The 60,948-nt window shown below is 37.0% G+C and overlaps 7 protein-coding genes across 14 annotated transcripts; 5 read left to right on the forward strand and 2 right to left on the reverse strand.

The window, feature by feature from the left end:
* The first annotated feature begins 6,714 nt into the window (after positions 1 to 6,714).
* LOC130722787 (uncharacterized) lies at positions 6,715 to 7,407 on the forward strand. The gene has a single exon (XM_057573627.1). It carries the CDS (start codon positions 6,715 to 6,717, stop codon positions 7,405 to 7,407), a length of 693 nt encoding a protein of 230 aa, XP_057429610.1.
* Positions 7,408 to 7,678: 271 nt separating this feature from the next.
* LOC130726732 (snRNA-activating protein complex subunit-like) lies at positions 7,679 to 13,471 on the forward strand. Of its 4 annotated transcripts, none has more exons than XM_057578030.1 (12): positions 7,679 to 7,833; positions 8,068 to 8,827; positions 8,913 to 8,968; positions 9,074 to 9,140; positions 9,227 to 9,279; positions 9,744 to 9,804; positions 10,241 to 10,329; positions 10,407 to 10,494; positions 10,986 to 11,084; positions 11,232 to 11,357; positions 11,440 to 11,700; positions 13,136 to 13,471. In XM_057578030.1, the coding sequence occupies exons 2-12, from the start codon at positions 8,678 to 8,680 to the stop codon at positions 13,418 to 13,420; spliced, it is 1,335 nt and encodes a 444-aa protein (XP_057434013.1). In that variant the 5' UTR covers positions 7,679 to 7,833; positions 8,068 to 8,677; the 3' UTR covers positions 13,421 to 13,471. The 4 variants fall into 4 exon arrangements, with proteins under 4 accessions (XP_057434013.1, XP_057434016.1, XP_057434014.1 ...); XM_057578033.1 differs by having other exon boundaries at positions 10,989 to 11,084; XM_057578031.1 differs by having other exon boundaries at positions 8,675 to 8,827.
* Positions 13,472 to 15,342: 1,871 nt separating this feature from the next.
* Positions 15,343 to 18,959, forward strand: LOC130722219 (protein LIKE EARLY STARVATION, chloroplastic). Of its 2 annotated transcripts, none has more exons than XM_057572889.1 (4): positions 15,343 to 15,899; positions 16,238 to 16,902; positions 17,290 to 17,480; positions 18,355 to 18,959. In XM_057572889.1, exons 1-4 carry the CDS (start codon positions 15,494 to 15,496, stop codon positions 18,734 to 18,736), a joined length of 1,644 nt encoding a protein of 547 aa, XP_057428872.1. In that variant the 5' UTR covers positions 15,343 to 15,493; the 3' UTR covers positions 18,737 to 18,959. The 2 variants fall into 2 exon arrangements, with proteins under 2 accessions (XP_057428872.1, XP_057428871.1); XM_057572888.1 differs by having other exon boundaries at positions 15,345 to 15,899; positions 16,232 to 16,902.
* A 1,709-nt stretch (positions 18,960 to 20,668) lies between these two features.
* Positions 20,669 to 23,236, forward strand: LOC130722220 (calmodulin-like protein 11). The gene is made up of 4 exons (XM_057572890.1): positions 20,669 to 20,896; positions 21,179 to 21,336; positions 21,456 to 21,536; positions 22,909 to 23,236. Exons 1-4 carry the CDS (start codon positions 20,821 to 20,823, stop codon positions 23,044 to 23,046), a joined length of 453 nt encoding a protein of 150 aa, XP_057428873.1. The 5' UTR covers positions 20,669 to 20,820; the 3' UTR covers positions 23,047 to 23,236.
* A 6,255-nt stretch (positions 23,237 to 29,491) lies between these two features.
* LOC130724140 (uncharacterized) lies at positions 29,492 to 33,912 on the reverse strand. Of its 3 annotated transcripts, XM_057575315.1 has the most exons (6): positions 33,382 to 33,912; positions 33,199 to 33,258; positions 31,869 to 33,104; positions 31,567 to 31,764; positions 31,034 to 31,381; positions 29,492 to 30,961 (listed from the first exon to the last, which is right to left on the reverse strand). In XM_057575315.1, the coding sequence occupies exons 2-6, from the start codon at positions 33,239 to 33,241 to the stop codon at positions 29,769 to 29,771; spliced, it is 3,018 nt and encodes a 1,005-aa protein (XP_057431298.1). In that variant the 5' UTR covers positions 33,242 to 33,258; positions 33,382 to 33,912; the 3' UTR covers positions 29,492 to 29,768. The 3 variants fall into 3 exon arrangements, with proteins under 3 accessions (XP_057431298.1, XP_057431297.1, XP_057431296.1); XM_057575314.1 differs by having other exon boundaries at positions 29,492 to 31,378; positions 33,382 to 33,911; XM_057575313.1 differs by having other exon boundaries at positions 29,492 to 31,381; positions 33,382 to 33,911.
* Positions 33,913 to 34,964: 1,052 nt separating this feature from the next.
* Positions 34,965 to 38,493, reverse strand: LOC130726237 (pentatricopeptide repeat-containing protein At4g21300-like). Of its 2 annotated transcripts, none has more exons than XM_057577471.1 (2): positions 35,763 to 38,485; positions 34,965 to 35,471 (listed from the first exon to the last, which is right to left on the reverse strand). In XM_057577471.1, the coding sequence occupies exon 1, from the start codon at positions 38,270 to 38,272 to the stop codon at positions 36,173 to 36,175; it is 2,100 nt and encodes a 699-aa protein (XP_057433454.1). In that variant the 5' UTR covers positions 38,273 to 38,485; the 3' UTR covers positions 34,965 to 35,471; positions 35,763 to 36,172. The 2 variants fall into 2 exon arrangements, with proteins under 2 accessions (XP_057433454.1, XP_057433455.1); XM_057577472.1 differs by lacking the exon at positions 34,965 to 35,471 and having other exon boundaries at positions 36,414 to 36,593; positions 36,677 to 38,493.
* Positions 38,494 to 39,559: 1,066 nt separating this feature from the next.
* Positions 39,560 to 42,537, forward strand: LOC130725363 (50S ribosomal protein L28, chloroplastic). Its single transcript, XM_057576601.1, has 3 exons — positions 39,560 to 39,746; positions 39,842 to 39,952; positions 41,949 to 42,537. Exons 1-3 carry the CDS (start codon positions 39,647 to 39,649, stop codon positions 42,179 to 42,181), a joined length of 444 nt encoding a protein of 147 aa, XP_057432584.1. The 5' UTR covers positions 39,560 to 39,646; the 3' UTR covers positions 42,182 to 42,537.
* The last annotated feature ends 18,411 nt before the right edge of the window (positions 42,538 to 60,948 follow it).

The following is a 60,948-nucleotide window of genomic DNA, read 5'->3' on the forward strand; positions in this document are numbered from 1 at the left end:
CTTAAATAAGCAACGTTGCTTAGCTTTGAGCTATAAGCAACGCCACCCCAGCAAGCTCCAATGGAGCAGAAAAATAAGGAACGTTCCTTAATTTAAGCAACCAGGTTAAGCAACTCCCGTTGGAGTTGCTCTTATATACTATTTTCGAAACCAAAAAGTGGCAACTCCGACAAACGTCACTCCTTACTCTATGTCTTTCTTCATAAGTTTTCTCTCTCATACTATAATTAGTAGGTATATGATGTCATATTTATATTTTCTGATTTTTAAGTAATTTAAATATGAAATAATTCATATTTTTGAAAATAATTAATACTCCCTCCGGTCATTTTTATAAGAAAAACTTTGACAAAATCACACAAACCAAGGAAACTAATGTTTTTTATAAAATAACGTTCAAAAACAAATTATAAAATAAACTACTACACCCTCTGGCAAAAAGGACCAGAGAGAGTATATTAATATTGCATTTAATAGTTATGACATTAGAATAATTAACAAAAGTCAATTGTGACTTTTTTAGAAAATAACTACTGTATTAATTTGACATTTAATGGTTTTAAATGACATTAGAATAATTAATAAAATTTAACTGTGACTTTTCAACTATTAAGATATATGATGACAATTTTTTTTTAATGATTATGGTTATTGTTTATATAATAAAATAAAATTAAATTGAATATAATATTTTACGTTCAAAATGATATCAAATATACCATAAAAAATTAATATCAAATAGTTTTAAAGAATTGATTTGGAAATTAACTCAAAAAAAGTTGTATTTTATGTTTTCGTATATACATTTGGAAAATTAAAATGGTTTTGGAATATTGATTCAAAGTAACAAATTAGAAGAAAAAAATAATTAATATGTTACTATGATTAGAAAAAAAACTTAAATATGTAATATTATGTATTTTAAAAAAATGAGAAAGAAAATATGAAAATGTCTTATGTATGCTGATAAAGTACCATTATTTCACCCGTACATGGCGCGGGATTAATACCACTAAAAATGAGTTTTGTCGTAGTGTACATTAGACAAAAAATGCTAATCAAAATCTGGATTTGCCTGCAACTTGCAAATGTGAAATAGTCTTGAACCAAACACACAAGAAATTGCTATCAGCCTTCGGTTTGGCACTCGCTTGTGAACAAAGACAGCTTGCATCCCTACTTTAGGAAAGCATACTAGTGGAATTACCCGTGCAAGGCACGGGTGACTTTTGTTATATGCCATTTTATTTTTTACTTTTGTAATCAATGTATTTGTTTGAAATATACATTTTTTTTTTGAAATTTACATCCCAAATTGATACTTTTGTTTGGGTTTGTATATTTAATTGGAGTCATTATGTTTTTTTTTTTTTATCTTTTGAGTAAATATATCTTAACAATTGTTTTAAATATACCTGTTTTGAACATTGTGTTCTTTTTTAAGTAGTGCAATGTGTTTTAATCTACCGTGACATTTTTTCTTATTTCATTATGATATATTTTTTTTTTTGTAAGTTCTGAACTTGAAATATTTTTATACTTATGTTGACTCGTCAAGTCTTATTTTCCCACCACACACTCATTTCACGAAAAATTACTCACCCACCTTCCATTCTATTCTTACACTCAATCATTTTTCTCTCGTTCTCTAAGTACCTCTTTTTCTCTCTTCCCACCATGGACAGCGGCGTCCAAGCCGTGTTGGCCGCCATCGACAGCTTCACTTAGTCATTTTACTTATAAATTATTCAACACTCACATTTCAGTTATAATAATTATTCAGCACTCACATTTTTGGTTAATGTGTGACTTTTTTAAAAAGTTTTTCACTTAAATTCTAACACCGGGGGAATGAAGAATGAAGGGCGGAGAGTGGCAAAACAATGAAGTGTAGTTGAAGTTTAACCTCTATGGAAAAACCCACCACTATTCATTGATGCACATTAGGTGTTTGATGAAATAGTTGTTTCAGTTTAAGATTGGTGTAGGGGGTTAACTGGAGCAACTGTAATATAGGCTAGTAGTTGTTCTGGTTTCAGTTATTACTATAAGAATGCTTTGTAAATCAAAATCTTACAAAAACAAATCAAAATCTTTCATTTGATTTGTTTTAGGTGGGTAGATCTTTATTTGTTTTTTAATGCAGATTTAATCTTGAAAATCATGCGGATTTAATATTGAAAAATAAAATTTTTATATTTTTTATTAGGATGATATGGGGGTGACACTAGGGATGGCAATGGGTAGGATCGAGCACGAGTTTTACAATTACCAAACTCAAACCCAAATCTCAGAACCCAAACCCAAACCCAAACACAAGCTCTTATGGGCGATAAAATAAAATCCATGCCCAAACCCATTGAGTTTCGGATTTACACGAAACCCAAACTCAAATCCATTCCTTACGTGAAATAGCAACCCGATTCAGAACCTACTTTCATCCTCATCCATCACCAAAGTGAGACAACAATAATTTAGAGTTTACTTTCTCAAACATACAAAAGTACAATTAATCATCAAACACTAAGAACAAAGTTTATAAATATATACATGTATGAGAATTTTTTTGTAATTTTATGTTTTGGGTATCTTTGGGTTCGGGTTTGGGCGGGTATGGACATGGATTTAACTAATACCAAACCCAAACCCATAAACTGCTACAGTAACGGGCAAAACCCAAACCCAAACCCAAATCCAATCAACTCGGTTTTTGTCCGTCAAATCGGATCGGGTTCGAGCGGGTACCCATGGGTTTGGGCAAAATTGCCATCCCTAGGTGACACGTGGCAAAACCTTCTAAAAAAACCTTTCTTTAGTATATTATATAGAGATCACAAGAATCAGAAACAAAAAGGGTAAGAAAATAAATTATATCTTCTTACTTGGATCATGAGGTTGAGCATACAATGTTGTTGTACATGTTCTGCTGCTATCAAAAAAGTGTTTGATTCACCTTAGAAGACTCATGGTTGAGAATTTAAGTGTGAATTAAACTCTCACATTAGTTAAAAATGAATGAGTTGAAAATAATATAAGAGATGTGACTCATAAACACATTCACATTAGGGATGGCAATTTTGCCCAAACCCATGGGTACCCGCCTGAACCCGATCCGATTTGACGGGCAAAATCCGAGTTGACTGGATTTGAGTTTGGGTTTGGGTTTGAGTTTTGCCCGTTACTGTAGTCATTTATGGGTTTGAGTTTGGTATTAGTTAAATTCGTGCTCATACCCGCCCAAACCCGAACCCAAAGATACCCGAAACATAAAATTACAAAAAAACCCTCATACATATATATATTTATAAACTTTGTTCTTAGTGTTTGATGATTAATTGTACTTTTGTATGTTTGAAAAAGTAAACTCTAAACTATTGTTGTCTCACTTTAGTGATGGATGAGGATGATGAATAGTATTTGTTTTTTTTCTTTCTTTTTATGAATTTCACTTTTTTTTGATATGAAAGTAAATTCTGGATTGAGTTTCGGGTAAATCCGAAACCCAATGGATTTGGGCATGTATTTCATTTTATCGCCCATAAGGTTTGGGTTTGGGTTCTGGGATTTGGGTTTGAGTTTGGTAATTATAAAACCCGTGCCCGATCCTACCCGTTGTCATCCCTAATTCACATCGTTTTGAATAAGGATGTGTTGTTCAGTTCTATTTAATCATATTCGGTGTTGACTCGTTAGTACAGATAGTTGAGAGATACAAGTTGAAAAAAATAAATATGTTATGTTGCTCCACCACAAGGAATCATAAAAACCAGTGGTATGATCCTAATAATAATATATCAAATGAAATTATTTTGAGATAACATGTTGTAACAAAGTAAAACTTTTTCACTCCTTTTAAATGTTAGAGTCTCACATTGGCTAGAGATGTGGCTAATCAAGTGCTTATAAACGGCCTCAGCTCTTGAGCTGACTTTTAGGTTAGTTAGAGCATCTCCAATGCATGGTTGCTAGTTGGGTTGCTTAAATGCTATTTTGGTGGGTCCAGACTGCCACATAGGATTTAAGCAACTCATAAGCAACTCATGCAGAATTCACTCCAGTCACGATTGCTTAGTTTACTTTTAGTTGGACCCCACTGTACCTCATATATTTATATTTTTTATTTCCACATAAGCATGATTTAAATTTAAATATTAATTAATATTTATAACAATATAATATATTTAAAATTGTACATGGTACCCTAAAAAAAATCAAACCTGATCAAACTGTTTAATGGATTCGGCCAAACGGTCACATTTACCCATATTTAATGGATTTTTGCCACATATATTATTTTTTCTTGCCTCATATTGGACCAAAACAACAGAAGGTATTCACTCAATCTTCTCTCAAAACGACTTATCACTTCCACCAAAAAGAAAAAAAAACGACTTATCACCCACCGTATTCATCAAACTGTTTATTTTTCAATTCAATATTTACTCTCTTCTCACCATTCTCGAAGCTTCTCACACTCTCCATCCATTCAATCAAACCTGATCTTCTCACCTTCTCTCTCAAAGCTTCTTTCTCTCTCACACTCTCCAGATTCACCTTCTCTTCTCACCTGATCTCTCGAAGCCTCCCACCCTCTTCCTCTCCTCTGATAACCGACCGGAGGTTCTCTCTCACTCTCAAACCCAGAAGATCGAAGCCTCCATCCCCTTCCTCTGCTATGAGAAAACCGATCGAAGCCTCCCTCTTCCTCTCCTCTGAAAACCCAGAACGAAGTCAGTGCATGCATGATATGGGTTTCGCACAGATCGAAGTTAGAAGGCACATATCGAAGTCGATTGGAGGTTCCTCCATGGTTTCCTTCACCAAGCCGATTGGAGGCACATATCGAAGTGGATCAGAGGTTCCTTCACAGTATTTTACTTGTAAGCTGCCAGATCAGAGGTTCAGGTGGAGGCATCCGCCAGTTGGAGTTCTTTCAGTGTAGTTTACTGAGTATTTTGTGTATTTTTTTATTGGATTCATGTCAAGTTTCAGGCTTCATTTTTGTAATAAATTTCTTCTTTTTTTTGGATATTTTTTCTTCTGTTTGTGTTTAATCAATTTCCCCCTTCCTGCTCATCCCCTTCAACGATTTGTGTTTCCCTCTTCTTTTAACTGGATTCTGTTGCTGAATGGAGAGAGAGAAAACAATTTTTTAAACCAGACATAAGTTAAGGAGCGTTGCTTAGCTTTTAGATTTTAGGAACGCCACTTCAGCAAGCTCCAATGGAGGCCAAGAATAAGCAACGTTACTTATTTCCTCCAACCAGGTTAAGCAACCTGCGTTGGAGTTGCTCTTAGGTCTCCCTAATTCTAATATGCTATCAAAGTATATCCTAGATCCATTTGTTGACTCCCCATATTTGGGTTACCCGTTTCATTCCACGCTCCAGATGTCCAACATTGGGCGTGAGGGGATGTGTTAAAGTCCCACGTTGACTAGAGGTGTGATTAATCAAGTGTTTATAAATGGTAGTGCAAACTTCAACTTTTGAGCTAGCTTTTGGGTTGAGTTGGGCCTCCCTAATTCTAATAGGGCGCGGGCGTGGAGGCTTGCATGAGGGAGAGAGCATGAGGGAGAGAGAGAGAGGTGCGGATGGGGTGCACAATGTGGAGGCGCTGGAGGTGCGCGGTGGCTGCGAGGGCGTCCGACGACGCTTGAGAGGTGTGGCGGGACTGCAGCGAGAGCGGCTATAAAAGGAAGATGAAGAGAAAAGAAAATTAGGTCAGAAAAAGGAAATGGATCTTGGAGAGACTCTTAGAGAGGTCTAACTCAACTCAAAAGCTAGCTTAAGAGTTGAGGTTTGCACTACCATTAATAAGCACTTGATTAATCATATCTCTAGCCAATGTGAGACTCTAACATTAACTGATAATACTTTATAAAAATAAGTTTTGCAATGAGAAATTTTAAGAAACCTTTCACTTATGTTTGTTGATACATGTAGAAATTAGACTCATCACAATATTATACTTGTTTTTTTATCTTTAAATGTTATAAGCTTAATAAGAAAGTTTCACCTATAGTAATATCAAACAAATATATACCATGCATTGTTACTAAAAAATATAACTGTAATTTCAATAGCAACCATCAAGTTAAGTCTCAATAAACCTTCACCAAACAGATCGTAAATGTCACTTTTTTTTACACGAACTCACTTAGATTTAACATTGGTAGATGTTCTCTACAATCATCAACAAGAGTTTTACTTCATGAAAATAATCAGCCAACAATTATAAATGATGATAATGTCATGCAATCATGAAAAATTTATACAAAGCATAATCTACAAATAGAATTATAATATGGGTTGACTTTCCGACCCAACTCAATCCGCAAAAATTCGGGCTGAATTGAGCTGACCTACTTTTAAGATTTGGGTCCAAAGTCCCAACCCACAAAAAAGTGGACCAAACAAGTTGACCCGACGGGCTAAGCCCATTTTGTCATCTAGTTGTGCATGCATGGTTTTTCATAAATGCAAATCATACTAGAAGAAACCATTTTATGAACCAATTTTCTAAATCAAACTAGTTTTTTATGGACAAACCAAACATGGCGTTTAATAATTCAAATTTGACGCCAGGTTGTAGTTTTTGGGCAGCGGAGAAGGAAACCGAGGAGCTGTTCTTGCAATGCCCTGTAGCTCAGCAAGTATGGTATCAGTCCGCACGGCATCGTTCAGCTCCTTTCGTGATTTCTGGTTGGCGGTAATGGAGCTTCGGGATGACGAGGTGTTAGCAACCGTTCAATCCACCATTTATGCAGTCTGGGAGGCGAGGAACCATCTCTGTTTTCAGCAGCGGGTGCTCGCAATGGCTATTGTTCTTCATCGCGTCGGTAGCTTGATGGAGGAGACCCGTGTTCGTGATCAGATGAGTCAGCCAAGGGTATCGTTGCCTTCGAAATGGAAAAAGCCCCACCCAGGTCTCATTAAATGTAATTTCAATGCATCATTTCACGAGAGTGGACCTTGTGGCTTGGGCATGGTGGCTAGGAATTGTGACGGTGAGGTCATGGCCGCGGCGTGTTCCTTTCCGATCTTTACTATCTCCCCTCTCTTGGCGGAGGCCATGAGCTTGAGGTGGACGATGCAGCTGGCAATTGATCTTGGCTTTCGTCGCATTTGTTTGGAAACTGACTGTTTGCAGCTCTTCAAGGCTTGGAAAGCAAGGGAGGCCGGGCGATCATATTTGAGCACCATTATTCATGACTGTCGTTTATTACTTTATGGTTTTGATGATGTCAACTTTTCTTTTGTTAGACCCACAGGTAATGCTGTTGCGGATTTTTTGGCTAGGAACGCTGAAACCTATGCTAATTTAGTGTGGGTGGAGGAGGTTCCAGTAGCCGCTTTTCCTTTAGTTTTATCTGATGTAATAACTCAGTTGCCAAATGGCTCTTAATGGATTTACAGTTTACTTTAAAAAAAATACAAATTTGACATCATCATTTCAATAAAATTCATAATTCAAGCTAGCAATGATTTAATATTTATATATTAAGTTAAAAATAAATTATTATTTCACTATTTTTATTTATTCATTTTTAAATCTAAATCAAGGCACATTTCAATGAAAGTTATTTTGTATACTACGTATATAAATTTGATTGTTGATTTTAATTATGTTAAAAAGCCATTTTCAGTGTACTAAAACACTAGAGTGTCACTGTTAAAAAAAAAAATACAGTGTCCATATTTCAGCTTCTAAAACCCCAAATTCCCCTAATTTCACCCAATCTCCTTCCCATTCCCGGCCGCTGCTGCTGCGCGACCACCGACGACCACTCCGGTCTCCGGCCACCGCGTCTCTGCTCCCCCAAGCTCTCAGGTAATTTTTCTCTGCAATTATTCGTTTTTCCACTCTGTTTCTGCGTCCTCTCACCTCTGTTTCTTAGTTTCCCTCTCTCTCTCTCATCTCCCAAAGGCTTGTTTCTTCTTCTCCTCTGTTGTTACTGACTTACTGTTGATTTTTCTCCTCTGTTACAACTTACAATCTTCTGTTCCTTCTCCTTTCTTCTCTGTTACTGTTTGCCTAAATCTCTGTTTTCTTTCCCCTTTTTAGTGCTGGTGGGTGTTCCTATGTTTTGCAATGGCAACTGGCATTGGCACTCAACTTGACTACACTACATTGGGATTGGATGATTAGCTATTTAGATTAAATTCTACTCTTTACACTTTATTTTTCATGTCAATTAAAATATGAAGTCTTGAATTTGTCAATGAGAGTATGAGACTTAATATCTATCTAGTTTCTAATATCTATTGAACCTTTGTTATGATATTTGCTATTATATCTATGATATTGAGCCTATATTTGATGATATAAGTTGTTATTAGTTAGCAGAATTTTTATTTGTTGTATTGGATAATTGCATTATGCAGGTTTTTTAATGTGTGTATGTATAATTGTATATATATTATAGATATATATATTTATAATTTTTTTTTAAGACCGCCATGGCATCCGCCATAATTATATGGCGGTATTTTGGCTTTCCGCCATGGACCGCTATAGCATTTATGAGGTTGTCCCCTGTGCACCGCTTGTCAAGATTGGCAATACTGCCTGCTACTGCATGTTCAAGTTTAAGAGTTGAAAACACTGCTACTGCTATCCCATGTTGCAAAAATAACAATATATTTGCTGATTTCTTCAGTTATGTTGACAGGGAATGGAGCCAATAGATTCTTCTTTTCCAGACACGGCAGAATGCGATCTTTCAGTACTAATTCCAAGGGGAGGTCCCATTTATGTTTCCAATATGGTTGGCCCCTCGACTACGGTTCCTCGTTTTGAGGGTTCTTTTCTCTCTGAACTTCAGGTATGCATCTCTCTCTCTCTCCCTCTCTCTCTTTCTCCCCCCCCTCCCCCTGTTTATCCACCTTTCATCTATAATTTATGTGCAGAATCTGGAGGCCGAATTATGTGAAGATTCATCTCAACTCTCTCATCATGATATCTCGTATGCGTTCTTTCTTCCTCTCTACTACTCTTCATTCTTCATAGCTTCTTCATATATATTATTATATCTTTCTCTTTCACAAGTCACTAATTGATGCCTCTACAGTGTTGACGACCTTAAAGTATTTTCAGAGAATGAGTTAATGGATATGGCTTTGAAAGAAGTATTTGAGGTATGATCTTCTTCTTTTATTTTTTTTTGGGTAGTTCTTTGATTTTTACTCTTTTTTTCTTAACTTAAATCAACTTGTTATTACAGGGTAGGGAGAACAACGAAAATCATCCACCACTTTTGAATCAGCCCAATACAGGGTCAGTTACCTTTTTTTTTGTTGGTTTTATTTTCCTTAGATTATTTACTCGGAAATTGAATTGCCCTTACCCCCCTGTTATCTGAGTTTTTTCAATGCAAGGTTCTATAGCTGTCTCAACTATGAGTCAGTCAAGCCATATTGCTCATAACAATATGAAAAGTATGTCGCAAAAAATGAACATATCGTGTCAATTTTATTTAGCTGCCTGCTTCACTTATTTTGTTTCTATTCTCTCCTAGAAACTTTTCAGATGTGGTTGTGATTATATGTACAGATGAACTTTTATTAAAAGTTAGAGAATTTTATAGTTGCACTAGGCTTGTTTTTAATTCATCATTGTTAATGCATTTACTGGGGGCGAACAATGATGAAGTTAGTGCATCCCTATCACTCTCTTATTCTATCTCAACTTCCCTTTGCTTTGAACAAATTAACGAAAGGAATTCTGTTTTGATTTGGTAGCAGGTGTCATGTGAAGAACTCCAGGAAAAAGAAAAGGGGAACAAATAACTCCATTCTTGACGTAATGCAACTGTCTATAAACATTTATGTTTCCCTATAAATATTTAATGCATACATTCAATATCTTCCTCTTGTCAATTAATACCTCAGACATGAAGGTTTATTACATGTCTTCCAACTTGAAAATTGACCTTTCTAAAATATGAGTTTAACAGTTTATCTAGGTTTATGAAGAAAACTATATTGTTCAAGTACAAAATAAATCATTCTGATTTCTGTCACATGATCGAGTTGGCTATTACGCTAGATTAGTTTGATGGTGTGAACAGTTAGAAGCTGTGTCACAAAAGACTTTGAGATGAATGTGTGCCTTAACCTGTTTAGACCATTCAGTTATGAAATCATGTTTAGCATTAAATGTGTAGCCAAATTTTCTGGATACCATCCTTGTAGTTTTTTTGGTGGTAACATTTCTCTTATATTTGATAAATTTCCAGAGTGATTGTATGGACAAGGTGGAGCAAATTGTGACAATCAAACAAAAGCAGGAAGAAGACATGGCGGCAGCTAGACTTCATTCATTTAAGTTGGTATTATAAATATTTTTGTGATTATTCTATTTTATATATATGATCTGATTTAGGTGTATTGTCTTTGGTTTAGTCCTGTTTGTAGGACCAATGAATCTGCGTGCAAATCATTAGGTACTGAAAGGATGATGGCTCTAAGGTCTATAAGTTCTTCCAGAAAGGTTTCCTGAACTTGTTATCTGATTATTGCTGCATAAAAAATCGTATGATTCTATTTGAAGCACTTCAATGATTTATCCTACTTTTCGATAAGTTCAAGCAATTATTACAGTTGTAGCCTTTTTATGTATGCCTTCTGAATTTGGCTTTCTGCATTGCTTGTCTACATCACTTTCTTAGTTTGATTGAACATTTATTTGAAAATTCTTTTGAAGTGAAGAAATTGACATTTAAAATTATTCAGGAGTTACTTAAGGGCTCCTTCTATTGGGAATGCACAATTGTTTCTTCTTTTTGTATCCATATGAACTTTCATGTGGTTGACTACTAGTCTACTACCATTAGTTGGTTTTGTGCAAAGTTGGTAATGGGACTTTCAGGATTCTCTCACCACTCTCTGTTATAGATATTTTCCTACCAGAATTGAAATTGTATGCATTTCCTCTCTCTTTCATGTCTATATTCGAAATCATTATTCTTATGTAATGTTTAGCAGGTCAACTCTGGGGGCCTTCAGGAACACACACCTGTGCAATACCCAGAAGTTGTTCTATCTGTGGAGATTTACCATAATGTTCGAAAGGGTCTCAAGGTATTCAATGCTGCGCTGATGCTAATGAGAATATATTTCAATATCTAGTTTCTATAATGTATCTTGTATAACTACCATCAAATATGCGATTTACAAGTGGGACCTCTCATTTCTTTTTTTCTTTTCCCCCCCTTTTTTTTTGGGTAGACCCAAGAGTTGTTAGTTCTTGGAAGGCAGACCTTAACTGCTTCGAGGGACAAGATCTTTTGCTCAATGGACCAGGTGATGCAAAAAGCAGGGCAGCATGATCCTTCTGGTTTTTTTCTCATCGAGGTATGCATTATTGCTTGCTCCTGTATTGAGGTGATTATTCCTTCATCAAATCTGACAAAATGCTTCTTCTTTCTTCTTGTAGGATGTATTTTACACTGATTTGAGGGATCCATCTGCTATTGATTTAACTAGACCTATACTAGATTGGGTCCAAAACTCCAAGGAGGAGGCGCAAAAGAAATGGGAATATATTATAACTGGGGAACTAAAGCAGAAACAAAAAGCAATCATGGGCACAGTATCTGCACCACGCATGCCTCATTTCAGTTCCATTGAGATGCACAAGATACGTTTTTGTGACTTAAGCTTTCGACTTGGTGCTGGATACCTGTATTGTCATCAGGTACTTATTTTTTCATATCTATTATTTATGGTTTGGTTGTTACCTTCTTTATATTTTCTATTTTTTGTTTAATTTTTCTTTCAAGGCAGGGGCGGATCCAGACATTATATATTGTTGTGGCTAAATATAAAAGAAATTTTAGGCTAAAATATAAAGTAGAAATTATATTAGGTAGCAAGCAAGAAGTAGCTATAATCTCACATGAAAAGCACAAAAGTTTATTCAACCATGAAAAGTTAAGACTAATTTGTGCAGTAAAAAGGACAAATTTTGCTTTTTTGGGAGAAAACATTACAATGCTGCTGATTTAACATTCCAAAATTTGTGGGCACGAATCAACAATCAAAACAGAAAAACCCATCAGCAAAAACAAACGGAGGTAGCTCCAAACCCAACATGGTTCCATCAAAGAACTCAGATCCGCTGAGTTCACAAGCAAAAATTCTCACCGAAAAAGTAGATCCAACTCAACGCGTGCAACAAGTTCATAAACCAAAAAAATTCTTTGAAAATTGAAAATTAAAAAAAATAGAAATAGGAAAAGATCATCCAATATGAATTCTGTGTAGCGTAGTAAGGTGAATTACGAAGTTTATTTACCTAAGAGACAATGAATCAATTGAATTTCCTCTTGAATTGTGGTTGATTGGTGCGGTGATCAGGGTTATCCATGCGATTAGAAATTTAGGAAGGTGAAGATTGGTAGGTTTTCAATTTTTGCGGAAAAATGTTTTAAAAGTTGATGAATGCCGAAAGCAGCAATGGAAGAAAGAAAGAAAGAAAAACCGCGTTCTATTTGATGTTAAACGTGAATTTTGGTTTTTTACTTATTAAGATATGGCAGCGCTTCAACCGTTGCCATACATTAACACAAAACTTTTAGCAGCGGATGCCAAACCGCCGCTATATACGATATTTAAAAAAAAAAAAAAACTCAAAATCCGGTTTGGCTAAAGCCACACATAGCCTACACATGGGTCCGCCCATGTTTCAAGGGGAAGTTGGGCGAGATTGTCTAATTTTTACAACAGTAGAATGCCTTTCAAATTTAAAGAGAAAACTTATAATAGTTTGATTTGGCCTCCATGGCCAATGCTAGATGTAGGTTTCCTTAAGTGAGTATCTTTAGTGACTATGCAAAGATGAATTAAGGTGATACAAGGAAATAATTGAATATAAGCCCTGGTATTGGGTTAACAGCGGAAGAATTTCTAAACCCAGAACCTATTTCTCTGCACTATTTACATTGGTAGAGGAGCTAATGATTCAATTACAAAAGCATGAAACCATCAATGATTGATGTATAAGATTAAAAGGATCGAGATAGATTATTGTTTTTTCTTCTTCGTATGTATAAAATTTGAGTGTGTGATGCACTCCTAGTTGTCAGAACTTGGAATGTTTAATGTGGTATGTTCTCTGTCTATACCTGCAGGGTGAATGCAGCCATACCTTAGTGGTACGAGATATGAGGTTAATGCATCCTGATGATGTGAACAATCGGGCTGTTTATCCAAGAGTCACTTTTCAACTAAAAATGCGTTTTCAGAAATGTAGGGTTTGCAAGATATTCAGAGCTACAAAGGTCACAGTTGATGACAGATGGACATCAGAAAACCCTTGTTACTTTTGTGATGACTGTTTTGCCCTACTTCACCTAGCAGAGGATGGCTCTCCATTGTATACTGAGTACTTAGAGTATAATTATCACCATGATTAATTGTTGCTAGTTTTGGAACTATTAATCTAAATGTCTATAATCTCTTCCCAAGACTCCCATTGAAAATTACTTCTCAATTTTTACTCGAATTCTGTACATTTTGGCGGGTGAAATATGTCAGATGCTGACTGGAAGGGAGGTGCTTGTTTGTTTATCTACAACTTGTTTGTTAGGGCACAAATTTTGGATCTATTGCGATAAAAGTAAATCGAAAGAGAATTATTTTATACTGTGCCAAAAAACTTCAAGCCTATGATTCTTTTAAGAAAAGATAAGAATATGAGAATATAAGAATATGAAAATGTAGAGACTTGGTCTAATGTTTTGACTTCTTTGCATGGGCGGACCCATGTGTAGGCTATGTGTGGCTTTAGCCACACCGGATTTTGAGTTTTTTTTTTTTAAATATCGTATATAGCGGCGGTTTGGCATCCGCTGCTAAAAGTTTTGTGTTAATGTATGGCAACGGTTGAAGCGCCGCCATATCTTAATAAGTAAAAAACCAAAATTCACGTTTAACATCAAATTAGAACGCGGTTTTTCTTTCTTTCTTTCTTCCATTGCTGCTTTCGGCATTCATCAACTTTTAAAACATTTTTCCGCAAAAATTGAAAACCTACCAATCTTCACCTTCCTAAATTTCTAATCGCATGGATAACCCTGATCACCGCACCAATCAACCACAATTCAAGAGGAAATTCAATTGATTCATTGTCTCTTAGGTAAATAAACTTCGTAATTCACCTTACTACACTACACAGAATTCATATTGGATGATCTTTTCCTATTTCTATTTTTTTTAATTTTCAATTTTCAAAGAATTTTTTTGGTTTATGAACTTGTTGCACGCGTTGAGTTGGATCTACTTTTTCGGTGAGAATTTTTGCTTGTGAACTTAGCAGATCTGAGTTCTTTGATGAAATCATGTCATGTTGGGTTTGGAGCTACCTCCGTTTGTTTTTGCTGATGAGTTTTTCTGTTTTGATTGTTGATTCGTGCCCACAAATTTTGGAATGTTAAATCAGCAGCATTGTAGTGTTTTCTCCCAAAAAAGCAAAATTTGTCCTTTTTACTGCACAAATTAGTCTTAACTTTTCATGGTTGAATAAACTTTTGTGCTTTTCATGTGAGATTATAGCTACTTCTTGCTTGCTACCTAATATAATTTCTACTTTGTATTTTAGCCTAAAATTTCTTTTATATTTAGCCACACCAATATATAATGTCTGGATCCGCCTCTGCTTCTTTGATGTTACTTTTGGAAGGTAGCTGATCACCTGGCTAGGCGGTCAGGGGAGTTTCGCAATTCGGTTTGGATTGAGGAAATTCCCCCTGCGTTTGAGTCTTCTGTTATGGATGATGTAATGAAATCTGTGCCTTCTTGTTTATTCGTTGAATGACACTGTTTTAAAAAAATTAAATATGCACATTGATCATTTTTATAAGAACGAAACTTTATGGTGTATTAATTATATTTTTGACAACAATATTCTTATTTAATTGGTTTTTTTTCCCCTTTTTCCACTATGCAGCTCATTAATAAGAAGAATTGAGAAAAATGGATTGAAGTAATTTTGGAAAGTTTACATAAATTTGTTTCAGCCCCAGAAAAATGGATTGAAGTAATGCTCAGATCCAAGGTTCAAATGCACTAAAATGACATACATTTAAGAAACAGGATGATCGGCACAAAGTAATTTTCATTTGGGAATTTTGGATACTTGTATTTCTCTCAAATTTTCAGCTATTGTACTTTGTATTAGACAATTTGATTCTCTTTTGTAGATGTGATGAGGAAGAAATGAAGAATCTGGTCGGTTAGTCAAGGACTAACAACTAACCATTAATAAACAAAGCAAAGCAAACTCTAGAAAAGTTCCGGTCTCTTTTCAAGAAGAAACATTACTAAACAACCCTCCCTCGTGACCCTTATTCACAATCTTGCCATTGATCTGTTTCACTCCACAGTGAGTCCACACACCATTTCGCACCACAAAAAGCGCCATTTTCACCATTCCCACTGCTCACACTCCGATCAACTTCACTTGGTTGTTCTGCAATCCTCTCCTCTCCATGAATCTCGGAATCTGCGCCGCCGTTGCACCATCCCGATCGCCGCACCTTCTCCGTCGACAACAACCGAGAAACAGAGGACAATGGGTCACTGTGACTGTGAGAGTGACGGCGAGCTCCTCCTCGTCGTACCTTGATATGTGGAAGAAGGCGGTGGACAGAGACAGAAAGACCTCTCAATTCAACAAAATCGCCGCTTCTGCACCTGTGGAGAATGTTGATCATAGCCACGATTTGGAGAAGAAAACCGACGAGTTCCACAAGCTTCTCCATGTTTCCACCCAAGAGCGCGACAGGATTCAGAGGATGCAGGTCATTGATCGTGCCGCTGCCGCCATCTCCGCCGCCAAGGCCATTCTCAACGAATCTAATACCAGTGCCACCGCTTCCACCCAGTATCAACATGGTACCTCATTGCTACAACTCATCATTCTAGGGTTTTCGGTTAGTAAATTCAACATTTTTATGGACAGTAATTAATTAGCTTAGTTTGCTCATAAATTTAATTTCATAATTTATAGCATGTTTGGATCAACTGATATTTTCTCAGAATCAATTCAAGTACTCAGAAGCTACTCGATCAAGCTTCTTCCAATAATTAATTTTGGCTTTGGAATGAATTGAACAAGTATTTCTAAAAATGTTATTAGATATAAGAAAAAAAATGGAAAGTGTGCGTGGAAGGAAGATGTTAATTGTTGTTGTATTCATGTTTTGCTTTCTGTTCATTTTGGGTAGAATCAGGTTCAGGAACGCAGAGTGGGAGTGTTTTAGTGCCAGAGTCGTCGGAACCTCCGAGAAATGCTATCCCAGGCCCGGATTTTTGGTCCTGGACACCGCCGCCACTTGATGGTGATGTTCCTTCAGATGGTTCCAGTGGATTGAAGTTAGATACCAAGTCTTCTGTTCATTCGACCTTACCCAATCCGGTTGCGGAGAGGGAAAGGTCGCCCCAATCTCTCTCCATTCCATTTGAGAGTTTACTTTCTCAGAGCAAAGATAGTCCTCATACTCTTCCACCCTTTCAGTCATCATTAGAGCTGGAAGCTGCAGCTTCAAACCTTGAGTCGCCTTCCTTAGAAGAGGAGCAGAGTCGCGGTGCATTGTCTTCTGGCCATGCGGCAGATGCAGTTCGTGCCCTTAGTGAGGCTGACAAATCTTCACCTATTGGAGTGAGTCCAGATGGATTGAGATGGTGGAAAGAATCAGGAATTGAGCAAAGACCTGATGGGGTGATTTGCAGATGGACAATGACCAGAGGTGTTAGTGCTGATAAAGCTGTTGAGTGGCAAGAGAAGTTCTGGGAGGCTTCTGATGAAGTTGGCTATAAAGAACTTGGTTCTGAGAAATCTGGACGTGATGCAAGTGGAAACGTTTGGCATGAATTTTGGAGAGAATCCATGCATGAGGTAAGCAGTATTTCATACATTCTAATTTGCATGTATTAACATACCTTTCTTACGAAATCATGTCTTTTAAACGTTTGCCATGAATTTTGGAGAGAATCCATGCATCAGGTAAGCAATCTTTCATACATTCTAATATGCATTTATTAAACGCCTTTCTTGCTAAATCATGTCTTATGTCATGCCCTCATTAGCACATTTATTCTGGTTTGAAATTGGGCGCCTGTTTTATAAGCTCTTTATAATTGGTTTTAATTCAAAGTGTTCCTTGCCAACTGCAAATGCATTAGCTGTACCTGTTGACTCATCACTTGTCAATCTGACCTATGATATCTTGGACAAAAACTAGTATTTTAATAAAATTGCTCTGAGTATGATTTTCGCTGGCAGGAAAATGGTCTAATGCATATGGAGAAAACTGCAGACAAGTGGGGAAGTAACGGTCAAGGTAATGAGTGGCAGGAAAAATGGTGGGAGCGCTACAATGCCTCTGGTCAAGCAGAGAAATGGGCGCACAAGTGGTGCAGTATTGACCCAAACACACCCCTTGAAGCTGGGCACGCTCATGTTTGGCATGAAAGGTAAGAACAGTTTAGAAATGGATTAGAACTTAGTTTTAACCCTCTTTTCACAGCCCTCATTCTTTTAAATGTTTAATGATCATTCAAAGCTTACTTTTGTTTAAGATTTCTTTGATTGTAAACAAACAGGACTTTGCAGAAATTTCAAAAGCATTTAGTAAACAGAGCTCAAGATTTTGTCACCTCTAATGCTGGATTGTATTGGAAAAAATTTACAAAACAAACAGGATATAAGCTGTAACTTTATGAAACAGACTAAATTATATGAAACTCAATTCATGTTACTTACTCATGCTATCAAACCAAATATATTCTAGTCTGCACTATATTTATATGAAAACAAGGAAATAAAGTAATAATAGCTACTCTTCAAGGTATGATGTCATCAGAGCATTTTATCAAATTATACATGCATTATCCAAATATGATGCTCTATTGCTTTATGTGTTTTGTTTATTTTTGAAGTATAATTCTCTCATGTGATATATCGGTGAAAGGCTGTGATATGAGAAACCTTTATTCTTTGCTTGTATTCAGTTCTGCTCAGTGTGACTTACCACCATGTATGTCATTTTGAGTTTAGCTTGTTGGATTCAACCATTATATCTTGTTGTACTCTATATTTATTTTATTCTTTGCTTGTATACATGCATGTCATTTTGAGAATTCCCATTTCTTACCTCCATTTTGCTTCAAAACCTTCCTTAAGATTGTGATGAATGCAAATGGCTTTCTCGGAAAGAAATTGTGAGGAGTGAATGAACCTAATTTATCTGAATATTCTAAATAATAAGAAGTGACAGCTTGGTATACTTTTTAATCTTTATGTTATATTTTTATCCCTCCTGGTTTAAGTGTTCTGTGCCTCTGCCAGGTGGGGTGAAACATATGACGGATATGGGGGCAGCACAAAATACACTGACAAATGGGCAGAGCGCTCACAGGATGGTGGATGGGAGAAATGGGGTGATAAATGGGATGAAAATTTTGATCTAAATGGCCATGGCATCAAGCAGGGGGAGACCTGGTGGGAAGGTAAGCATGGAGAGCGCTGGAACCGAACTTGGGGTGAGCAACACAATGGTTCTGGATGGGTTCACAAGTACGGGAAGAGCAGTAGTGGGGAGCACTGGGACACACATGAAGGGCAGGATACATGGTATGAGAGATTCCCTCATTTTGGTTTCTTCCACTGCTATGAAAACTCAGTCCAGCTCAGGGAGGTTCCAAAACCATCTGAAATACAGGACTCCTAATTTGCCGAAATCATATGAAATATGGAGGTCTTTAATCACCTTCAACCCCACCAATCCCATATTTAATATTCATATGTCATTGTAATGTAACCTGGATATAGTATTAGGCTAACTAGTAGGATGATCATATCAAGCTCTTGTGGAAGTGTAAGGAATGAATAGTGTGTTGTTCCTTCTTGTCAGCACAAGAGCAGCATATACATATATACTTCTTTCATTTTTATTTTTTTTGGGTAGAATTTTGTGTGTTCTTTTTTTCTCTGTGGCTCTAAGCCTTTATCTGAAGTGTTTAAGGTTGTTTGGGTGCTAAAGATCTGTAGAGTTGGAACTTTGGTTTCTAGTAGGATGGTTAATATGAATGTGCGATGAGTGAAAATAGAAATTAGAAGTGAAAGAAAAAATTAAAAAGCGAAAATATCAGAATTTGTTTATTTTCTATTTCTATTTTTTGTTTTTAGTTTTAAATGCAAATATGCTTCTATCTCTGCACTCCAGGGTCAATTTTGTTTGGCTTGTGGAGTTGCTCAATTAAATTTCCTATTTGACTTCCTGACATTTTCAAAAGCTTCAACTTAAAAGAGGATTTCTCATAGGATTGTTGTCATTGTCATTCTCTCATTCGATTAATTGTTTCGATTGACCTTACTGTATTACTTACTGTCTAGCATGCTCTTCCTTACTTTCTTTTTCCTCCCTAGCTTGAAGGAGGGAAAGGCTCACCCCTAAAACTAGATGGCAGAAGAGATTGAAAACAAAAATAAAAGAAAAACAAGTATATAATCACTAGACAGTGGAGATGGTTTGTCCTGGCTGGTGAATTGAATATTTGCTGCCCTGCTACATCCCAGGTTCTAGGCTCTTCTGTTAGAAACATCTTGAGATATGAATCCTTCTATGGAAATATCCCTTGAGGATGTTGTGGAGTGTTGTTCGGGTCGTGGACTTGGACCAGGTTAACCCTGATCCTTTGTTTGGGTTGAGTTGATCCGTCATCAATAGAGTACATGGGCTGTGTGCAATGATGCCCAAGTGTTTATGGATTGGACATTGGAGGCCCAAGTCTGAACAAGTATTGTCATAATATGCTGAGATATGATGGAACATACTCTGTTCTAATACCTAAAGAGAAGATTTCATTGATGCAGTCTCATATTGCCTTAGATTTGACTAAGGGAATTAAAGTGACTATCATGAGAAATGCTGATAATTGGCCATAATAATACCATTATAATTGTGTTATTCTCCATGATAAGATGAGAAATCCTAATCCTACATGAAGCAAAGAAAATCAAGGCATGCACTGTACTTCTAGAGTATTGACTTGACTCCTTCCATTGAGAATATATTCTCCACACGCACGCACGTGGCAATTAACACAAGACGTGTTATTTTTTTCCCTTCACAAAGCGCGTTGACAGTGAACTATGAATTCCAAACTTAAATACTACTAGTACTACAATACTTTATGAGAGTTTAAAGAAAGAAAGGTGCATTTTTTTGTTTTCTAAATTCTAATCCTCTCTTCTTCTGGGTCTTTTCTGGTGGAAGCAAATTAAACCAGCGTGGTCTTTGGGTGGTGTTGAAATTAGAAAGTAGATGGTGAAAACAGAGGACTCTCCACAAAGTCCACACCATACCAATTAATGCCTTTGGTCCCCTAAATATCAAACCCTTCCAGCTGTCTAATTATATTATTCAAACCAAATAAGTATGTGAAAATATTATACAAACAACAACACCATTTAAATCTTCATACCCCACTTTAATTCACTCTATTCTATTTGGATAGAGATCAAATTCAAGGGGTTGCATTGCATATTTTGCAATCAGATTCTTTTCCTTAATAAAGCCACAACCATCATATCAAAACACAGTCATAAGCGTGGTTTGACCCTTATATTAATATTACAATTCAAAAAGAAATAATATATCTTGCTACACTTTCCACATTGAACTTCTACATATAGCCCAGCTAAGATTGAGCTATACTCAACAACACATCTCTCTCTCTCTCTCTCTTTCTCGGTTCAAAGTTCAAACCGTGTATTGGTTGAGTTTGGTTTGAAAAACAAAACAAGCATACTATGGCAGATGTTCTGAGTCAAGAACAGATTGTTGAAATCAAAGAAGCCTTTGGTTTGTTTGACAAAGATGGAGATGGTGAGCAAAGCTTTCTCCTTTTTCCAGTGTCTATGTTTTTCTTTTATTTTCAATTACAGTCCTTCTGAGATTGTGAAATAAAATGCACGTCATGTTTCGAAATTTGGTCGAACTTATTTTTTCTTCAGTATCAATTCTGATACCAAAAGTTATTTATATAAGTTTTTTTCCCCATAATTGATGATAATTTTAGAATTTATTGTAGAAGAATTTCTAAATATACTACTTATAATGCGGTTTTATAACATATGTATATGCTAATGAATCTTTGATACTTGATAGGGTGCATTACTGTGGAAGAATTAGCCACAGTTATCCGTTCATTGGATCAGAACCCAACAGAAGAAGAGCTCCAAGATATGATAAACGAGGTCGATGCAGATGGCAATGGAACCATAGAGTTCGTTGAGTTTTTGAACTTAATGGCCAAGAAAATGAAGGTAATTAAATTGTGTTCTTTAATTATTCTACTTTTTATTTCTGAAATTAAGTTCCGAAGCATGAATATGCATGTTTACCAATGTCCCTCTAATTAATTTCTGTATTTTCTCTCAATCAGGAAACTGATGCAGAGGATGACCTGAAAGAGGCTTTCAAGGTTTTTGACAAAGATCAAAATGGCTATATTTCTGCTAGTGAGGTATGTAAATTTTGTTCCTCTGTTCAGGTTCTGATGTAAGTTTCATTTTTTCATGGCAATGTCAATTATAATAGGCTTAATTACAACTTTGGTCTCCGACGTTTACCAATGCCACGATTTTGGTTCCCCACCTAATTTAATTACATAGATGGTCCCCGACGTTGTAGGCTGCGTGCAACGTTAGTCCTACCGTTTATTTCTTAATGGAGGAGGCTTACGTGGACGTCTAGTTGGAGAGAAAAAGGAGATCTGAGGAGAGAGGGGAGCACGTGAGTATCACGTGAACCTTATATGAACCCATTATACCCAAATCTGAAACCCTAGGGATCTAAATCGCGTTACCTTCTTCGTTCCAGGGAGGTCAGAGGTTTGGGTATAATGGGTTCAGATAAGGGTCACGTGATACTCACGTGCTTCCCTCTCTCCTCATACCTCCTTTCTCTCTCCAACTGGACGTCCACGTAAGCCTCCTCCATTAAGAAATAAACGGTAGGACTAACGTTGCACACGGCCTACAACGTCGAGGACCATCCATGTAATTAAATTAGGTAGGGGACCAAAATCGTGGCATTGGTAAACGTCGGGAACCAAAGTTGCAATTAAGCCATTATAATATTCACCCTTTCTAACAATTTTGACAAAGGGGGAGCTCACACTTTCTAATGGTTCATTTAACTTGTAGACTAAGTAACAGAGTCCCGGTTATTTTATTTTTAACAAATTAATTTCCTTCTTCAATTGCGCCCCTTACTTATTCACTTTTTCCTTGATTTTTTGTTGGGTTGTTTAAATCACCCGAAAAATGTCGCTCAACTCTTTGGTGAGCAAATAATATTTTAACATGTGTTATGAGCTGAAATTTTCTAATTCACATATTAAACTATTATTAAATCATTTAAATTAAGGTAATTTTATTCCGTATTTACATAGAATTATTTGACAATTCATACACACGCATGCAGTTATTGGCTGCTTCTTCCATATTTCAATTCCTAATTTCAAAATTGTGAATCATTAAGTTTTTCTATATTTTAAAATTTAATTTTGATTATTTATTGTTTACTCCTTCCCTTCTATTATTCGTCATGACTTCTCGTAATACCTTATGATGCACGAGATCACAAATGGGTTGGTTTTAACTTAAGAAACATACACATATGTGTATCTGAAAAAATTAGTACATTAATTTCACATGTACACCATCTAGGACAGTACTTTGTACTTCTCCGCAACCAATGGATAACAGCTGTTTGATATAAAAAATGGCTTGGGGTTTGACATAAGATTTTCAGTTAATCAGTTCTACTCTATTAATTAATATATATGCACATGATTCGTACAAATATAATTAAATTCTTTCTGTGCTATGCAGTTGAGACACGTAATGATAAATCTTGGTGAAAAACTAACTGATGAGGAGGTGGATCAGATGATTCAAGAAGCAGATTTGGATGGTGATGGTCAAGTTAACTATGAAGAATTCGTTAAGATGATGATTACCATTGGATGAAACTCACTCACTCTCAATAAACATATCATTATTTTTGCTATTCAAATTCATTTGGCTCCCATTAATCGTCTCATTCAACTGCAAGAAATAAATGTTCCTATCATAGCATGTTATACTCTATTTGTATTTTGTAGTCAATGAAGTGAATGAACAACGCGTTAGGGTGACATCTAAGCTACACCATTTGTTTTGTTCAACTCCAACTCATAGCTATTCTTTTTCATGTTATGTATTTATATAGTCATAATAATTATTACTTTAAGAATTTTTGTTTGCTTCAATTTTATGGTTGAAGAACTTCTCCAATTTTATAACTTTCACCACCCTCTTACCTCAACATCTTAGGCAGTGACATTTTCTAATAATTGTTTTTACCTCCCTCTTCATTTATCATAATGGGTGATGTGGCAAAAAAAAACTTATTCTATTATATTACAATCAAACTCAACAATCTCCACCATAATTGTAATGGACACATCTTTCGCTTTCAATGTCTACACCAACAATAATATATAGTTCTCATCATTGCCTACATTGACGAAGAAAATTATCATGCTCCACCACAAAGAGTACACTTTAATTGTCCCCAAGGGTTAACTTAAGTGGTAAGAGTTAGGAGACATAAGGGTTGGGTGGGATGAAGGGCGAAGGGTTCAAGGTTCGAACTCTGAAGAGGGATTAATTTACTAACATTACTAACAACTAACATTTGTCTATAAAAAAAAAGAGTACACTTCAATTGGAACTAGCTTTGTTTGATTTATGAGAGAAAGAGAAAAGAAAGAAAGAGAGAAAATAGGTAAAGAGAAAAAGGTGAGAAATATAGTATATTTTGATTCTGTTTGGGACATGCATATTTCTAGGATCTATTCTTGGGTACATGGTTGGTGGAAAGAATGCCCTTATTCACCATATGATTTCTCCCAATACTTTGAGGAAATCAGAATTCATACTCCCAGGGATATTGCACGAAAAGTTGAGTGGCTTCCCCCAATTGCTGGTGTTTTAAAAGTTAATGTTGACGGCTCCTCGAGGGGTTCCCCTGGTCCTAGTGGTATTGGCGGGGTGGTCCGTAATCACAGTAAGGAATTTGTGGGAATTTTTTCTGAGGCTGTGGGCATGCTCTGGGCCTATGAGGCTGAGGTACTGGCAATTTTGAAAGGTCTCCAATTCTGCAAATCACACTGTCTCAATCATCTCCTCATTGAAAGCGATTCTATCCTAGCTGTAGGATGGGTTAACAATAAGTCTAATAGACCTTGGAAGCTGGGCAACAAACTGAACTTGATTGATAATTTGAGGATAGAACTCGATGTGTTGGAAGTTGCTCATATTTTTAGAGAAGCCAATCCAGTTGCGGATGCTCTTGCAAAATCTGGAGTGGAACGAGAGACCCCTCTTAGTGTTTTATTTCAACAGTGCTAAATCTGGTTTTGGCTTGCCATTGCTCCTCTTGACCCTGCTGCTGTTTTCGTGATTCTATATTTGTTTTAGTCTTCCTTTAATATGTTTTACTCATCTGTTTGGTTTATCTTGCCTACTTGAGAGGGTTGGTCTCAAGCCTGTTTTCTTATCTATATAATCAGTTTTCCTTTCGAAAAAAAAAATATAGTATATTTTGCAGGTTGTTTGGTATGATAGAAAGAGAAGAGAAAGAGAAGATAAATAATGAGGTGAAAACTCTCTCCTTTCATTTGATTTAATAGAGATTGAAAAGAGTGAAAATTGATGTGTAAAATGACATGTTCACCCCTAATATAAAGTATTTAATTTTTTAAAGAGGGTATAAGGGGAACAACAAAAAATAGCTCTCTTCTCTCGGACTTCTTCACAAAATGGAGAGAGCTTAAAAATTTAATGGACCCCACATGTATTATGCATCTCTCTTTCTGCTAGTGTCAAACCAGACGAGAGTGCTTCCATATCTCTTCTCAATCTATATCTATTCTCTTTCTCTCTTTAGTATTTCACTTATAACAAACACAACGTAAATATCTGAAGAATTTTCGCATGTCGAAACCCAACTAGAGAGTTATGGTGCAACCTCTGTATTGACTTTCTCGGGAAGCTCTTAAACCATCGACACAATCTCACCACATACCTTGCATCAATGTCAACCATTGTTGGTGTTCTATTCCATCTACTAACAATAACTTACCATTTTTCATTGCAGCGCAAAAATACTATAAGGATACACTTTCATCTTTTGGTGAATATCATCCTCTCTCATAGATGAGGGAGACATTGCTATATCTAAGAGTTTTGTACTAACATTGTTCCACGTGAACAATTTTTCTTTACATGCCCAGAATTCCCACTACTCTAACATGATATCCATCAATCTTCTTCCCAAAAGGCCCACTCCTAGTTACCAACATCGACGTTGATGAAGTGCTTTCTTCACTTTTCATTTTCCTTCTTTAGAATAATTTTACCGGAAACTTCTTCAGTACTCAAAGTTCCATTCCAATACATCAAAGCAGGTTTGATATGCACAAAGGAAGAAAAAGAGACAATATAAGTCTTTACGCTTCAATTTCTCTTTGGAACCCCAAAAGTGGTACAAGGGCCAATGGTTGGTGCGACCATGATGACGACTCCTTGTATTAAAAGTATTCCTGACAATGTGGTTGCCAGGCTTCCGTTGAAGGGGGAACATGACAATGTGGAAGGGACTCAAACGTGAGAGGGAGAATGTTAAAAATTCAAGTGCGAGTTGGAGTCTCACATTTGCTAAAAAAGGGTGAGGTGAAGACAAATTAAGAGATGCGACTCATACTTTTCACACTTCTAACATGTCATGCATATTCTTTCCACGGACCTTCTTCCCATAAGACTTACTTCTCGTTACCAACATCGACTTTGATGAAGTGCTTCCTCACTTTGTATTCTCCTTTCTTCATAAATAATTGTTCTAGAAACTTCTTCAATGCTAAATTTTCATTCCAATAAATCAAAACAGGTTTGATATGCACCTTGGAAGATATAAGAGACAGTATAAGTTTATACGTTTTAATTTCTCTTTGGATGCCCAAAAGTGGTATCAGAGTCAGTGGTTGATGCGGTCATGATGACAACTCATCTTCTTGAAAATATGGTAGTCAAACCTCTGCTGGAGGGGGGAGTATGGTAATGTGGTGGTGACTCAGACTTTGAGAGAGAGAATGTTGAGAATTCAATTGTGAATTTGAGTCTCACATAATATGAGATGTGACCCATAAACCAAATTCTTAAGGTTTTAGGTAAAGATATGATTTTCAAATCTCATAATGATCTTTTGTGCTAATTCTTTGATGCAGGTTCTCCTACTCTCCCTATGTCTCCCCAACAGGGGCGGAGGGAGGGTACTTGGTGGTGTCCTCCCCCCAAGCTTTTTAATTTTGTTTTTTATATGTCAAAATTAAGTCTATGAGTGAGTTGTAAATAATATTATAAACATGTCATATTCTTTGTTTTAACCCTCATTATTTCATCTTAACCCTCTAATCTCCAATTCCTACCTCTGTCCACTGTATCCAACAATATTCTCTCTTACTAATAAAGTAAAAATATAATTATGTTAATTCATCTTGAACATCTCAAATGCATTTATAAAGTAGTGTAAATTGTTTATACTTAAAATGAATGATGAGAATGTTTATGAAAACAATGATTCATAAACATGCCTATAGTAGGATATAAAAGACACAATTTTTCTGCGGATTTTTCTTAAAAATTTCCTGTGAATTTTGCTTCAGAAGTTATTGAAGGAAAAATTTATAACAAAAATATGTAGGAAAACTATTATCGAAAAAATATTCGCAAGAAATAACATTTCAGCGGTTTGAAACCGCCGCTATATCCGTAGCAAAATCCGCAAGAAATTGCGAAGCAAAATCCACAGGAAAATTGGTATTTTTTTATATTTTTACTGTAGTTATGTGTAGGAATCATTATTGTTATGAAAATCACTTGTGAGACTTTGACCCAAAAATAAGTGGTTGGACTTGGGTATATGGTGGGAGTTTTGTCATTTTCTTGACTTCTAGGCTTCTAGCCATAAGAGACCTACTCTTCCATCTTTAAGAAGTACTGTATGATATAAACGCAGATAAAAAAAAAGTATGATATTAACAATTCCTCTTCATATTAGTTGTTACGTATACTATCTTTATGTATACAATCTTTTTCGAAGGCAATAGTTACAAATCACAAGACCGTGTGGTTACATATGGTGAAGCTATTAAATAAACACAGTTGAACTATTCAGAGCTTGCAATTAGCTGTCTTCTTGGAATGCAGACTGTGACAGATGCACATTGTCAATGTTTCTCAAGTTTATAGTGTTCTCATGTGTCATTAACATCAGAGGCCAGTTAAATCTGACTCATTGTTGCCCTTAATGTTAGAAGTCTCACATTGGCTAGAGATAGAGCTAAGATAAGCTTTATAAGGGTTGTGCAAACCTCAACTCTGGAGCTAGCTTTTGTGGTTGAGTATAGGCCTCCCAATTTCTAATATGGTATCAGAGCCTATCCTAGATCCATTTGTTGTTTGTGGAGACCTCCCATTATTGGGCCACCCGTTGTTGTTGATCCCACGTTTCCAGGTTGTTCAGTCCTGGACGTGAGGGGGTGTGTTAGAAGTCCCACATTGGCTAGAGATAGAGCCAAGATAAGCTTTATAAGGGTTGTGCAAACCTCAACTCTGGAGCTAGCTTTTGTAGTTGAGTATAGGTCTCCCAATTTCTAATACTTAAAGCCTTTGATTTTTCAATAATCATCTTTTATACCACTTTCCAGTCATTCAATCGACATTCGCAATTTGTGATGATCTTTTATACCGCTTTCAAGTCATTCAATAATTATCTTTTATAACTACTGATTTACGGTAAAATCCACCATAAATTATAAGTTTTAGAAAAATGTGACACTAATATTTTAAAATCACCACAAAATACTTGCGGGAAGAATCATCACAGACTTTGAGGTGATTTACACGTGTCAGTGTCATGATTCTTTTTTCAACTTTACAGTTTGTGCAGTAAAAAGCCGCCACAAATTATATATATATATAGATTGTATGTCTAGAAAATGGTATTTTTATATATCAGTACCGTTGATTTTTAGAAGTATTCTTAACTCACGGATCAGGCATATGGGCCCATAATGTGACACAAGCCAAGGTTATTCCAATAAATTGATGACTATAGTCTTTTGCTATTAACCATTAAGTAAGTGACATCAACCGTTATTGAATAAACAACATTATGTTGGAATAGGTAGAGGCAACTTGATCTATGAAAACATTTTATTTTTGTGCATCATGAACTATAATTTTTATTTGCTGTCACAATTGAAGTCATGAATAATCTAGGAAAGGGCGGAACTTAGTTTAACTGCATAATTGAAGTTCAAATTAGAGGTAGAGGGTGAACTAGAAAATTTAGAGGTCAAATTATTAAGAAGAATCTAGATTTTAGTATTTGGTTATACTAACTCTACCCTAAAAGCTAGTAAGGTAATTTAGAGGTGAGAATTACACTCCCTTTATATGAACTATATTGTTTATATCTCTAGCCAATCTGAAACTTTAACACACTTCCTCATACCTAGGTCTGGACATTTGGAGCGTTGCAGGGACTAAACATCTGCGTGAAATTTTGCTGCAACCAGAATTCTACACATACCTCAAATCTGCACCTTCTGGAGGACTATTTATCCATTTGCTTCTCCTCTTCAGTTGCAAGCTACAGTGACTCAGACTGGGGCAGAATTTTCGCACTATAGGGGCCATGATCTAATAAATTAATAAGATATGACTTGAAAAAAATTTAATTTTTCACAATGTACAAAAAATTTAACTTGTAACTGAATTCTACATATCTAATTTCAACACAGGATAAATACTTGGAAGATATCTATTAATATTACTGTTTAATCTGTCTATCTTGGTTCCTGTTCCTCCCTTATCTCACGGAAGACTAAGAAGCAAACAAAGTCTCCTGCTCTTCTTCAAAAGAAGAATATAGAGCAATTGTTGTGGTTACTTGTGAGGTTCAATCCGCAATACATATTACACATAATCCCTCTTTTCACTAGAGGACAATGCACATTGAATTGGATTGTCATGTAGTAAGGAAGAAGTATTAGAATTAGGGAGGCCTAACTCAACCCAAAAGCTAGCTCAAGAGTTGAGGTTGCTCTACCCTTTATAAACACGTGATTGACCACATCTCTAGCCAATGTGAGACTTCTAACAAGAAGATCAAGTCAGGCCTTGTACATCTTTTTTCGGTTTCCTCGCAGTTCGAACTAGTAGATGTCTTCACTAAGCCCTTATCCCCTTCTGTTTTCCTTTCCTTCATTTCCTCAGGATATACATTCTCCAGCTTGCGGGGGTAATAGAAGTAAGAGGATTTAACATTATTCATTTAAATTGGCCCATTCTAGTTGGCGCAAATACAAAAACCAAACATAATGGTGAAGTTGTATTAGTATAAATAACCAATCATAGTAAAATCACCAAACAAACAAATGTTCCAACTTACAATCCAAGGCAGCAAAGTTGCCTCCATTAAATCCCCACTGCTTGCACTCTCAACATGGTGACATCTCTCAAGCAAAGTAAAATTTGAAAAAATCTCTCGAGATCAAAAGTCATTTTCCGGAAAAAAAAAATCACAAGAACACTGACACAAAGGAGAAGAGTAAAAGAGAAGTGTAAGTATAGTTCTGAAGGTTTTAATTTGCCACAGTTGAACAACACATGAAGCTGCTGAAGAATGAAGATCGAGGCTTGCGCTTTTCTTTCCCTTGAGGTGAAGTAGATGACACTTCCTTCTTTGTCCAACCATGGTTATCTTGTGGTTGTGGCATGAGTAGAAGATGTGCTTCTTCTTCTTTTTCTTCTTCTCTTAAAAGACCTTTGAATGGAGCTTTATATTTCTTTGAGTAACTTCTTTCCACAGTAACTATTTTCTCTTCCACTGGCATTTCCTCACTGTGTAACATGCTCTGGTCATACTCAGTATGGGGCATTGATTTGCTGAGATTTAGACTTGTCTGGCTTAACAAGCTTCCATTTGTTGCAGACTCTTCCTGATAAAGCAATGGAGTTTGATCTGAATCTTCTGAAAGGTTGAGATTGAAGCTTGGTGATTTTTGCATCTGGCAAGAGATGTTTGGATCATCAGGGCTTGATTCAGTGCTGAGCCTTGTTACACTGTCCTTTGTTTCATAATAACCACCATTTACAAGTACTGAATTGTTTGAACATGGTTCCATTTCCATGTCCATAGTTGCTGCTGAAGTTGTTAATTCTGCACCAGTCAAGGAAGAAGAAGAATGCTGCAAGGAAAAAGATTCTTCAAGGACTGTGGTTACCGGATCAGAATTGATTTTCTCTGAGATTTCTTTCTCCTCAAAGGTTTTTATGTTAGCAAGGGAAGCTTCTGGTTTTTCATTTGTATCTTCAGCTTTATTCTTATCATTTTCCTTCCTTTCATGTCTGGAATCAACAATATTTGGCCCTGTAATAACAACAACTGTTTCAGCTTCAAGAACCACAGAATATTTTTCTTCTGGAGCAGCACTGCTTTCATTTGAAGCCTTGTTGGAGTTGTTAACATAAGCATCACCACATTGAAGTCCATAATCAGTGACCTCAGGTTCTTCAACTTGGTCACTTGTGGCAATCAAAAAGACACTAGAATCAAGTTCTAAATGCCTTTCTCCATTGCAGTCTTCATTAGATCCTGTTGTCATCTCATTTGTATTAACCATGTCTGACTTATTCTCTTGAAGTGATTCTTTCATGCATTGATCTGGCTTACAATTATCTTGTAGATTATCCCTAGTTGACCCACTTCTGCTCAATTTTCTCTCTTCATAAAGTACCTTGCAATTTTCCTCTTGGTCAGAATTAATTGGGTGATCTACAACAAAAGGTTCAGGAAATGAATTCAGGGAACCCTCAGTAGTATAATTGGCCTTGGTCAATAAATTACCTTTACTTCCACGACCAATACTTGGGGAATCAAATATTTTTTCTGAAGTATCTATCAAACCACCATTCCCAAACTCATTTCCATCTCTATAGTCTGACTTGTTTGCACATGACATTTTCTCTTGGAATTCCATATCTTTTTCTGGAATATCATCCTTAATCTGCTGAAAATTATTAGCATCAGGAAAATTATCTTTCAGGAGTGATTCAGTGCCATGGTGTGATCCTTCAGAGAGAACTTTGACCGAATCATGAAGATCAGAATGTTCGCTTGGTGATTCTGCTTGAAGTTCTGAATTTTCCATATTCACAGCATTCAATGTTAAAACTGTTGTTACCTCTTCATCTGCTAGAATTTAGAAGTAAGAAAATGAAGACGTGTAAAGTTTTCATCATGTTCACATCTTTGACAATTTAAAATCTTGACTTTTAAAATTTAAATCTAATAATGTTTGAGCAATTCAATCTAAATTGGAATTAACCGAGTAAACATGGATAAGAAAATTAAAGCATTAATAGATAAAGTATCCCAACCTTGTTTAATTGAAGACTCCTCATCAAGGTGATCATCATATGTTACTGATAGATGTTTGCTTAAGGGTGAGTCTTCTTGCTTGCCACATTTTTCTGTGCCTTCCAATGAAGAACCTGACAATCTCTCAGAGTTTTCACCTTTAGTTTCAACTGATCCAGCAGATGGAGACTTTTCAGGTTGTCTGGCTTCAGTCATTTCTTCACCCATAGAAAAGAGTTACAAATAATATTTATATTGTGCTTCTAAGCAACTGTTGGTTATTCGATAGTTAATATGAATCATTCTGAAAGAAATTACTAACCTGCACCACCAAAAGGATTTCTCAAATTCAACCCGGTTTTATCATCAGAAGCCGAGATGGTAGTTTTTCCTTGAACATCTGTCCCATTGGCAATACAAATGATTACATTCCCTTCTTGTTTATCTTCCTGGGGAAGCTTATCTTCAGGTTCACTTATTTTCTCATCATAATCCAGCCTTGAAGCTATTCCCTGATCATCTTTGCCTTCAGCTTCTTGATGGTATTGATACTCATCAAAATCCTTTTCATGAGTATCTCCTTTGGATAAATCACTATGAAGTGAAATTTTTGTACAGTCAGAAGCTACTCCTGTAGTTTTCTCCTGATCATCTTCAGCTTCATCAGGTGGATGCATTTGATTTTGCATATTCACATCACTTTCATCAGCATCTCCTTCCAATGAAACATTTTCAAGCATGATTTCTGCTTTCTCTTGAACATCACTGGCTTCAGCTGTTGGAATCATTTGAATTTCCTCTTTCACATCATCTGCATCACTCTCGTCTTGCAATGTAACATTTTCAAGGTCACCTGTTGCACCTTCAGAAGCCAGTTTTTTGGCTTCCACCGGAACATCTTCAGCTTCAGCTGTTGAGAGTATTTGATTTTGCATATTGACATCAATTGCACGTGTTTCTCCTTCCAAAGGATCAGTTTCAATCATGCTTGTTGTGTTGTTGGAAGAAAACCATGTGGCCTTTTCCTCATCACCTTCGGCTTCAGCTGTTGGAATCGTTTGAACTTTCCCTTTTTCATCATCTGCAAGATCATCCTCTTGCATTGTATCTTTTCCAAGTTCAGTTCTTATTTCACTGGAAGCCTTTGAAGCATTTTCCATCACATCTTTAGCTTTAGAAGTTGCTATATTCTGTTTTTCATCATTGACACTTTCTCCTTCCAAAGGATCATTTTCAAGCATGTTTGTTGTGTTGGTGGAAGCAAACCATATAGCTTTCTCCTCAACGTCTTCAGCTTCAGCTGTTGGAATCCTTTGAACTTCCCCTTCTGCATCATCTGCATGATCATCCTCTTGCATTGTATCTTTTCCAAGTTCAGTTCTTATTTCACTAGAAGAATTTGAAGCATTTTCCATAACATCTTTGGTTATGGATGTTGGTACAGTCTGGTTTTCTTCCTTGACATTGTCTGCACCAACATCCTGTGATGTCCCATTTGCAAGTTCAGCAGCATCTTCGGCGAGATTCTTCTTCTCGGCTTCACTTATGTTATCTTCCTCTGCAAATAGAAAATGAAATGTAAGAAATAGGAAGGAAAAACAGAACTCTACCTCACCAAATTTTGTTTAACATTTTAACAACAGAACATGTACCTTTGATATCAGATGTGATGTTATTACCCATTTCGTTGCCCATGCTCAACTTGACAAATCCTGCAATGTAAAGGAATTATGGCACAACTCCCACACAATTGGTTTGATTCTAATAGAGCAAGATATATTAAAGCAAAGGACTCCAAGTTATGAATCTGGAAGAACAAGAATTCTAGTCCATACCATGATAGTGATGATGATATTCACATGCTCCCTAGCTTTTAACACTTGAGGACAGCTTGATCTATGTGACAATGCCAGAGTGTTTATACTGGATTGAATTTCAAACAGCAACTAACATGATGTTGCTTTGCTTACTACATAAGCCTCATTTTGGCCATCTCTGCCTAATACTCATATCTATATAAAATAACACTTCTCCTTTTCTTTTCCATCTCACTTACCAACTCTGATCATGAATGCTTAGTAATCTAAGAGGAACACCCAATAATGCCACTTTCGGTGAGTCTGTGATTATTAAGTAGTTTAGCACTGGTCTGTCCATATGAAGATGCTTTAAAATGTTGTTAAACTATTCTTGTTCTTGACCCTTCTAACAAAGAAGCCTTGGAGGATTGAAATGAAAGCTAACTACTTTATCATTATTATTCCAATACTATTTGCTGTTGAGCTTTTGGGAATACATATTCAACCGAAAACAGCTTTCCATGTGTTCTGCATTCTTAAAGTGAAGGGTTTGGGGGTTTGAACAAAGGACCTAATGAACTGTATATACGACAGACAGGCACTGGGGACATATCCTTTAATCACTGGCAAGAATGAGGTTCACATAGCCATCATATATATATTTTTCCATTTGTGAAGAGAATGGTATGGTGATCATGATTAGGCTTAAGCAGTAGGGTCTATTGTTTCTTCTTTCGTTCGTTTTTTAAATCACAGAAGCTTATTCTATACATGTAAGTGTAAGGTGGCTTGGAAGAGACTACACTAACTGTGTTGGGCTCATAATTGTGTGCATTATTCTTTGGTGGTGCCCCCTAACTTTCTGTATGAAAAGAGGTTAACAACTCAGACCTTTCTCAATTCTTTATTGCATTGAAAAGAAAATGAAGAAGAGTGGATAGATTTTACAAAACGCAAATGTCCATTGTCACTTCATGTGTCTTACTGCCTTCGTATTAAACCACTTTTTTTTTTCTATCTTGAAAGCTCTAATCAAACTAATATTTAGAAAAGTTAACTAAGTTAATAAATTAAAATGGTGATAGTTAACATTGAAGTGGCTGTAGATATGTGCTCTCTTCATTTTTAACACAAAGTGCCCCACATGAATCACTTTGTTCAGTTTATCTAAGGAAACTACTTCATGGCACATAGACATCATCAACCACAAAAGTGGACAAACCCAGTAAATTAACTTTCGTAGTTTTTAATGTATTTTCATCCATATCCTTGTATTCTATTTGTTCTTTCATAATTTATCACTTAAACCTTTGAGTTTTTATTGGCCAATTTTTCCTTCCTTAGCAGTGCTGTCTGGATATTAATATTTATGCAACTTACGAATTCTCAATGATAAAAGAGTCGATTCTCTTAAGCACAGCTATGTCTGTTCCAATATTCATGGTTTTCATATGCTTTATTTGGGGTAAGGAGAGTGTTTAGCAGGCCCCTAATTAAACAAAAATAACATGGTGATTATTTTATCCTAATAGTAATTAATTTGTCACAAATTTTAAACAGCCAAATAAATAGTAGTTAAGCTATTTGAATTGAACTAGTTATAAAAGACTTGGATAGAATGAAACTATACAAATTTCTTTATCAACATTATATGGTTTAAAAAGAACAAATTTCATTGTATTGTTCAGAACCATCTGTCATTGGTCCTTGGCATAATGAGTGACTTACAGACAATTGATCTTGTCGAAGATTTATGAGTCCTATTTTCAATTGAAAAATCCTGGGTCCATTCAATTATTGAAATCTATCCTTTAGATCATTCCAGATGTCTTGAGCTGTCTGGCAGTAGATAATGCTGGATCCAATTTCCTTAGAAAATGAATTGAGGATCCAAGACATCACTATGTGATTGTTGCGAGTCCAAGCTTGAAGAAGGGCAGGATAGTCGGCTGAAGGACAAGAAAAGCTTCCATCAATGAAGCCATGTTTGTTTTTCACGCTCAAAGCCATGGCCATGGCGCAATTCCAAGAATGGTAATTATCACCGGTAAGAAACTGAGATACCGATACCAATCCTGGACTGTCTTTGTGATGAAGAAAGGATGGACTATGAGGATCATCCATAGCTGCACAGAATTGATGAAGAAGACAATGACAACTCTGGGATAAAAAGTAGATGATGAATTTGAGGAGAAAACAGAAATGTGTGTTTACTCTTCTGACACCATATTAGAAGATCAGATGTAATTGAGAGAAAATAACGAATCAAACTTATTACCGGAGTTGAATCTGTTTATATACAGATTACTTGGCACAAAAGGCTAGATCACATGTACACAATTAGAATCTAACAAATTAACCACTTTCTAACAGAAATGTAAAACTAAAAGCAATAACTCACTAACACAAATACTGACCTTGGGATAGGCTATGTAATGCATATAGGGAGAGTTATGGATGGTTGTCCTTAGACATGAATCGCATTTTTCATGATAGGACACTATACCATTGCTGGATACATGTAGTTGACTCCCCCTAGTGAGAAAAAGCCTAGCTTGATGTCTTTGTTGTGTGGTTCAGAGCCATGTTTGGAAGCCTTTACCAGCCCTTGACAAGAGCTAGAAGCATTTTGCTCATTCAAAATTAAAAATAATTGAATGAGCAAATACTAAGATGAAAAAGGAATGAACAGAAATGATCCTCTTTAAACCAATTCCTAATGATACAGGGCAGATCCAGGAGATGGTGGCCATGTTGAGGAGACTTGGATGATTAGACAAGATGCGCAAAATGGATTGCACACAGCAAGTTTGTGAAAAGGGACCAATCACACCTCTCGCTGCTTGTCTAGCTCTATCAGACTATATCCTGGAGTACTCTTCAATTCTTTATCCTTTGTCATGGCCCTTATATGAGCTACTTCATCCCACCTTCCCCCTTCTGCTAATATATTTGATATCAAAACATAAGAACTTGAGTTACGTGGTTCCAGTTTTAATATCTGCTTAGCAATAGCCTCACCAATCTCTGTATCCCCATAGAGTCTGCAAGCAGAAAGTAAAGTACACAGTGCAGCAGAACTGTGTGTTGATGGCATGCTTTTAACCAGATTGTATGCCTCTGTAAGCTGTCCAGCTCTGCTTAATAAATCTATGATACAATTATAATGAACTTCACCTGGAACTATGGTGTATTCTCTAATCATGCTCCTAAAAATCTGTAGACCCTCTTCTACCAATCCTGAGTGGCTGCAGGCAGTGAGTATCGATGTAAAGGTTAATTCATCAGGTTTAATATTTCCCAATTTCATATGATTAAAGAGTTTCAGCACCTCTGCATAATTTCCATGCATTGCATATGCTCCTAGCATTGCATTCCAGGATGTGAGACACCGTTCAGTCATTTGCTGAAATAGATATCTAGCCATATTTAATTTTCCACACTTAGCATAAGTAGTAATAAGAGAATTATTTACAGACAACTCTTTACCATGAAAAGCTCGGTAAGTGAGACAGTGAACTTCCTTAACAGCACTTAGACATCCAAGCTGGGATAATGCCTGAAGGAGACTAATTAGAGTAACAGAGTCAATTCTTAGATTTTCTCTCTGCAGCAAACGAAACAAAATAATGGCTTCATCGATATGGCCATGATGAACATAACCCGTTATCATTGAGGTCCATGAAACCAAGTCCCTTGATCTCATCCTATTGAAGACTAACCTTGCATACTGTAAATACCCACATTTTGCATATGTATGAATGATTTGATTTGCAATTTCCACACGTGTAATGTATTGATGCCTCAAAACATACCCATGGATAGACCTGGCTAGTCTGATATCTCTCAAGTCTGACACTGCAGAAATTAAATTCAGAAACAAAGCCACATTGGGACTAACACTCATCTTGATCATTTCATGAAAAACATTTATCGCCTCCACAGGCAAATCATTTTTGAGATAACCAGTCATCATAACATTATATATCACAGCGTCCTTATTCCTCAACCTTTCAAACATTTTTCTAGCTTTGGTTACATCAAATTTAGAGTATAGATCAACCAAAGCAGTGCAAGCTACCATATCAGGTTCCACCCCCATCCGGATCATGTATCCATGGATACTCTTTCCGTGACATAAATAATCCAACTCAGCACAGGACAGAATAGCATTGGCCAAGGTTAACAAATCAGGCAAAACCTTTCTATGAATCATTTGACGAAAAAGTTCAAAAGCTTCTAAAGCCTGTCCATTATGAAGATAAGCAGCTATCAAGGGGTTCCAAGATCCAACAGTCGTACTTGTAGCATTCATCTTGCCAAAAACAGCAGCAGCCATCTTTACACCCCCACATTTATGGTACATGTCCAAAAGGGTAGTCTCAAAAATCTCATCACACACGCCAAATCCTCTTCTAATAGCATAACCATGGATTGCACGTCCCTCTTGAAGCGAGCCCAGTTTCGCAGCTGCATGCAGCAAGCTCACTAAGGTTACTCTATTGGGATAGAGGCGTTGGTCCTGCATTGTTGAAGCAATCCGGAAGGCCCCATAAACACATGAACCACCAGAGTGAGCATAGGCAGTGATGATGGAGGTATAAGCCACAAGATCCTTGTTGGTAATTTCATCAAACACCCTGTGTGCATCTTCCAATTTCCCATATTCTGAATAGAGTCGAATGAGAGAGGAACCAACAAAGCAGTCAGAGTTCAAATTAAGCTTGATGGAATCAACATGAACCCTTTTTCCAAATTCGAGCCTCCCAAGAGCAACGCAACTTTTGAGGCAAAGCGTGATGGCAGAGCAATCCAAACTGAATTTCGAGTTCTTCAAATCCAAATAGCGACGGAGAACCTCGCCGTAGTGACGTCTCCTACAAGAGGCAACAAGGTTCCCAGTTATTGATGGGTGCTTCATATTCATATCACATGTATGTATGATGTATCAGTTGAACACTCCATTAGCATTGTTCCATTAGGAGTAGGGAATGGAGTAGCACGTTAGTACGAAAATACACCACAAGAAGAAGAAATGTATACGGTCTTTGGAGGACGAGTTATGGGCATACTTGGTAAATAAATATTAAATCTACAATAATTTTTTAGAAGATATTCTTTTTCTAGTTTTATGTTCTTGGCTTACCACTTTCATTTCAACCTAGCTGATTCGCTCCATTGTAGGAGATGTTTGTGTCCTTCTGAAGACATATTTTGCACTATTAAAAGGGTTGTCATCATGCTCGTCGGGCTTGGCTAAGTTCGAATCTCTCTATCACGTTGAATTTTTATTGTGCTAACCGCCGCAATTGGTTGTTGTTTATGATCAAGCATGTCAGAATGCTTGGTGAATTTAGTGTTGGCGCAATAACTTGGTGTTTGACCGATCAGTCTCGCACATTTCCCATATTCATTACACGATCTCCTTAGCTGTGCAGGACTTGAATCTTCTAGTTGTATCCACGAGGTTGTTTCAGCAAACTGTCATTGGTAATAATTGATCTCAGTGAATTAAATTGAATATAAATGACAACTACCTTCCTTTATCAGCTTGCTCAACTAGTGGAGTTGTGAGGGATGCTCATGGCTAATGGCTCTTCAAGTTTGCTTCTCAATTGAGTGATGGGATGCTCTCTTAGCGGAGATTATGGCCATAAAACAGGGCTTGTCACATTGTTGGTAGAGAGAGTTCAGGAAGGTTCAATGTGAGTATGATTGTTCTAAGGTTATAGACCTCCTTTGTAATGGTGGTGTAATGGTGGTTTAGGTGCAATTCCGAAATAACTTGTATCTTTCAGCTTCTTCACATAGATTGAGATGTTTCGTTGATTCATGCATCTAGAAGTTGTAACATGATGGCAGATAAATAGGCTAAGTTGGCTCATGATAAGGTAGACAATTTCTTTTTAGGAGACCCCTCCTATCGTGTTTACTATTCTCAATTCTAATAGAAAAGTTATGTTTTGTCTTGTATTTATTTTCTTTGTGCCAACAAAAATAACCCATTCATTTAATTGAAAAAAGAGTTTTTACAATTCTACAATTTTATTTATGTTTCAACTTAAAATAAAAATATGACAAACAATATTAGTGGATAATTATTAAACTTTTAAAATAAAATTATTTCTAATAAAATCTTGAATGAATGTATAATGAATTATTTTTAATTTTATTTTTATTTGAAGGGAAGGGGTATGAGAGTGTGACAGAAGAGGGTGAGCTAAATAGATAGATAGATAGATAGATAGATAAGGAAGGAAGGAAGAAAGAAAGACAGTGAGAAAGAAGAAAAGAGATAGCAATGGCAGGTTGTGCAGTATCATTGGCAAACAGCTTCACCTTCGCTTCACGCGCAGTCGCAGTCGCAGTTGCACCCACCAAATCATCCTTTTCCTCAACCCGTAACTTCACTTCTTCTCGTTGTTCTTGTTCTTGTTCTTCTGAATTTGAATCATTATTATGTTGTGTTGATTTTGTTGAATATTTGTGATTTCAGAGCTAGGGTTCGTGACCTCGCAGTTGAGCGGCCTCAGTCTCTGCTGCCAGCCCCAGCCTACACTAAAATTGCCCTCACCCGTTGTTGTTGTTGCTTCTCCAATTGTTGCTCGTAATTTCTATTGCTTTACCTTTCTTCTCATTCTTAATCTAATGCTCCCGTTTTGCCTCACAACTATATATGTTGCTGCATTATTAGCTTGTTATTCTTCTTTTTAAAACCAATTCATGATTCTTTGTGCCATAGATTGCCGGAGTTTTGTGTTAGAAGTTCCACATTCAAACTAGTGTTTATAAAGGGTAGAATAACCCTCTAGCTTTTGGGTTGAGTTAGGCATCCCTAATTCTAATATCTGTATGCCCAAAATCCTTCTTAATAGTGGGAATATTCTTTAATTTGAATTTTGCATCCTCTCACCAAGCTGTGTGTAGAACCTCATTTTATGTACAATACATAAACCATCTTAAATGGTCTTGCATCATAGTTTCCTTTATAAAGCTATTTCCACTTCCCCCTCCTGATCTTATCCCTTATCTAATACTTCCTGGTTAGCCCATTCGTTCCTTGGAATGTCCTCATTTCACTGATCATCATCTTCGTTCATGACAACAATCATTGCCTGGCATTGTGATCCTATAAGTTCCGTTTGTCCTTTGATTTTACAGGCACTTTACCTAAGGAACTTCTCTGTTTCATCCATTCTAATAGGATATAAGGTGTGAAATACCAACATCATTGTCAATCCTCTCATTGTTTTGTAGAATTGATCCCCAGTATATGACGTTCTCATATTTGCATACTTCTTTTCCTTTCTTTGTACTATTTCATCATCTCCTCTTCTATTTTGTTGTTTAATGTTTATATGTTCTGTCTTTGATCTTCACCAATGGAATCATATTTATCCACAATTCGACCATAGATTTGCTCATTTATCTCATCTACTGTGTCACCTTTGAGCAGAGCTAATCTGAACATGGCTATTTATTATTTCATCTTATTGTGAGTCCGTTCTTGTAAGCAGTATGCAAGTGAAAGAGTAAGATGCATTCGTATGACCAAATTAACTAATATGTCTGGATTTTTATTTAGGCTTTAATATAGCTTGCAATTACTAATTGAACTTATAGAAGGTTGTTCCTTGGCACGTCCTAGGGGCTAGGTGTACCTCTGTTCCCCTTCAAAATGACTGGTGAAATTATCAGTCTTAAAATATTGAGCATTGGATGGTATATGAGATTCACTACCAATGTCATTTTCAAAAGGAGTAGCCATGCACCACGTATGATAAAAACAATAGGTGTGATTGTGTGAACATGTTAAGAAATGCATATGCTAGACTAGTTTACAAAAGCAGAACATATACATAAAGGAAGTTTTGTAGGAGTAATTCCTATATGAGTAGTGTATGCAAGCACAGCTAATAAAGTTTAACAGACGTACATTAAAATAATAATAAAATAAGACAACAAATCCCTTGCTGAAGTTATTTTAGTGTTATTTTGAGGTTTTGGTTGGTCGTGCTTGTAAAACATTCTTTTCTTGCGAGAGTTGCACATTTTGAAGTTATATGTGATCATGTAAATAATGGTTTCAGTCTTGGCTCTTAAGTGTATTGAAGGAAGAGCTTTCTTTGTTGAAGCTTATGTCAAGGGTATAAATAGATACATAGGAGTTGAAAATAGAAGTAGCAAATAGTGATCCTCAATTACCATAGGTAACTGGGGCCCTATCACATTTCTCCCCGCAACAAGCATGGGATGGCTACCTGTAAGTGGCCAACCATGCTTGTTTATACTTCTTTATTTTTTAGAAAAAAGTTTATAGCTGGCCGAATTCTGTATTTTTAGATTTGTTCTTCTTGGAAAGAAAGGACTAGCACTAATATTACTCCAGTTCCAGCTTCACATTAAGAGTAACACACATACTCTTGTTAATTTATGTTGGCCTACCATCTTAGTTTTTTTTTTATAGCGAGAACATGAGTAACTAATTATAAGCTAATTTGGTTATTGCTTATTGATGCCAAGCTACATCATTACTATTCTAAAACAGTTTAACTAGTTGACTAGTGATTTATTCTACTTGTACTTTGGTTTTATTTTTTCAGGGAGGATTTGTCCCTTCACCGGAAAGAAAGCAAACAGGGCCAACAAAGTGTCTTTTTCAAATCACAAGACAAAGAAACTGCAGTTTGTAAACCTTCAATACAAGAGAATTTGGTGGGAAGCTGGGAAGCGATATGTGAAGCTTCGTTTATCAACCAAGGCATTGAAGACCATAGAGAAGAATGGACTTGATGCAGTTGCGAAGAAGGCTGGAGTTGATCTTAGGAAGAAATAAGATTGCCTAATTATGATTGTTATTCAGTGGAAGAGTAAATCCATGTTTTTTGTTGTTGTTTGTAGAATTTTCTTTATCGTATATTATTATTAGGGGCTAGATTCTGCCAGCAGTCAGAAGCAACTTGTGTAAAAACAAAATATGATGAGACCATGAGTGTACTAGGCCATGAATCTAACCAATTGAAATCTGCAAAATTCCTCATAATGTTAGGACTGTCATGGCTCATGGGTATCTTAACATTGTATCTAGGATTATCACTGTGAATCATACACCACTAACTTAGTGTTGGTGGACACCTATGAAGAATGTAATTAGAACTGTAGCGACTGCAACTGATCTACTATGAACCCTAATTGGCTTAGTGCATGTTTGAAAACCATGATAATCAAATGTGCATAAATTGCCGCCTATTCTATAAGCCATTCAAATCAGCTTTTCATATGTATGTGCAATTTTCAGCTTTACCAATATTAAGGCAAACAGGCTCTTATTGGGCATTTCTATCATACAGCAAGATGCCCTAAACTTGGGTTCAGTTTAACTCAACTCTGACTTCCCCACATCCTTGACCCTTACAAGCTTCACATAGGCAACTCAATCGCAATGGGGTGGTAAAGTTAGTTGGGCTTGACACGCCAGCTTGCCTAGCCCGCAAAAATTTGATGGCATGGCTTGGGGTATGCAGCCCACTAGCCCGCCCCTTTTGGCCTGTCAAACGCGGGTTGACACCAATGTAGGTATTTTACTTTTAAAAGATAAATATGAAAAACTTAGTAAATTTAGACTTCTTTTTACTAATGTTACTAATATTTTTTTATTCCATGTGCTTCAAGGAATGTTTAAAATAACCATTTAAATGATTCAAAACTTTCATCAAATCACATTGCAACCCCAAAATTATTGTACCCCTATAATGGTTGAAGCCTGAAAAATTCATCAGATTGCCTAATTCTGCCGTTTGTCTTCCGTGAGAAAACTAACGTGAGAAGTTGATGTGACTCCCTCATGCGTGTCTCACGTGATTTTCTTCAGAGAGTTGATGACTGGACAAGTCACATGCTTCTCAAGTGACTCTAAAATGCTCCAACAGTCATCTCCCTCCTCCATCGTCTTCTTCTCTCTAAAGAAAGTCATGTGAGACATGCGTGAGGGAGCCACATCAGCTTCTCACGTTAGTTTTCTCATGGAAGGCAAACGGCAGACCAAAAGTGTAACGACATGTATAGTTGGAGGACGTTTTTTGCTAATTTTGAAGTTTGGGGACGATTTTCGCAGGAAGGCAATAGTTGGGAGACCAAAAGTGCAATTAAGCCAATGATGAATTATCTAATTAATGATGCTAAGAATATTGCATGAGAGTACTGAACTTCTCCACAAACCATACTTGCTTGAAGATAGTTCTTGACATCCAACAGTGGATATCTAAGATGATTAACTCTACCTCCTGCATGCCAGGCACTCATGAGGTGAAATGATGTCTTTTTCACCAATCCCTACTCCTCAGCAATTTCAATCTCTCCCACTAAAGTCTTTCTACATCTTTTAGAGAGCTTTTACCATCTCTTTTGTAAGAACTATTTATTTTCTAAGTAAGACTTTTCTCTTTTTGTAGTCCTTTTTGCTCCCATTTAGTCATTCTTCTTTCCTACCGCTGCCACACTCCCACCTATGTTACCTACCTTGTCACCTCCTCCCTCGTTCTTCTAACTCTATCATCATCATCCCTTGTTGGGCTCTGAATGATAGCTCTAGTAGAGTTCAAATAACATCCTAGTAGTTGAGTATCTCCAAGAACGAACCTAGGTTGCTAGAATTTTACCCGATATAGTAGTGAATATTGTATTTTTTCTGCTATTAAATGTTTAAGTTTATTAGAGTAAGCAAAGCTTGTATTGTATTAATTATTTGTGATGCTCAACTATACTGCTTTGAGTTAGGGTTTGATTACCCTTTGATTTATAAGAGTCGTTTAACTTGACTTGATTTGATTTGATGCCTAGAGCTGATTGCTCTTAGACTACCCACAATGGTGTTGAAAGTGGGTAGTTTAATGTTGAAATGGGGTTTTAATGGTGTTGAAAGTGAGTGTTGAAAGTTGGATGGAGGAGAGAGGTGTTGAAAATTTTCAACTGTGTTGAAACCTGCCCGCGGTGACACGTGGCACGGCCTGGTTGGCGAATGCCAGGCGCGTGCCACACACGCGCAGACAGGGCGCGTTAAGGGCAGGCCGTGGCAGCAGGCGGGTCCCAAGCGGACCGTGGTGGGACGCGTGGAACGCGTCGGTTGGCCACCGACAGGCGCGTGCGTGCCACGCGTCAGAGGAGAGAGAGGCGGTCTGACGAGTGACGCGTGTCACGCGTTGATTGGTCCGGACGATTTTCTTTTATCCTAATCTTTCCAACTCAATTATTTCATTAAAAAAAATTTAAAAATATAAAAAATTACCAAAATTCATGATTTTTTTTTCTCTATAAATAGAGACTTGGTTCGTTTGATTTGGACACAGAAAAAAAAAACCAAGTTTTCCATCATCTTATTATCTTTCTACTATCCCCTTTGCTTTGAAATGGATCCCAACAAGTACCATTTCAACACCCAGAATTCTTCTAACCAAATTCCCAACAATTATCAACATCCAAATCAGTTTCCCAACAACCAAATTCCCAACAATTATCAACATCCAAATCAGTTTCCCAACTACCAAAATCCCAACATTTATCAACATCCAAATCAAATTTCCAACTACCAAAATTCCAACAATTATCAAGATCCAAATCAATCCAACTACCAAAATCACAACAATTATCAAGAGACTAATAGATTGAGGAAAGAGGAGACTGAAGCTAAGAAAATGGAATTATTTCTAAAGTTAAGTGAAGAGGAGCATCTCAGTGACCACAAGAAAGAGCTGTTGAAGTGGTTGTCCCAAGAGCTCTTTGGAAATTGATTGTCTGTAGTGTTTGCTTTATTATTTTTCAAGTGGTGTCAAGTCTGTAGTGTTTGCTTTAATAATTTGTCAGTGTTGTCGAGTCTGTAGTGTTTGCTTTAATAATTTGTCAGTGTTTTGTCAAGTCTGTACTGTTTACTTTAATAATTTGTTGGTGTTGTCAGTGGCTTTAATGTATGGGTTACCGAGTTTGAATATGCATCACTCAATTCGAATCTAGTCCTTATCCAATAATTAACTATAGTTCATATTATTTCGAATCCGTCAATGTCCACCATTCAATTTATCTATATATATGGACTCATAGATCCACCATTCAATGTATCTCTTCCCATCTCTTCCCATCTACTTCCCATCTCTTCTCATCTCTTCCCATCTACTTCCCATCTTTTCCCATCTCTTCCCATCTCTTCCCATCTACTTCAAATTTCACAAAAAATGGATCCACCAGAGTTTGATCTCGAAGCTTACCTTGAAAAAAGCAAGAGAGAAGACACTTATGTACTCAACCACTTTAGGGAGTGTCGAAATCTAATATTGGAGGATAGCGCACCTCGTGGTAGAAAACATCTCAGTAGAGATCATGCAGGGGCAAACCAAAGGCTAATTGCCGACTACTTTGCCAATGAGCCTACATACGACGATGGAATATTCCGTCGCCGGTACCGGATGCAAAAACATGTGTTCCTTCGAATCGTTGCGGACCTTTCAAGTAGTGATAACTACTTCACTCAGCGAGTTGATGCAGCGAAGAAAGAAGGTATATCTCCCTTAGCAAAATGCACCACAGCAATGCGAATGTTAGCATATGGTGTGGCAGCAGATGCAGTCGATGAGTACATCAAAATAGGAGAGACTACAACATTGGAGTGTTTACGTAGATTCTGTAAAGGAATCATACGATTGTATGAGCAAGAGTACATGAGAGCACCAACCCAAGAGGACCTGCAAAGAATACTACAGGTTAGTGAAATGCGGGGGTTCCCAGGCATGATCGGGAGTATTGACTGCATGCACTGGGAGTGGAAAAATTGTCCTAAAGCATGGGAAGGTCAATTTGCTATAGGGGATAAGGGAACCACCACAGTTATTCTTGAAGTAGTTGCATCTCCTGATCTTTGGATCTGGCATGCCTTTTTTGGATGTCCGGGAACCTTGAACGATATAAACGTTCTAGACCGGTCACCAGTGTTTGATGAATTGGAACAGGGAAACGCTCCACGTGTGAATTTCATCGTGAACCAACGTCCCTATAATATGGCATACTATCTAGCTGATGGTATCTACCCTTCTTATCCAACTTTCGTCAAGTCTATTAGACTTCCTCAAACTGAACCCGATAAGTGCTTTGCAAAACATCAGGAGGGATGTCGGAAGGACATCGAACGTGCATTTGGAGTGCTTCAAGCTCGTTTTAAAATCATCCGTGAACCAGCTCGCTTCTGGGACATAACTGATTTGGGTATCATCATGAGGTCATGCATCATATTACATAATATGATTGTTGAGGATGAACGAGATTCATATGCTCAACGCTGGACCAATTTTGAGCAAGTTGAGGGAAGTGGATCTAGTACACCGCAACCATACTCGACCGAGGTGTTACCCGCTTTTGCGGATCATGTGCGTGCTAGATCCGAGTTCCGTGATCCAAATGTCCATCACCAACTACAAGCAGATCTAGTGAAGCACATCTGGGCAAAGTTTGGAATGTATGATGATTAAATATGCTTTGTATCGTACTAATTACGTTATTTGTGTGTTGTGTGTTTAGTTTGTTGTCTTGCATTTTAAGTTAAGCAAATAAAATGTATTATTGTGTGCTTTGTTTCTTTTCTTCCATTTGAAGTTAATAAAATAAAATAAATTATTGTGTATATTTTTTTTAAAAAAAATTAAATTGTTAAGTGTTTTAATTTAATTTACGTTAAAAAAATATGACGTTAATTTAATTTAATTTAAATAAAAAAAAACATTAAATTAAATTAAATCGATAATAGTTTATTTAATTTAATTTTTATCGTAAATTTTAATTTTATGAAATCATAAAAAGAAAAATATAAAATTAAATCAAAATATGAAATAAAAGTAGTGGGGTAGGGGGTAGGGTGTTGAATGAAAAACCATTGGAGTGGGTAAAAGTTGAATGAAGTGTTGAACTGGAGAGAGAAGGTGATGTGGAGTGTTGGGAAGAGAAAAAGTGGAGTGTTGAAGGTGTTGAATGTTGAAACTATTGTGGGTAGTCTTAGAACAAAAACAATCAAAGCATGTTGGGGATTTTTGTATCAACAAAGCATGTTGGATTAAAAATCTATCTTCTATCAAAAATAAACACGGATGGAATCCAGCTTTCACTTTGCCGGTCATAGGCCCATGGCCACCTTGACCCTATTTGTCAGCTCCAATAAAAAGTATAAAGTGTTCGTCTGAAAAAATATATAAAGGGAAAATGCAAGCAGGGCCACTTGCAAAAGTTTGGTGCACTTTGAATGAAATTGATGTAACAACTTCCTTTTACTTTTTATGTATTTATGTATTTACTTTTGATAAATCATAAACGTCATCTTCTTCATGATTGCCTTGGAACCAAACTACAAAATTCAAAGGCTCATGATCACCAAACTAGAGTTATGTGGCGGGTTCATATTGGCATAAGACAAAAACTACCATCATTAATTGATCTATTCTTGGAGATACACTCTTAGCCCATGTTACTCTATGCAATATGGAGGAAAAAATTTCGTGCATATTTTTATTTTGCTATTCACTTACCAATTACCATAAATTTATTTTTAATTATAAGAATTTAAAGTGTGTATTTATAAAAAAAATGGTGTATTTTTTATTATTTACACACCTTAAATTTTTTCAAATTAAAATGGTGTATAACTTTTCAAATGTCAAAAAATAATAAAAAGTGGTGTATAAATAGCCATCCTCATGGCCTTTCTAAAAAGGTTAATTAGCCCATACACTTTAGACAATTGTGGGCCCAAATAGACACATTTTTTTGTGAAGCCCACATATGACATGTAAAAGACGAAATTCTCTCCTTTTCTCAATGTCTAATCTCTCAACGAAACTATCCTTCAATACATTAACGGATTAACCCACTGTTGGCTTATATAGTGTTATATCATTCGCACGTAAAAATAATGAACTACCAAATAAAACAAAATAACAAACATGATTGAAAAAAAACACAACTTAAAACTTAAAGTGATGAAAGTGCTTGTCTTAATTTATTTTTGGGATTTCTGACCATTTTGCTTTTGAATGAACAATGGTGGTATAGTGGTATCTAAGCTGCAGACTTTAGTTGGCTCAAATTTGGAAGGCAAGTGCAGACATTTTACCACCTTTTGAGGTCTGAACAGAGCAACACAGCCTTAAAAAAAAAGTTGATAAAGCGTCAAACTTTGATCCACATCTGAGATATTTATAGGATTAATTATGCTTCCGATCTCTTCAAAACGGGTGAGATTTGAACATAATCCATCGTCAAAATAAAATTGTTAACTCATCTCTGCAACTAAAGTAATACCTCATTTATTTATCAAAAAAAAGTAATACCTCATTTACTTAAAAAAGAAAAAAAAGTAATACCTCATTTTTATTATCAAAAAGAAAAAAGAAATACTTAATTTTTTTTTGGAACATAAGCTCCGGCGATCATCTCCAGTGGATTTCTCTCAATTTTTCTCCAGTGAACATTCAACCGCCACAAAAAGTTGTCCGCTGCCACAAATTCTGTCAAGTTTTTACAGCAGCATTTTGTGGCAGCTGGCAAAATTTTGTGGCAGTTAGCAACCGCCACAAATGTCAACTGGAGAAAAATTGAGAGAAATCCACCGGAGAGGATTTGGACCCATTACTAACCTCATCGGTCCTATGGGGCCTTCACGTATAATAGATAAAAAAAATTATAAGTTTTACTAGTATCAATAATAATTAAATCAATTAACAATTAATAGCACAATTTTGTAATCCCTAATTTATCTAATTAAACAAATTTAATTTTTCCAATTCTTCTTCATCTTCACCATCCTCTTCATCTCCAACCATAAACAACATAGAAACCCAAAAATAAAATGCATCAATAAAATTCATTCTGGAAATGAGCAAAACTCCTCCCTTATGTTGGGATATCAAGTGTGAGAATATTGATTGTCACACCATGTTGTTAGGAACACAATACATTGTTTCTATTGAATTAAGTCGGATCCTTATTTGGTTTATAAATGAATAAATAAATATAAGATGTCCATGAAAAAAAAGAAATTGATTGAGGAAGATTAAATATCCTGGGCGACGCAACCAAAGTCGGGCACCTAGCTAAAGTACTCAGTAATTTATAAGTAACAAGACTCATACACTCAATGCCTTCAGATTTGGGTGAAAGATATGATGTCAAATCTACTTGTATTGTTTTCTCTTATATCCCAATGTACATATCCTCTGAAGCGTTATGCCTCTCGTGGTGGAACAATAGTATCAAAGTTGAAGGATGGTGTGGCCATAGTGAGAACTTGTTGTATCGAAAGTTTTCTTGGAAATGTAGTGACCAGGTGGTGTGTTTCGTTGATGTCAAACCCAACATCGATGCAAGTATTTGGAGGCTTCCAAGTGTGGATAAGTCCCAAATTAGAAGAAAAAGGAAGTGTTGAGTAGTTTATATGTGAGAGAACTCATACACTCAATGGGTTAATGTTTTGGATGAAAGATATGATGTTCAATCCCCTTGTGTTGTTTGCTCTTATAGGGCAATATAGAGATCCATTGGAGTTTTATATCTCTCGCTGCCCAACATCTTCCTCCAACATCCTCCAACTGAAGAATGGTTGGGCCAATGAGTGAACCAGAAAGCGAAACCCATAAGAACGAAAACTTCTCCATTCCTCCAACCCTTTGGTTTCTGTCGGTAAAAACATAAAAAAAAAACCTTCATCTCCCTTCCACCCTGATGCAAACCCAAATCGACTATACTGTCTTTGGCAAAGTTGGGTCGCTGCATGAGTGGCGCGTACATTTGACACCTGACCAAGCGACAAAGTGGATGGTCGATAAAAGATGATACAAAACTTTGTTGCAGGAGGATGACTTACTTACCTTTGTGTAGGATCTGTATCGCTTCAACTTTCTAATAGTAGTTGAACGTGAGAATGCATAGAAGCTAATGTAATTTTTTTTCCACCAATTATTTGTATCAGGTGGCTGTTAGGGTGCAAGTGCACTCTAAGTCTTGCACCATGCAAGACCCAATTTGACTTGTTATAACAGGAAATGGTTACCTGCTGGAAAAATAAAATAAAAAAGTTATGTTACAAACTTACAATAATACCCTCTTATGCTCTCTACTCTCTCTCCTCTCTTTGAATTACCAACATCACCACCTTCCTTCCCCTCCTCTACCGGATCCCCATCACCGGCAAATAGAGCAAGCAACTGCACCTCCTGGATCCAATACTCTGGAATGATGGCACTTTGCTAGAATGTGCCTTTTGATGCTGGGATTCAGAATAACTTACCATTGTTTCCAATACAAGCGCTCAATCTTGTTAATGAACCAAGACACTAGTTTGTTCTTTTACCTCAGAAAGATAACATATCTGCATCATCAAATTCAACCAACCACGATTGAAACATGACAATCAAAAGCAAGCAAAAGAAAATTGCAACAACAAATTGCAATTAAATTCAAAAGGGATCCAAGCGAAATTTTTTTACACGACATACTGCCTTAGATTGAAACAAATTACAAGCAAAACCAAATTGCTTTGAACCACAAAAATAAAACCAGCAAGAAAGTTTCAAGTGGTTGAAAACAAGATTCCATCGTCGAGAACCAAAACACCTCTTTCCCCAACCTCACTGGCTTCCTCTCCAACTTCGATCTGTCTCGTAATGCCTTTCTCTCCAGCGCAGTTGTGCCCACGCCACCAGCTTCATCCAACCTGCCTCGCCGTCAAGAAAACCCATTCACGCCGAGAAGAAAACAAACCCAGACACAAATATGATGCCGCGAGCGTGAAGATGGAGAAATCAGTTAGATTTCAAAGTCAAGGTCAACAATAACACAATTGATATGTAAATAAGTAACACAAGAAAGGGGGGTTTGAATTGTGTTCTTAAAAATTACTTGTTAAAACTATGGTTTATGAAAAGAAGATACGTTCTTAAGAAAACTGTTCTGGTGACTTTTCAAAAACCGTTTAGTGCAGCGGAAGTAAGTAAATAAAGCAGAACGATCAACACACAGGAATTTATACTGGTTCACCCTAAACGATTGGGCTACGTCCAGTACTTGGCCATCACCAAGATTTTCACTAGCAAGTATCAAGGACTTCTCCAATACAAGTATTAGACAGGACTTCTCCAAGTATTATCACGGACTTCTCCAAGTATTGTACAGGACTCCTCCTAGTATTATCACGGACTTCACCAAGTATTGTACAGGACTCCTCCTACAATCAACAAGATTGTTTGGCTCTACAAGAAATCTCTTCTCAAAAGAGTTGGTGTAGACAATTTATGGCACTGGAACTCTCAAGTGTTTTGGGTTCTGAAAGGACGTTGGAACACACAAGAGTTCAGAATCTAAGAGAGAAGTAAGAGAAGAGGTTTGACTCTTTTAAGGTTTGGTATTCTCTCTTGATTTAGCAGAGGTATGAGATCGGATTTGACTCTTAGGAAATCTGCTGTGAGCTTTTAATGCTTTGAAGAATGTTTGGAGTAATTGCTCTGAGTTCTTTCTTTTCTTGCAATAAATTTTTCTCGTCTCTTCTCCTCTTCAATCTTCAGATATGTCCTTTATATATGATCTTGCTAGTTGTGTAGCCGTTGAGACACAAAATCTGGCCGTTGTTTGTAGCCGTTGTGAGTGTCATCTAACCGTTGATTCAAATCTCCGGTTGATAGCTTCATTAAATGCATGCTGCTGTTCAAAGCTATCCTTTAGCCAAAAAGGTGTACTTTGTCAGCTAGTAGGTGGTGATAGCTTTGGGCTACTTTGCAGAAGAGAGACATTTTGGAAAAGTGATGTTGACGTGTTGTCCTTTTTCCTTTTCATTGGTCATCGAGACTTCTCTCTTAAAAGGTAAATCAGTTTGCACGTGACCGGATTAGTTTCCTTTTGACTAAAGCATGGGGCAATTAGTTGAGATACAATTTTGACTTTCCCGCTCAAAGGCTTCTTCTGAAATTCTGAGGTATGATGTGGCATGAAACGATACAGCATAAGTGTCTTCCTCGTTTACTGGACGATGCGGTCATATCTTGCGTAAACTTCTTTTTCCTTATAAGGCTTAGACATATTCGTTGAAGCATGTGACCTTATAATATATATTTCCTGAAAAATGTCATTAACATCTGGAATTAGATTTTAGTAGAGAAAAGTATTTATAAAAATTGTTAGGATCAAAATAAGATTGAAACACGTTGTAACACGTTTGAACTTAACAATCTCCCCCTTTTTGATAATGACAATTTTTATTGAAAAGGATAATGATCAAGAGTAAAAAGAATTTATGCTCCCCCTAAATTTGGTATGATAAAAGTTTTAAAAAAAACTTATTCAAATCATATTACTCCCCCTGAGATGTATAAAACTTTGGTGTTAGGTTAAGGAAACAAACTTGAACTTGATCTTAAACTTTTCTATAATTCCTAATTCCTATTTTCTCCCCCTTTGGCATTATTAAAAAGAAAGGGAAAAGAAATTAGTAGAAAGGTATAATATGCATAGTAAACATGGCAAACGTTAGTGATAAAACGATAAGCATGATGGAACGCTAAAATATGCATAATCAGTGAACAAATGTCTGAAAACATAAAAGTAAATGCGAATTGTTCAGGATAGAGAGTTGGCCATTAGCCAAAGCGTGTCAGCAGCTGATCGATCTTCTGGGCAAGGGTCATGAACTGCTGGTTGATGTGGTCACGGTGGTCTTCAAAGTCTTCTCTGGTGACAAATTGAGTCGCCAAGACTTGAGCACTTGAGCTTCCACCTTCAGTCTTGAAATCAGCTTGAGGTCCCTCAGATGCATCTTCTTCTTTTCCATCAGCAGAACTGTTCATTTGTGACTCTGTATCATCTGCTTCTTCAAGCATCTTCTCCTTTCCTTTTTCAGTGTGGGCTTTCTCAGAATGAGAAACAACTTCAGGAATGTGAGTGGGTAGGAGTACAAACACCCAAGTTCCAAATTTCAGTGAGAGCGCGGAGGTCCGATTCATGAGAGAATATGGCAGAGTACCAACATATCCCTCAGAGACACTCAATTTCCAGAACTATGGATCAGGAACTTTGCAAGCGTGAAGTTGGAACAAGTAGTTGTCACCCTCTTGTCGTTTCCATGTAGCGGTGAGCTGATTGCTTGAAGACTTGTCAATCTTTCTTGCCAGAAGGTTCAGGTAGCTTTTGAACGATCCCTTGGTAGTCCTCAAGGTGCGTCTGCGTTGGATAGCAGAGGACACTAGCGTCTGAAGGCGCCTCTTTCTTGCTTGAGAAAAATAGAGAACAGTACCGGATCTGCTTGCCTTCTTAGTGCTTGCTTTCGTGAACGGTTTGAGAGTAGAAGTCATATGCTCATCGGCAATCAATGACTTAGGAAAAGATTGAACAAGTTGGAATGCAGATGCATTCTCTTGTGCAACGGCAATTTGTTCAGTGATGAAAACAGTGTTCATGGTAGAGTTTGGTTGAGATGTGAGTGGTTCATTTGTTGTTTCAGTCAAGGGTTCATTGAGGTTTGTGTTTGGTGGGAGTTTTGGCAATGGTTCAGTGTGGTGTTGTGAATGTGTTGGAGAGGAGTGTGGTGTTTGAGTATTGTCAACAAACAGTGAATCCAGAAATTCTTTGTTGGACATTTCAGAAGGAATTTCTTGATAAGGTAAGAGAGAGTTTGCTAACCTTGTGTGAAGAACAATGTCCTCATCAAAGAAGGGCTCCTCAGGTTCAGCAGAGAAAATCTTCCTTTGCTGACATGCAGGTTGTGGTTCAACAGTGACTTGAGATTCTTCAAATTGCTTCCTCAATCTCTTTAGCTTTTTGGGTTCAGCATTCTTGACAGGCGGAGAGCCTTTTCCTGATCTGGTTCTTGAAGCGATGGGGTTAGATTGAGAATGCAATGGTTCACCACTCTTCACAATCTTGATTCGAACGGACTGTTCTTCCTCGTCCTCAGGAAACGGTGCGATGCGGAGAGCTGCAGGAACGATTCTCTTGAACGGTTCCTTCTTTGACACATCGGACAGTTCTGTCAGATTTTTCTTCCTTGTCTGGACAGTTTGTTCATCAGATACCTTTTCTTTTCCTCTGATGTTTTTCCTTGTTCTGGGCAAGTATTCTTCAGGAACATCAGAGGCATCAAAGGGAATGTTCATCTTGCTCACATCTCCCAGTCTGATCGGTGAAGGAAAAACCACATCTTCATTCAAGCGATCCTCTGATTCCAGAAACTCTTTGATAATACCTTTCTTCTCGAAAATAACGGTCAGCAGCGAGCCAAAAGGAAGGTATCCTTGGCTTTTCTCCAGATAGTTGATCAAGTAGTTCCACATCAAGTGTGCAGGGTTAATTTTCACTCTTTTCAAGATCTTGTACAGTGCGTACCTTGCATGAGCATTTACATAATTTCTTGCACCATCCTTTGGTAAGACAATCTTGCTGATCACAGCATTGTTGAACTTTACCTCATCAATGAGATTGCCCACTTCCACAGTCAGTGGTTCCTCTTGGTTCTTCCAAATGCACTTCCAGTCATTAACTTTCGCAAACCAATTTGGGGAATATTTTTCACCAACTTCCAACTTCACATTCAGTGCTTCAGCCATGTCGTTGAGAGTCACTGAGATGATCTTGTCATTTACTTTGGACTTAATGACTTGTCTGTGATTTATCACAACGGCACAGTCATAGAATTCCTTTACCAAAGGCACATACACCTCGCGCTGAGCCATGGTGTACACCGTCTCCCAGTCCTGATGAAGTAAGTCTGCAAGCCCAGCCATCTTCACGAAGGCAAACACCTTCATATCAAAGTACCTTGGGGACACAAGAGAGTTGTCACCCAGTTTCTCAGTTTTCACGGCTCCAACCTCCTTGAGTTGAACAGAGCGTTGGCGGTTGATCCTCTCTGATCTCCTCTGGATGATCTCCATTTCTTCAGCAGAGTACGGTGTTTTACCACCTTTCTTGGATGGGGCCTTAGATTTGGAAGGGGCTTTGGAAGAGGTAGCAAGAACTCCGGCCATTTGGGAATGAGAGGAAGTTGCAGAGAAGGCTTAGGGTTTCTTTACTTGGAAGAGAGAGAGAGTAAATGTCAAATGAAGTGAGGTGAAAGAGAGAGAAGGAAATCTTTTCGATATATTTGATTTGGAATAAGGAATGGCAGTTTTGGGTGGTGTGCAGATGGCGGTTTTCTTTTTATGAGAGGGAAACTAATAAACAATTGGGCAGTTGAGACCACGCGAGTTAAAAGTAAGGGAGATAACTGCTTCGCATTTAATGTGATGAGACCTTTCAAAGTTCACTGTTGTAGCACGTGCAAGAGTAATGATGCGTTGAACTAAACAATGTCTTTGCCAGCTGTTAACCAAACGATATAGATTTCCTGAGAGCAACTTCATTGAACGAAGAGTTGTTGAACGATTTGATCTACTGGTTGAATAGTGAGGAGACAGAACAGTGCGGATGTTCTTCGAAGAGCGAAACCTGCAAAATAGAAACCTTTGTTTCCATACCTTTTATTGAGCAGAGTGCATATTTATCCTTGTTCTTAGATCTGAAAATCTGCCTTCTAAAAGAGGTTTCGTGAGTATGTCAGCAAGTTGATCTTCTGTGTGTATATGAGATATATCAATGTTTCCCTTTGCCACAAGATCTCTAATGAAATGATGTTTGATCTCAATGTGCTTTGTTCTTGAATGCTGAACTGGATTCTTGGCAATATTGATGGCACTTGTGTTATCACATAAAAGAGGTATCTTGTTTTCATGAATGTTGTAATCCTCAAGTTGATGCTTTATCCATAGGAGTTGTGTACAACAAGAACTTGCTGCCACATATTCAGCTTCAGTAGTGGATAAGGAAATAGTGCTTTGACGTTTACTTGTCCAGGATACTAAACAGTTTCCCAGAAAGTGACATCCTCCACTAGTGCTTTTCCGTTCAACTCGATCACCAGCATAATCCGCATCACAAAATCCTTTCAACCTGAAATCTTCACCTTTCTCATATAATAGACCAAGATTAGCAGTACCAATTAAATATCTAAAGATTCGCTTAACAACACTAAGATGAGATTGTTGTGGGTTTACCTGAAACCTTGCACATAGACAAACACTAAACATTATGTCTGGTCTGCTGGACGTTAAATAAAGAAGTGAACCAATCATCCCTCTGTACGATGTTGGGTCAACTGGTGAGCTTTCATCACTTTTGTCCAGAACAGTGTTGGGATACATAGGAGTACTCATCTCATTTGACTTGTGCATGTTGTATTTCTTGAGCATATCCTTTATGTACTTGGACTGATGTATGAAGATCTTGTCTTTCTCTTGCTTGATTTGAAGTCCCAGAAAGAATTTCAGTTCTCCCATCATACTCATTTCAAATTCACTTTGCATGAGAGTAGAAAATTCTTTACACAGTTTATCGCTGGTTGCACCGAAGATGATATCATCAACATACAATTGTACAAGGATGTAGTCGTCCTTCAATTGCTTCCTGAAGAGGGTGTTGTCAATCTTTCCTCTTGAAAAACCATTCTTCATGAGAAAGTTGCTTAGACGATCATACCAAGCCCTTGGGGCTTGTTTTAAACCGTACAGAGCTTTCTTCAACCTGTACACGTAGTCTGAAGTGGATGGTTCTTCAAAGCCTGGAGGTTGCTTCACATAGACTTCTTCTTCAATTACTCCGTTCAGAAAGACGCTTTTGACATCCATTTGATATAGCTTGATGGAGTGTTGACATGCAAAAGCTAGGAGTATCCTTATTGCTTCAATTCTTGCAACTGGTGCGAACGTTTCAGTGTAGTCAATTCCTTCTTGTTGGTTGTAACCTTGTGCTACTAGTCTCGCTTTGTTTCTAGTGACTTTCCCATTTTCATCCATCTTGTTTCTGAAGACCCATTTAGTACCAATGATAGATTTTCCAGTTGGTCTTGGAACTAGGGTCCATACTTGACTTCTTTCAAATTGATTTAGTTCTTCTTGCATAGCCAGAATCCATCCTTCATCTTGTAGAGCCTCTTCAACGTTCTTTGGTTCAATCTCCGAGATGAATGCGCTGTTTGATTCTTCTCTGAATGCTGATCTGGTCTTTACTCTTTCTGATACACTTCCAATGGTTTGCTCTGGTGGATGATCACTTCTGTACTTCCACTCCTTTGGAAGTGAGATTCCGCTTGAAGTCATGACTTGGTCGGACTGTTCAGGAATAGTACCAGGAGGTGACGGAGATTGATCTTCATGAACTGATTCTGATGGTTGAGCTCTTGTTGTGTCGTCATCTGCTTCATCATGATCTGATAGGTCTAGATTGAGAAAATCTCTTTCTAAACGATCAACGGCCTTGATTGAACTATCATCGAACTTGACATTGATAGATTCTTCAACAACTTTTGTTCTTGAGTTGTAAACTCTATAGGCTTTGGAGTGAGAAGAATATCCAAGGAGAATTCCTTGATCAGACTTATTGTCAAATTTTCCGATGTTGTCCTTGGTGTTGAGAATGTAACACTTGCATCCAAATGGATGAAAGTACGATACAGTAGGCTTTCTATCTTTCCATAGTTCATATGGAGTCTTTTTCAACATGGGTCGCATAGATATTCTATTCTGAATGTAGCATGCAGTTTCAATAGCTTCAGCCCAGAAATACTTTGGTAGGGAAGTTTCACTGAGCATTGTCCTTGCCATTTCTTGAAGTGATCTGTTTTTCCGTTCAGCTACACCGTTTTGCTGTGGTGTCCTTGGAGCTAAGAACTGATGGCTGATACCTTCTTGTGCACAGAAATTTTCAAAATCTTCATTCACAAACTCTCCTCCTCTGTCACTGCGAATGGCTGTGATGCAGTAGCCCTTTTCATTTTGAACTCTCTTGCTGAAGATCTTGAATGCTTGGAATGTTTCATCCTTGCTTCTTAGGAAGTAGACCCAACAGGATCTTGTGTAGTCATCGATAATGACAAAACAAAATCTTTTTCCAGAAACACTAGCTACCCTAGTGGGACCAAACAAATCCATATGTAAGAGGTCCAGAGGTTTGCTAGTACTGACAAAGTTTTTAGCACGACAGGAGGTACGATGCTGTTTGCTTTGAGTACATGCAGAACATGTAGCATCAGATTTAATAGATAGTTTTGGCAAACCACGTACTAAGTCATTACTTATGATTTTAGTAATGGTCCTTAAGGATGCATGCCCTAGCTTCCTATGCCAAAGCCATGTATTATCCTCTGATGATACTAGACAAGTTACATTTTGATTTGCTAGGTTTTCCAAGTTCGTCTTATATAGATTCCCTTGTCTCTGAGCTTCAAAGATGATTTTGTCATCGGAATCAGTAACACTACACTTCACTTTATTAAAGGAAACAGTGAACCCACTATCACATAATTGACTTATGCTAAGTAGATTATGTTTTAACCCTTCAACTAATAAGACATTATTAATTACTGGAAGAGGTTCCTTACCAACAGTACCTTCTCCAACAATGAATCCTTTTTGATTTCCACCAAAGGTTACAAATCCACCATCAGATCTAACTTGAATCTTGGGGAACATAGACTTTTCTCCCGTCATATGACGCGAGCATCCACTGTCCAGGTACCATTGTTGGCGTTTCATTCGTTCTGTTAAGTAAATCTGCAACAGGAATTATTGATTTCTTAGGTACCCAGATTTTCTTGGGTCCTATAGGGTTAGTTGCACGCTTGGGAGGAATCTTCTTCTCATAGAAGATTTTCTTTCCTTCCCTTTCTATTGAACAGTTCACAACAAATTTAGATTCACTATCAATAGAAGAAGTAAACGATATATCAGACATAGTTTCATTAGACGGTTCACTGCTGTCAAAACCCAGACCACTTTTATCATATAAGTCTCTACTGTTTCCACATAGTTTAACTAAGTTGTCATGCCCTATTGTGAAAGTAGATAAATCATCAATCAAAACTTTGATTCTTTTCTTTAAAGCAGATACTTCCATTGTGGAGTCTTGTTTCTTTAAAAACTCATTTTCATGAATAATGGAATCTTTTTCTTTTAAAACTTTCTCATGTTCTTTTTGCAACTTGGAAAACTGTTTCTTCAGGTTCTTGTATTTTTCAGATAAAGTGTAAGAATGTTCAAGCAGTTCATTAAACTCTTCTTCAAGGTTTTCAGATCTTACCTCATCATCTTCATCATCATCTGATCCATCTACTGAAGCCATGAGAGCGAATAGAGATTCTTCATCTTCTTCTTCCTCGTCATCTTCAGAGTTGTTTTCAGAATCATCCCAGCCAGTTACTAGAGCTTTCTTCTTCTTGTAGAATGGTTTCCTGACAGGCCTTTTTGCTAGTCTAGGACAGTCTGGTTTGATGTGACCTGGCTTTTTGCATTCGAAACATGTAATGTTGCTTTTGTCTGCAGTTGAGGTGCTTTCACCTTTGTGTGGAAAGGATTTCTTTTTCTGACTTGATTCTCTTTTGTTGTCCTTCTTCAGGCCTTTTCCTCTTTGTTGTTTGATCCACATCTTTTTGAACTTTCTGTTGAACAGTGCTTGCTCATCATCGGACAGTTCTTCTGAGGAATCTTCTTCATCAGACATTTCTTTCGTCTGACTGTTCTTGGAGATGTTAGCTTTGAAGGCGATGCTTTTCTGCTTCTTTAGGCTTTCATCTTGAGAAAGTTCAATCTCATGAACCTTCAGAGATCCCAGGAGATCTTCAAGTTTTAGTGTGCTAAGATCTCTTTCTTCTTGGATAGCAGTAACTTTGGGTCTCCATCTTTTAGGAAGGCACCTCAGTATTTTCGTGATTTGATCAATGTGTGCGTATGTGCGATCGAGATTTCGAAGACCATTGATAATGGTTTGAAATCTTGCGAACATTTCATCAATGGTTTCATTTTCCTTCATTTTGAAGGTTTCATATTCAGCCACTAGTAAACTTACTTTGGCTTGACGTACATTTGCTGTACCTTCATAGGCAAGCCCTAGAGCTTCCCATACTTCTTTGGCAGTTGCGAGTCCATCAACTTTGTCCAGCTGAGCTTTGCTTAAGGCACATAAGAGAAATAGTTTTGCCTTTGAATTGAGTTGATAGTCTTTGCGTTGAGCTTCCGTCAGCTGATCTTTCTTGATGGGTTCACCAGCGTCATCTTTATAGACGATGTTGCCATTTTCAATGATACCCCACAACTTGTAGCTTGAGGATTCTATGAAAAGTTGCATGTGCGTCTTCCAGTAGGGATATTCGGTTCCATCAAAGAAAGGAGGCTTGTTGGTGGATGAGCCCGTAGCGATAGCTTGATCTTCTGCCATGGATCTTTACTCTACACCTGTTAAGATGTTAGTTCTAGAGCCTAAGCTGTGATGCCAATTGATATGTAAATAAGTAACACAAGAAAGGGGGGTTTGAATTGTGTTCTTAAAAATTACTTGTTAAAACTATGGTTTATGAAAAGAAGATACGTTCTTAAGAAAACTGTTCTGGTGACTTTTCAAAAACCGTTTAGTGCAGCGGAAGTAAGTAAATAAAGCAGAACGATCAGCACACAGGAATTTATACTGGTTCACCCTAAACGATTGGGCTACGTCCAGTACTTGGCC

Source organism: Lotus japonicus, chromosome 6 (genome assembly GCF_012489685.1).
Source record: "Lotus japonicus ecotype B-129 chromosome 6, LjGifu_v1.2".
NCBI lineage: Eukaryota > Viridiplantae > Streptophyta > Magnoliopsida > Fabales > Fabaceae > Lotus > Lotus japonicus.

Excerpts from the sequence above, each read along its gene's own strand:
- LOC130724140 (XM_057575313.1), bottom strand. The coding sequence starts at position 33,241 with ATGGGCAACGAAATGGGTAATAACATCACATCTGATATCAAAG. Across the intron at positions 33,105-33,198 it reads CATCACATCTGATATCAAAG|AGGAAGATAACATAAGTGAA; the intron begins GTACATGTTCTG and ends TTCTATTTGCAG. Across the intron at positions 31,382-31,566 it reads GGAGTCTTCAATTAAACAAG|CAGATGAAGAGGTAACAACA; the intron begins GTTGGGATACTT and ends TCTAAATTCTAG.
- LOC130725363 (XM_057576601.1), top strand. The coding sequence starts at position 39,647 with ATGGCAGGTTGTGCAGTATCATTGGCAAACAGCTTCACCTTCGCTTCA. Across the intron at positions 39,747-39,841 it reads ATCATCCTTTTCCTCAACCC|AGCTAGGGTTCGTGACCTCG; the intron begins GTAACTTCACTT and ends TTGTGATTTCAG. Across the intron at positions 39,953-41,948 it reads TGCTTCTCCAATTGTTGCTC|GGAGGATTTGTCCCTTCACC; the intron begins GTAATTTCTATT and ends TTATTTTTTCAG.
- LOC130726237 (XM_057577471.1), bottom strand. The coding sequence starts at position 38,272 with ATGAATATGAAGCACCCATCAATAACTGGGAACCTTGTTGCCTCTTGT.
- LOC130722220 (XM_057572890.1), top strand. The coding sequence starts at position 20,821 with ATGGCAGATGTTCTGAGTCAAGAACAGATTGTTGAAATCAAAGAAGCC. Across the intron at positions 20,897-21,178 it reads GTTTGACAAAGATGGAGATG|GGTGCATTACTGTGGAAGAA; the intron begins GTGAGCAAAGCT and ends GATACTTGATAG. Across the intron at positions 21,537-22,908 it reads GCTATATTTCTGCTAGTGAG|TTGAGACACGTAATGATAAA; the intron begins GTATGTAAATTT and ends TGTGCTATGCAG.
- LOC130722787 (XM_057573627.1), top strand. The coding sequence starts at position 6,715 with ATGGAGCTTCGGGATGACGAGGTGTTAGCAACCGTTCAATCCACCATT.
- LOC130722219 (XM_057572888.1), top strand. The coding sequence starts at position 15,494 with ATGAATCTCGGAATCTGCGCCGCCGTTGCACCATCCCGATCGCCGCAC. Across the intron at positions 15,900-16,231 it reads TTCCACCCAGTATCAACATG|AATCAGGTTCAGGAACGCAG; the intron begins GTACCTCATTGC and ends CATTTTGGGTAG. Across the intron at positions 16,903-17,289 it reads GGAGAGAATCCATGCATGAG|GAAAATGGTCTAATGCATAT; the intron begins GTAAGCAGTATT and ends TTTCGCTGGCAG.
- LOC130726732 (XM_057578030.1), top strand. The coding sequence starts at position 8,678 with ATGGAGCCAATAGATTCTTCTTTTCCAGACACGGCAGAATGCGATCTT. Across the intron at positions 9,805-10,240 it reads CAAATAACTCCATTCTTGAC|AGTGATTGTATGGACAAGGT; the intron begins GTAATGCAACTG and ends ATAAATTTCCAG. Across the intron at positions 10,495-10,985 it reads CTATAAGTTCTTCCAGAAAG|CAGGTCAACTCTGGGGGCCT; the intron begins GTTTCCTGAACT and ends TGTAATGTTTAG.